The sequence below is a fragment of the Amphiura filiformis genome, chromosome 11 (genome assembly GCF_039555335.1).
Source record: "Amphiura filiformis chromosome 11, Afil_fr2py, whole genome shotgun sequence".
Lineage (NCBI taxonomy): Eukaryota > Metazoa > Echinodermata > Ophiuroidea > Amphilepidida > Amphiuridae > Amphiura > Amphiura filiformis.
The window spans coordinates 14,491,896-14,552,843 of NC_092638.1; the positions used below are offsets into that span (position 1 = coordinate 14,491,896).

At 37.0% G+C, this 60,948-nt stretch overlaps 2 protein-coding genes and 1 long non-coding RNA gene across 7 annotated transcripts; 1 reads left to right on the forward strand and 2 right to left on the reverse strand.

The window, feature by feature from the left end:
- Positions 1–16,796: 16,796 nt before the first annotated feature.
- LOC140164394 (uncharacterized) lies at positions 16,797–26,560 on the reverse strand. Of its 5 annotated transcripts, none has more exons than XR_011860520.1 (5): positions 26,547–26,560; positions 22,328–22,416; positions 18,587–18,665; positions 17,394–17,496; positions 16,797–16,976 (listed from the first exon to the last, which is right to left on the reverse strand). It is a non-coding gene; the product is annotated as an uncharacterized lncRNA (long non-coding RNA). The 5 variants fall into 5 exon arrangements; XR_011860521.1 differs by lacking the exon at positions 26,547–26,560 and adding an exon at positions 25,985–26,114; XR_011860518.1 differs by lacking the exon at positions 26,547–26,560 and adding an exon at positions 25,872–26,114.
- A 7,055-nt stretch (positions 26,561–33,615) lies between these two features.
- Positions 33,616–54,993, reverse strand: LOC140164396 (ATP synthase subunit f, mitochondrial-like). The gene is made up of 4 exons (XM_072187675.1): positions 54,904–54,993; positions 48,973–49,074; positions 36,903–37,019; positions 33,616–35,325 (listed from the first exon to the last, which is right to left on the reverse strand). Exons 1-4 carry the CDS (start codon positions 54,917–54,919, stop codon positions 35,294–35,296), a joined length of 267 nt encoding a protein of 88 aa, XP_072043776.1. The 5' UTR covers positions 54,920–54,993; the 3' UTR covers positions 33,616–35,293.
- Positions 54,994–55,239: 246 nt separating this feature from the next.
- LOC140164395 (small ribosomal subunit protein mS34-like) lies at positions 55,240–58,829 on the forward strand. The gene is made up of 3 exons (XM_072187674.1): positions 55,240–55,627; positions 56,308–56,350; positions 57,568–58,829. Exons 1-3 carry the CDS (start codon positions 55,454–55,456, stop codon positions 57,885–57,887), a joined length of 537 nt encoding a protein of 178 aa, XP_072043775.1. The 5' UTR covers positions 55,240–55,453; the 3' UTR covers positions 57,888–58,829.
- The last annotated feature ends 2,119 nt before the right edge of the window (positions 58,830–60,948 follow it).

Genomic DNA, 60,948 nt, shown 5'->3' on the forward strand with positions numbered 1-60,948 from the left:
TAGTCTTCGTCGCTCGATCCTTTATCACATCAAACACATTATTGCCATAAACTTTCTAAACTGGCACACGTTTCAGATTTTTTTTTCCTTTCACGTGACACCACCCGGGTCAATATTTATATTTTGGGTCCTCTTCATATCTCAAAATGCAAAGAATATATGACCCCAGAGTGGTGTCAAATGAAAGAGAATAAGTATAAAATATAATTAAAATATTTTCCCACCCGGGTGACACTCAAGACCTGGGTCGATATTTATATTGTGAGTCCTTTTCATATCTTGATATGCTAAGAAGGTATAACCCCAGAGTGATGGCAAATGAAAGAGAAAAGAGTAAAGAATATAATTTAAGTATTTTCCCCACCAGGGGTGTCACTCCTCATAAGACCCGGGTCATTATTAATATTTTGGGTCTTTTCTGCATTAAATATCACGAAAACAAAACAAAAATGTGACACCTGGGTCTTATAGATGATGAATGTCACCCGGATGGGAAAATATTTTTGTTATATTTTTTACTTTTTTTTTCTTTTGACCCGAAATATGTATATTGACACGGGTCTTATGAGGAGTGTCACCTCCGGTGGGAAAATTATTTGTATTATATTTTTTACTTTTTTTCTCTTTCATTTGACACACTCGGGGGATTTCGAGATATGAAAAGGACTACAAATATTGACCCGGGTCTTATGATGGGTGTCACCTCGGTTGGGAAAATATTTTACTATATTCTTCACTTTTTTTTCTTTCATTTTGACACCACTCGGGGTTATACACTATTGAATTTCGAGATTAGAAGCGGACCCAAAATAATTATGTATATTGATACGGGTCCCTGGTGGGGGAAATTTTACTACCAATCCCCCGAAGATTTGTTATCCATCACAAAAAAGCCTGTGCTTACGCCCAAACGATCTAAGCTAATCGTAGATACATCCTTTGCTCTCATTTTAATGATAACATTTTTACCCCAGCACCTTACCCGGGGGTAGGACCGGGCATGGAGTTGGCGAGGTTCACCATTGGTTTCTACAGTAAAATCTCACTCACTCTTGTAAAGTTAGTCCAAGAGGTACTGACCTTTTACTTATAAGTTAGGTTGAAATAGTCATTTCCCTTTATATTTGGGTGAAAATCCGGTGAAAATCCCATGTTTGTAGATTTTTAGCCGAAAATTAATTTTCCCTATACTTTTTGTACATAGCCAGAATTTCCCAAATTTGCATGGATGTGCACACATTATGACGTCATAGCGACATTATATGTTTGGTATATTTGTACTTATTTTGGTATCACTGGATATACATTGGTTCCAAATATACCCCCTTCGCAATCCGTGTTAAAAAAATATGGCTTAGTAGTTTTAGGGTTGAATTCCGTTACATCATCACTTCTACAGCGAATTGATTGGCAACATATTTAAAGGTTTGGCTACAAAACGATTCTCTTATAAACGGCATCTATGCACAGTTTCCACCTTGATACACCTGAGCACACAATTTCGTCCAAGCAGCAGTAGAGAACACAGTCTGTGTTTACTCTACACGGTTGAGTGCATAGCATCATAAGAACTGTGTGATCTGTGATTGGTTTTCAACCAATCAGACATTTTTTTATATCGAACGACAACAGATGACGCAACGCAATGTTGGTCTTAAAAGTCAAAACCTCAAGTGATACTTGCAATATTTTTCCAATTTTATGTTATGAAATGTAAGAGCACACTTACATTGTCCATATACTAGATTCATTTCAATGAGCAAGAGCCAATTCTCTTTAAATTGCAAATCTTACAAATAGTTACTATTTTCGCCTGTTTTGTCATACGGTTGTAAATTCAATGAACTATGACTTTGCTAAAGAGCGTGTACAAACTGATGTGCATTTTCCAATATGTCAGCGTTCAAAATGGGAACAATAGCTGAATACATGCTTCAGTCCGTTGAGGTTTGTACCAACCGTGAGAGTATTTGTGTCTGATGCATGATGTTCATCCGGTTTATGATATGAGTCTGCTCCAAATCAAATAGTACAAACTATTTTGATAAAATAAGCGATAATTTCTTTAGATATAAACAATATTATGCAGTTGTCTTAATCTTTTATCTTCAGTTCAGTTCAGGGCATTAAAAGGTTGGTTCCTGTCGCCGATTTCATCACATTATATTGGGTTGAATGAACTTGAACCCATCCCTACATAATGGAGTTTCATGTCGATATTTCAAAAAATGTAGTTTAAAATCGACACTGAGTGCATCATATTATCCCTTATTTCACAATTTTTTTTATAATTATGAATTTTATATATTGATATGAATGTGAGAATTACTCCCTGAAAATTTGGTGGCCATATCTTTATGGTTTTTATTTTACGAGCCAAAATATGAAATTAGATGCATATTTTTGGACGAATTATCATAGCTTTAACTGCAAAAATAATCGGCAATCCTATAATATTCTTTAGGCTTATCCCTTATTTCACAGTATGTTGTATTTATATGAATTTTATATATTGATATGAATGTGAGGACTATTCCCTGAACATTTTGTGGCCATACCTTTTATGGTTTTTATTTTATAAGCCAAAATATGAAATTAGATGTAATATTTTTGGAATTGATTCAGACATGGCCGAGTCAAATCCTAAATATTGCATCTGTTTTCCGCTTTTACTTGCTTACTTACTTGCTTAAGATGAGTGGTGTCCTCGAACTACAAATGATCTAAAATGAGCGTTTATTGCGTTTCGACAGTATTTTTTGTGGAACATGAGAGCACCTCAGACCTATCGAATTACATTCTAAATACGAAGCATGTCTTTCTGATATCAAATAATTTTCATTTTTTGAAAATCACAATATAATAAAAATCAATTGAAAATTTTGACCTTTCATATTGAAGATATGGATTTTTTCCCCAAATCACCAAAAAAAAATTAGGTCTTTTTGGGGAAAAAATCCATATCTTCAATATGAAAGGTCAAAATTTTCAATTGATCGTCGGCTTTTCCTCCCAGCTACATACACTTTAAGAATATATCATTAGATTTATAAAATTTACTTCGAGGACTGTTATATATCAAATTTTGAAAAATATCAAATTTTTGTAATTTGTCATAAAATTTGTATTATATCGTGATTTTCAAAAAATGAAAATTATTTGATATCAGAAAGACATTATTCGTATTCAGAATGCAATTCGATACGTCTGTGGTGTTCTCATGTCCCATAAAAATACTGTCGAAACGCTCTAAACGCTCATTTCAGATCCCTTAAGGGCTGGGGTATGAACGTTTGGACAGTATTTATTTTGGGACATCAGAGCACATCATACATATCGAATTGCATTCTGAATACGAAGAATGTCATTCTGATATCAAATAATTTTGATTTTTTGAAATTCGCAATTTAATACACATTTTATGGCAAATTATTAAAAATTGATATTTTTGATATTTAACAGTACTCGAAGTAAACTTTATAAATCTGATGTTTTATACTTAAGGTGTATGTAGGTGGGGTAAAAAGCCGACGATCAATTGAAAATTTTGACCTTTCGTATGGAAGATAGGGATTTTGTCCCAAAAGACCAAAAAAAATTAGGTCTTTTTTGGGAAAAAATCCATATCTTCAATATGAAAGGTCAAATTTTCAATTGACCGTCGGCTTTTCCTCCCTGCTACATACACTTTAAGAATATATCATTAGATTTATGTAATTTACTTCGCAGTTAGGACGCTGGACAACCGATTGTTATTGTTCTGCAAGGCTCACTCAGTCATTTAATAAGGCAATACAAACGATCGAATTTGGTATTCAAATGAACAAAATTTTGAGTTACACCTTTTCAGTGTAAAATTTTTTTTCTCAGCCAAATGAAAAGCAATAATTTTCATTTTTTCAGTAAATGTCAGGAAAAACTGTAATGCTTGATACTGTATTTTTTTTCAAATCTTAGTGTTAAACTTAGTCGTGATATTCAGTCATTTAGTGTAAGATTTTCGATTTTGATAGGCTTCAACTCTGCCCGCGAGCCTTTTTTTGGATCAACCTTTTAGCTTTTCAAAGTAATATAGTTCGCTAAAGAAGGATTTTTCCCAACTTTCTAACGCACATCACCGTGAGCGATATATCATAGTTTTGTCAGAATTTCCGTTTTGATTCCATAATTTTTGACTACCAGCTGAACAATTTTCAAATCCACGCGTGAAATACTAGCATTGTGGATCGATATCTCTGGGTGCCCGGCCTGGATACAGTCAGTGTACAGTGTTGCCAGAACTTCAATATAGCAAAGAAATTACCTAGTGTTTCAATTGTCATGAAGATGACTGGGTATAGTGCCTTTTGTTTGTGATTGCTGGCCACCGAAAGTCATAATGAAGCAGCCAAAACAATACAAGGTTAAACATGGAAGTTTATAACAACCTATTATAATGACCTAAAGGAAAAATCATTTATGGCAACAATGATTGAGCCTTGCATTGTAAGTCATGGTTCAAATGTGTTGAGTACCCACCCCACCCCCATAGGCCTACATAATATTACATACCGGTACCTTATAATATATAGCACGGCTATAGCTATACATTTAGAAAGTAGGTCCTATAGCGCTAAATTATGACAAATAGGCCTACACAAACCCGAACGCAAGTCTGAAGGGTGTAATGAAAATGCCAACCCGCGCTGGGGGGTCATTCAAAATTCACCTGGAGATAGGATCAGGAGGGACATAAAATTAAAATCCCCTCTAATAACACGCGCATTTTTCTAGGTTTGGATTTTCCCATGGACCTCATCCTAGGTAAATAAACAAACAAACAAATAAACAAACAGACAAAATGGTTTTCATAATCATGGAATCCATAGCCCAAATTGAAATTGCAGGCTATCACGGGAGCAAATTTCCAAAATTCACCTCATTTACCAGAATTGGGGATTTGGGCTACCAAATCGCTGGTCAGGCAATCCTGGTTTTCAATGGAAAAGGGACCTGGTTGACAACAATTGAAATATCGATTATTTCTACTGGTTGCTCTCGAAATAGAGTAGGGTCAGTCCATGTCAAAACAGACTGAGTGTACACCCACCCTCTTGGATTATGCTCTCCTTTGGCTCAGGGGTACCTTTCATGGACCCCTAGGTGAGGTCACAAGAAAAAATTCAAATTCAATTTCGGCGACCTTGACCAAAATTGGGAATTTAAGGTGTCCAAATGACAAAGCGCTCTCTTTGAGAGGCATTTTCTTCTTAATTAAATCAGTTGTGACCCTCTTTTTTGAATTTTTTCACTCACTGGCTGTGTCTGAAATGCCTAATGCAAAAAAAGATTGATTTCGGAATTTCGTTGGGATTTCAGAGGGGTCAAAATCAGCACTTCATACTGTTCAATCAAATTATCTTTGATTTTGAAGGACCCATGATAATGCCACAGTGCACTTATAGGTCCTAATTATGTTCAGAATGGATTACCCATCTGCCAATGTCTATGAGCAATTCAAAAAAAGAGAAATTTCTAGACGCCCTACAGAATTTTAGGCCCCCTAAAGTGGTTCAGCCACAAATGGCGCTTAAAATCGGCCAATTTTGACACCTAATAACTTTAGGTGTACACAAGATATGAATTTCTAGTCTTTTGCATCTGAAAGAATGTAGTCTTATGTTACTAGGAACATAAGATTTGTTTTGTATTTTTGTGTTTTGATACTTTCAAAAGGTCGTTGACCTATGAACATTTTTCGTCATAGCGCCCTCCTGAAAGGTCTGACACATAACAAACTATACAGTTTTGGAATCCTCATGACCATACGAGTAATTTGATATATTACTTGACATAATTGGGAGCATTCTGAAAATTTGACCCCCATAACCTGTACTTTGCATGTGCATCGTTGCCAGGAAGTGCATTTTGACCCCTTAAAAATCCATACAGAGGATTAGAAAGTAGTTTTTTCTTATTACTTGACTCAAGAGCAACTTGAAATATCAGGATAAATAATACAAATGGCTATAAAGTGATCAAAAATATATAAAAATATCATACTAAAATTGGCATTTTGTACCGTATCCTGTATGCATGGTATGTTAGGCAAAAATGACTATTTTTGAAAGCGTCAACTTAATACTAAAACACAAAAAATACAAAACAAATCTTACGTTCCTAGTAACATTAAACTACATTCTTTCAGATGCAAAAGACTAGAAATTCATATCTGGTGTACACCTAAAGTTATTAGGGGTCAATATTTGCCGACTTTAAGTGCCATTTGTGGCTGAACCACTTTAGGGGTGGCCTAAAATTCTGTAGGGTCTAGAAATTTCTCTTTTTAATTGCTCATAGACATTGGCATATGGTTAATCCATTCTGAACATAATTAGGACCTATAAGTGCACTGTGACATTATCATGGGTCCTTCAAAATCAAGATAATTTGATTGAACAGTACGAAGTGCTGATTTTGACCCCTCTGAAATCCCAACGAAATTCCGAAATCTATCTTTTTTTTCTTTTTTTATATCAGAAACAGCCAGTAAGTGACCACATTCAAAAAGAGGATCACAACTGATTCAATTAAGAAGAAAGTGCCCCTCAAAGAGAGCACTTTGTCATTTGGCCCCCTTAAATTCACAATTTTGGTCGAGGTCGCCAAACTTTGATTGCCCGCCATTCGCAAACGAAATGGAATTTGAATTTTTTTCTTGTGACCTTACCTAGGGATCCATGAAAGGTACCCCTGAGCCAAAGGAGAGCAAAATCCAAGAGGGTGGGTGTACACTCAATCTGTTTCGACATGGACTGACCCAGTACTGAGTTTGACATTTTCGGAGCTTGAAGGGAAAAAGGGTAAATAAAAACGGAATTCTGTCAAAACTTTAATATATAGACCCACACGATGTGCTTTACAGAGGTGGGAAATATCTTTCTTTAGCAAACTATATTAGTTTGAGACGCTAAAAATTGAATTCTGTAAAAAGCTCACGGGCGAACTAAAGGCCTATAAAAATCAAAAATATCACACTAAAAGACACAATTTGATGCTTAATTTTAACACCAGGATTTTAAAAAAAAATGTTCATCCAAGCACTATGTTTTTATTTGACATTACTGAAGAAAAAAAAAATTGCTTTATATTTGACCGAGAAAATAAATGTCATAGCAAAAAGGTGTATCTCGGAATTGTGTTGATTTTAACATGTATCGATCGACTTTTAGCGCGACTAAGCAGAACAAAAGAACGGTTGTCCTGCGTTTAGACTGTTCGAGGACTGTTATATATCAAAAATTTGAAAAATATCAAATTTTTATAACTTGTCATAAAATTTGTATTATAGGGTAAATGGAACGGTGGGGTAAATGGAACGCTGAGAATACAATTCCCTCAATCAAGAAACAAATTGGGCAACATCATACCGAGTGTTCCATTTACCCCAACGCCATACGTTCTGCTTTCGTTTCATACCCCAAGCATGAGCAATAGGAAAACCTGTATTGTCCGTTAATTTTTCTCCAATTTGTAGAACATATACTAATAATTATAATATCTGATTAATTATGGTGTCAAATGTGTGCGACAATACGTATGCATGACGTTGAAACAATCATGATTAAAAAAACACCAATGATTTTAAATACAGTCATCGCCAATGACTCAGTAAATCGTATTTCTTTGATTTATATCGTGAAGCTGATCTTTCACCCCTGTCGTTAATTACTCTACATAGCGCCCTCTGTTGTTGATTAATCGCCAAATTCCAGCCTCGGAGTTTTGAGACCAGAATCTTGATGCCGATGAAATCAAGGAATAATTACGATGACGTCATCAATTTCTATCGAGGTTTACTGCTAAATACGAATGGGTGTGCAACGGCACAGATTTTTATCTGCTAATTCTGTCACACGTTGCTATGCCAATTTTGCGTTGCTATGTCAGGCAGCTTCAGGCCTGACGTCAGCAAGATCTTGCTGATCAGAAAGCTGATCGGCGTGACGGTACTGCAGTAAAGATGGAGGCAAGGAAGAGAAAATGCATTAGTCCTGCAAGTGAAAGGTGGGTATAATTCTTTCTTTGGAAGTATTTTGAAAACATTTTTCTTTCGTTGCGGAGTAATATTACATCTAAGGATGTCTTTTCAAAATTGCAATAGTGGGAATTTTGAAATTACATGGAATTTCGGTAGTATTTGAGAGAGGTAATCGGTCCTTTCTCAATTCTATGGTGTTAAAACGTCAATGTCACGAATTCGCATCACTCAAATTGCTTGACCTGGGTCATCGGTCATGTCGATCCTTTTATTATACCTGGTTTGACCCAAATTGTTTCGAATGCACGATCGAGACGGAAAAAAAAGATATTTGAAGGTATTTGGTGACGATAATGCAGCGAATACGAGACAAATAGCTGGTAATAGTTGTGGAAATAATGGATGGCAATTGTGAGCAAATCGCTGCAAAAAGTTCCAGTCCTGGGCTCCATCCAGTTCAATCCATATATGAATGTGATCTGTGAATGATACGTGGATATCATGACATGCAATGCATGTACTATGACAAGGCAAACGTCAACTGCCATGACTGTTTTTAATTTACATTCATGACATTGTGTATGATGTGAATGCATGGATGCTGTGCATTTCGACAGTCTCACTGTAAGTCACACCAGCCTGCAGGGTAGGCCCGGATTTTGCAGTACGGTAATCAAACTTGGAAGTCTTGAGTCTTGCATTTGCATGTCATGCAAGTTGTTTAAAAAGAAAAGTAAGCTTTTATAAGTTTTAAGCATAAAAACATAACAAAACCGTGTACGTACTATAGCTAAAATAATAGTTTCTCGATTATGAGAGCTCAATAGGCACGCATAATGACAATTGCGTCGCCGTACAACGCCTTCCACACACGCTTTGGGTAGCGCTGCATTTCCTGTGCGTGCACAATCGATCGCGCTATCATGTCATTCCACTAAACTTGCAACATTACGCAGTGCACGCAGTACATTCATTCTCTCATGATCGAGAAACTAGCTACAGTACTGAAGTCTGTTCGGCCTATACTACAGTAAAGGCAGAAAAAATATGACACATAACACTGTTACTACTTACGCTAGTTGTGCATTGTGTAATTGCGTGACTAGCGCACGCTATGTGAATTTACGCGAGGCTGAGTTGGGACTTTATTGACGCATGCGCAGTACGTAACAAAAGCCAAATAAATCCCGCCTTGTATAAATAAGCCGAACAAACTAAGTTACAGGTAAGTTAGTAATTCTTGGCCAAGCTAGAACGCTATGAAAACATGCGCACATAGCGCGGTTGAGAAGAAAGCATACACACGCCTTGCATTTTCTGATTGTGTACACGCTTATACTGCACTGGGAATTTCAATTGAATGAACACAGCCTGACATAACGTGACGATTTTTTTTTTTTTTTTTGCGATGTATGCCAGCGTGTGTGCGTTATGCGGAAGTGAATCCTACCATGCCAGCGCACTCGTGATTGGTTAGTACCGTATTGTATCCAAGGTCGTGTGCTTGCATTGTTGTTTGAAATATGCGATATACAATTGCGGTTGGGTCACATACAGCTGTTGAAAGCTGTGTTTTCTTTCAATTGAAATCCCATTATACATGTAGTACCCTACATGGACGCTTAACACGCATGTTCCAGCTTGGCCAAGAATTACTTATTTAGTAGTACGGTACTATGTCTTGTCTATGTAATACCATTGTTCACCTTGCATGTGTGATGCGGCAGTGACGTCAGTGTGCATTTAATTGGCCGCATCCTCAAATTGCTAGCGTTCACTCACAACGCTGGCGTACTATGTACACAGACGCTAATTACCTTAAAGACGCTAACCCAGAATGCATATGCGCGAGCGAATTTCAGCGAAACAGCTGCCTCAACGTGTTGACGTCAGTGCCACACCAGAGGGAAAGTTTGGCCTATAATTGCATCTCTCATAATTACGATCAACAAGTACGCAAGCTTACTCGCGGTGATTACGCGTGTTTGTTTGCGCGTTAAGAAACAACACGCAAACGCCTGTCAATTGTGTGCAACATTAGAACAATACACATTTTGCGGTCAATTGTGTGAGATATTAATGACCTCGATTTGCGTTCGCGTTTTTACAAATAACTAAATGTGATTGGATAGCACGCATCGCGTTTATTAATGAGGTTATGAATGTTTACTTTTGAACAACTACGCATTTTGTGGTCAATTGTGAGATATTAATTACCTCGATTTGCATTCGCGTTTTCACAATTAACAAAATATAATTGGATCGCACGCATCGCATTTAGGACATTCATAACCTCATGAATACATGTGATCCAATTATTTGTATTTATTTACCAAAACACGAAATGTGGTTACTAATATTCAACAGTTTCAGACGCTGGCCCTTCCAGTGCTGAGGGAGATGCAACCCACCTCCACCCACCAGAAGCTGTAGGCAGCCATGGTTTTTTACTTGCACCAATGTAATTTTTGAGCACCCGAGGCACTTCTGCACAGCACATTCTCCAAGGACAAGCGTCAGCTTACTTATGGAGTATTCATCTCAAGACTCAAGTTGACCGTTGTAACCGTCAGGTAAATGTTAGTGCGCCGAACAAACTGCAGTGGTGGCCGCTATTTGGATTGCACTCTACCATATTTGCAGATTGTGATTTGCACTTCGAATGTTATTGGTTGTACTGTTTTAGCCTTTTTGATTTTTAGAAAGGAAATTGTTTATTTTTGCGAATTTTGAGTAAAATTTTATTATTTTGTAAAGTGATGTGATGGTTATGAATGAAAGTGATGGTTATGAATGAAAGTGATGGTTATGAATGAAGTTAATAAGTTAACCGTCAGACGTAGTACATTTTGTAATGTGTTGGGCATTGTGAAAAATCTAACATTTTGATTTGGACTTAGAATATCCTTGGGTTTCAAAGGCAAAATGTAGATTTTTCGTTTCCCACCAAATTTCATCCGGATCATGGTCCAAAATACTTTCAGATTATTTTGAAAAAAATATTTGTCACAACTCACAACCTCAACTACTCATATCAAATGGTCCGTCCCTAATTCTAGAAGTTCCTGTTGGAATTTTTTTTCGATGTGTATTAATAACCAGACTTAGGATTTGTATATACATTCTATGGTGTTTCTGCGAGTCTGGTCTTTATCACAAAATAGCGTGATTAACGTGTTTCCTTGGCTATTTCTCCACAAAAAGCATTTTATTCTTGCTAGTCACTAAATATGACATCACAATTATATAGATCCGACCTTTGAGTGCTGGATGATCCCGGGTAGAGATGATTAGCATGGTCGAGGTCCATTTCAGCATTTATATTACATAAGGGACTGTGCAATAATTATATGAGCACTGTGGGATGGTAAAAACTTAGAAGCATCTTTTAGCCAGCCAAATGGGGGGGTGGTAAGCAATTTTGGCAAGCCAAGGGGCAAGCGATTTTTGGCACACATTCATTGCAGGCTTTGACATTCATCGGGTGCCTTTTTAATAAAATGAAAACAGTGAAACAAGTAGCAAATGGGAAATTTTCCTGCTCGCTGCTCTCACTAGTCGCCAATCTCGCTATTCGCCGATCATCTCAAAACGAGGTCCTACCCCGGGGAGGCACTCGAATATGAAAGTGCCCACAAGCGTACTATTGGTGTAGACATTTTCTGAAAAAATGGGGTCATTCGGTGTCGACAATCTCAAAAATGGGGTGATTTTGTATGGGGCGCCAAAATTTCAAATCATCGACAATCAAAAATAGCTTTTTACCCAGTTTTACAGTACAAAATAGACAAAACTCATTTATTTTGCTCAAAATGTGTGTCACCGCGCATCGAAATTTAAATTTTGAGGACTACTTGTTAAAGAAAGGGGTCATTCAGTGTAGGCTACTGAAAAAAAGGGGTCATTGGGTATAGGATTTGTCGGGTCTTTTTGTGGGCGCATGACGTATGTCAATATATGGTAGTGCCCCCGGGGGTTCTACCCGCCGCAAAAAAAATGCCGCATACTCTTTGCAAAAGCCTTCTTTTTTTTACAGGGCCGCTCCTTGCAAAGAGCGAATATATATTTACACAATGCTATGGTATTGAGATCCCAAAAATTTGACATGTGCGTGGGGAGGAGGACAATATTTTTGGCAGGCGAGCCAGGGAAGCAAATTTTCCCCAGACTTAAATTTCCCCACTCCTGTAAACTGCACGCTTTATCTACAGATAAATAAGTGTTTTCATTTCTTTTCCTTTTTTAAGATCATTATTTAAAATTCTTATTCAAGTGGCACAGCTTCTACTGAACACTTCATCAGAAGTGTTTTTGTGTGTTATTTAAGAAACATTTTTTTACGTATATATATATTCTATGGTGTTGATTTGTCAACCATGACATGATTTTTTCCCTGCACGTTCCAGTGTTATTGTTTCACGTTTAATTAAAAGTACTGCATTTTCATATCATATTATTTTCATTTTCTCGAGAATGGTGTTTGAGGGCCGTACAACCAACATGTTGCATTATTAGTAAGTTATTTCAATACACCACCCGCGATAATCAACTTTTGAAAGCACCCTAAACAAGGATTTAATCCTTGTCTAAAATGATACCCTAAACAGGTAACACGAGCCTGTTTTCACACCCTAAACAGGGATTTTATTCCCTGCATCAACTTTCATAACCTAAATATCATTTCCGGCGTATGAGCAATTGCAATTTTGCTACCGTTTTTACCAATTTTTCTATAATATTTTGTAGTAAACCTTTGACAAGCATCTACTATAATTTATGTGCAGTAAACCTTTGACAAAAGTGTATTTTAAGCGTACATTGCATATTTACTGTGTTGAAATGAGCTTGTCTGATTGGCTGCTTAGGCGTTCTGCTGTTGCCAGTGGAAATTAATCATAGATTAATAAACACACAGATTAATAAACACACAGATTGGAATTTTCCATGCCTGTGCCCTCCAAGCGTTTTCGAATTCAGCTGACGAGGTCCATCGTTCAGACCTGGCAACATCGCTCATCTTACACACAGTTTCTTTTGTGTACGCTTGCACTATTTGTGCTATTTGTGTGTTTGCTGACGCAGATAGGCAATATGCCATGATTCCACGGTATGAATGAACTTTGCGCCGTACGCGTTGTGAGCTCTGACTTTGCAACATCACGGTAGTACACACTTGTCAAAGGTTTACTGCAAAATATTATACCGTGATGTTACTAGTACAAAGTCAGAGCTAACAACGTGTGTGGTGCAAAGTTCATTCATAAATTTCCATATGGCAACAGTAGATCACCTCAGCAGCCAATCAGAGACTAGTGTGTTTCAACACAGTAAATATGTGATGTATGCTTAAAATACGCTCTCATCAAAGGTTTACTGCAAAATATTATAATTTCATAATATTATAATTTTTAAACTTCCCACCTGACATGTTTCAAGAACTTAGATAGCGGTATGTTTAAAACCAAAATGTTTTACTTTAAAATGAAATTTCCAACATGACAAAAAAATCACAAACAAGAAATACCTTCACTGGATCAAACTCTTTTTATTACAGACCATTTGCTACATTTTGTATTGGATAACTGAGCCTAGGAAATAAAAACTGATTAGTAATGCACATTTTGCGTATCTCGACTCTTAATCATGTTGCGCATAACTGGGAAACATAAAAAATCGTATTGTCCTAGTTCCTAGTTCTAGGATCTTTTCTTGTTTAAAGCAATTACTGATCAGTTGTAAGTGAATAATACCTAAATTGCTTTAATATTACACTTTCAGATTTAAAATTTAACAATTTTATGATTTAAATGCATGCTGTTTTGATAGATCTTATTTTTGCATTATTGTACATTTGTACAACTTCACCAAGAATTTGTATTTTCTAATATGAATGTTTTGTTAACTCTTTGTTTAATATCAGCCGCCCTCGAAATAAGCCGTATCGTAATTTGCACCTCAAAATTGCATATCATGATATAACTTGCAAAACAGATTACATAAGTAAGTAATAAACTATGGTGGTTTAATACTTAAATATTGGATGAATGGCACTCCAACTTGAAAGTTGAGGTACAAAATGAGAAATCCTTATTTGAGCACTGGTTATTGATATATTCACTTCTAATATTATTAACAAGATTTGAAACTTCCTTTGTGTTCAATTCATATTGTTTAATTCATATAGTTGGCGAAGGGTCTTGTGCGACCACCTGATGAGCTATATAGTAGTTTTGACTTTCATCATGATGTCAAAGGACCACACATAGACTTGCCCCTAACCCACTAACAATAGGTCCGAAACTGCTCGAGCATTGAAGCAAGTATTATGAAATTACTAAAATGAACACGAGCTTTACAAACTTAAGCTACAAAACATATCTACAATTTTGGAAGGTTCTATCTTATTTAGTCTAAGATACTAACTTGAGTTTTGGTTACATAAACCAAAGCATGCCACTATATTTGCCTGGAGCTAAATAATAGTTGTTTAATACTTGACAATGCTTGAGTAGTCGTGGTCACTAATAATACCAAATTGGAAATGAAGGAGATGGGAGAATGTCCACAAGCAATAAACGATATGGCAGAATAAAAAGCACATTATGATATATTAGACCTGCACAATATGCCTGACAATTTCCCAGTCTGTTTCACTTTCAAGCTGGTGACCTTTCAACTTCCATGACATCTAGGGGTAGAATTTTGGCAGTCACTACATGAACCCTATTGAGTTTTTAGAACAGATCTCTCAGAAGAATCTCTCTGGGTTCTCGGAGTAATCAACAAAATTCTGACCCTTGATTTTGTTTCAAAACATTTGAATCCCTATAGGAAGAGGCCATGGCATTTTTAATTGGTCTTTACAATCAGCGTTTTTCTATTGAACTTACGGTATAATAAAGAATCATTCTGGTTAGAGATTAAACCGGAATATTCCTGTTCACCGTGATTTTCTACTGCGCTAAACACCGCATGCCGCTGATGTCAATTGCATATTTGCCGGTTCTCCAGTACTCCACTGCACTGTAGCAAACCGGAATACGGAAGCTGTGCATGGTTTTCTATTGACGAAAGCCGGCTTTCATCTCCGGAAAAAATCCTAGTTTATTAGCATAAATGCCGGCGAAAGAGCAGAGAAAATTTGCCAAATACCGGAGGACACCATTTTCTACTGGTAATCTTTAATCCCCAAACCGGATAAAAGCCGACATTCCAATAGAAAAATGCTGAATGAGTCATAAAAGTTCTTAATCATTACATGGACATGCCCTTAAAATCTTTTACCCCAAATAGCCAGTATCGGGGAAATAAATTTTCTTTCCGATCGACCTGATCTTATTTTCAAATACCACTGTCAGCAGGGTAGACAAGGGCAAGGGTTATTATACACATGTCTTGGTTGGAGCTCTGGTTGGAGCCCTGTCCTGTTATGTGAAAATAAGATCAGGAAAAGAAAATTTATTATCCCGATACTGGCTCTTCGGGGTATAAATTTTAAGAACATGTCCTCGTAATATGATAATGTTGTTGTTTTTCATCCACCTTCATACCGTAAAAACTTAGAGCGCTTATAAAACATGCTAACATGAAGAGCCTCATCCACAAAAGTGTAAAGGGTTTTGAGCAATTCATCGATTCACATAGTTTAATACGAACAAGTATTAAAACCTGCAAATGTGTGTCTCAACCCCATTAGCTCAGTTGGTAAAATGCAGGACTGACTTTCGTACAATTTCATGTTTTCAAAAGTGCTCGATATAGTAAGCACATCTGCTAATTATTGAGTTTTTACGGTACTGGTTTCTGCAAAGTGAATTAGTTAAAAAATATATCATTGAAACAGCATACTACTCCTCATTCAAGAAAAGTACAGAACAATTTTTTTAATTAAAAAATATTATCCTGAAAATTATCCATGAAACATAGCTAAATCCTAATCCTTTAGTTAGTCCTAACCGCAATGAAAGTAAAATTTTAATATTTGGTCAATATTGGGAAACAAGGACCAAAAACATGCATTTTTGGGGCGTTTTTCAAACATTTTCTTATTCTGTGTCGACAATCAAGCCCAAAGACTTGGCTAAAGGCTAATTTCAAGTTATGTATTGATTCTAATTTTTGGAAAACACATTTTTCAATCTTTTTCGTAACCAATTAGCAAAAATAACATATAAGGCCAAAAAAAAATTTCCGGAAAAATTCAGCTTAAAATCAGATTTTTTTCCTTCAAAATACCATAAAAATACGAAGTCAGGAATAAAAAACATTTCGCATTTGTTTTCAAACCACTCGTGAGCAGACAAACCTTTATTTTTTTTGGCCTAATATTAAAATTAAGAGCTATAAACTCTTACCCTACACTCAAGATTTTGTATGCTTAGACTTGTGCCAAGACTTACAATTTTGTGACTACAATAATTGTAAGAAAACATGCAAAATTGCATGTTTTGGGACAAATTGCAAAAATATTAAACTTTGACTTATATTGCCAGTTAGGACTAACTAAAGGATTAGGATTTAGCTATGTTACATTTGGCAAAACTGGATAATATTTTTTTTAATCCGAAAAAATTAGTTCTGTATTTTTCTGGAATGGGGAATAGAGAGTAATCGCACAGCAACATATATGAGGTTCTGCATTATATAAATTTACTGTTTACATAATTTGTGACCAGTACATGTAATTCTTTTCAAATAAAATTTGTGTGCAGTGTACAAATTATTTTGATTTATATAATCATATAATTATCCATTACTATGTTCATTGTCTGATTAATATGATTCTTTTGTTTTGCTTTATCAGGGAGAAGTGACCAGCAACATATTTTCTACAACCCTGCCTTTCATTGCAATAGCTGGAGGTTGCAAAAGATAAACAACATCTTCCACTTGATGGCTTTAGAGATACTTTCTCCATAAATCTGACCTGGACTGTGTCATCTGTCCTTTTCACAACCTGTATAAAGATACAGAAAAATGAGAATATCGCCACTTTAGAAACTTACAAATGTGACAATAAGCCATTACTATTACATTTACATTAATACATTCAGCAATTATTTAGTGCTCATCTTGATATATGGTGAAATAAGGCTCTGAAGGTCACTGCCCTGATGATCAACCAATGAAGAACTTCTCTTGTGTACATGCCAGGTGTACGTACATGACATGATACTGTGGTATTTGGGTTTTTGTCAAAATATAATTGCAGTCAAAGCATGATGTTATTTCTTTTTTAATTACAATATAGATACATATCATTTAATACATCAATTTCTTGGTGGCATCAAACATATCACAGTTTAACATTATAGTGATATTTTGTTAAAATTTACTAAGATCATTTAAGAATCATGATAGTCATTATACTCACACAAGCTATGTATTAGATAATTGTTGTTGTGACATTGCCTCTCTGACCCAGCTGGGCACCTTCACAGTAACAAAATCACCAGTAGAACAAAGTGCAGCATTACCTATCAAAAAAAAAAGTGGACTATTTTGATGAAAGGAATTTCTTCTTGAGATATGTTCAATAAAGAGTACATGTACATTGCATTGCAGTCAGTTAATTTGAGATTAAAGAGATTTTTAAGTCAGTACACATAGTTGGCAGTGGTGATACAACCCACCCTTTTTTATTTCAAACCCACCCTTTTTATTTTATACCCTTTATACCAAAACTCCGAAAACCACCCTTTCTATGCGTGGTTACTTAACTGGTTATGGTGGTCCAGGAGGTGCAGATTGCATCCAAAGAGAATGGGATTTCAATGTGTTTTTTGTTTCATTTAAGTGTCATTCAATTGGAAATTGCAGTAAGCTTTGAGATTGCAATTGTTGATTTCTAAACCCACCCTTTTTATCAGTGACCACGCTTTATATTTGGACACTGTTTGTGATATCCATATTATAGCTTGTTTTCAATGCTAAGGCCAAAAAAGAAATGCAGAAATTCAGATTGTTTTTCTCAAAATACGTACCATAAAAATACCTTTATTTTTTTTTCCTAAGTGTATTATAATTTTGCAAATATTGTACATGAGCAGGGTATTAAAAATTGGGACAGCGGTCCGAGATAGGTCATCCGAAGATATCAGTAGTGAGCACTACACATAGTAATATTCATGTGAAACATTTTTTTTGCAATTTTGTGAAACCCTATTGTTCCTTTCCAAGCCAATTTTACAAGTTGACCTCAAATAACCTTTGACCCCAATATGTGACCTTGAATGCCCCATTACATGAAAGCTCCCATAATACAGCTTTGGTTCAAGCTTGATTGCAATTGGATGTGAACTGTTCCTGTGATACCAGATTTTCAGCATATTTAAAAGTTGATGTCAAATGACCTTTGACCTCAGTGTATCAGTAAGCTGCTACTCAAGATTCTCCCCTTCAGGTCTGCCTTTGTTTTCAAGCCAACCTTACGTAAAAGGCTGCCATTTTTGATGGTGACTGTGTGTTGGCTAGATCTAGTACCATTTCAGCATACTGTTCCGGACTACATTTTGAGAAAAAGTCACCAGACTTTTGTGATAAATTTGAATATTATAATTTACCTACCTTCTTTGGCATAAAAGAATACATTTGCATTCGCTGCCAGCTGTCTAGCCTGAAGTAGTATTCACATTCAATGTAATTTCTGTAGACAGAAAAGTAAAAACACATTAATATATATGTTATTAAGTATTGACCACAATTACCAATCCACCCAATCTTGTGTGATTTAATGGTGCTTGTCAGCATGCTTACTACATCAGCCTTTTTACACATAAACAGTACTTGAATCACTAGTCTTGCCTGCGCTTTCGCCACCATTGGCTTCACAGATATTTGGAAATCTTTCATAAAGTCTCTATCAGTGCATTATTTCAGCTTTGGAGCACAATATCATCAATTATAAGCTACAAAAATTGGATCTATTACCCCACTAACCTTACACCACAACCCACTATTACCACCCTGACAACCCTACCCCACTATACCTATACCTGCCACCCACTATTACCCCACTAACCTTACACCACCACCCACTATTACCACCCAGACAATCCTACCCCACCACCACCACCCAGACAACCCTACCCACCACCCTAACCTGCAACCCACTATTACCCCACTAACCTTGCACCACCACCCACCATTACCATGCGCGTATTTTGGGGGGGCTTTGGGGCGCCAGCCCCGGGTCAAAGAAGGCGGCAAAAACTAAGGGCGGCGGAAGAATGGGTGCAAAAACAGGGCGGCAAAAACGAAGGGCGACAAAACTAATTAGCAAAGAAAAAAGGGCGTACAAAATTGAAAAAGCATAAAAAATTTTGAAAAAAATGTTGCTTTCAGGTAGCTAGCGCCTGAAATCCTTTTTTTTTTTTTTTCTCTTCACTTTTTCAAACGACCGTGAAAAAATTTGGGTTAACCTTTTCGGGCTGTTAAGGAAGGCGGCAAAATTGTTTCTTCTTCAGCCCCCCGGGGTTGGGGCGGCCACGGCACGCCACTGATTACCACCCAGACAACCCTACCCCACCACCCTAACCTGCCACCCATGATTACCCCAAGTAACCTTGCACTATACCACCCACTATTACCACCCAAATAACCCTACCCCACCACCCTAACCTGCCACCCACTATTACCCCACTAACCTTGCACCACCACTCACTATTACCACCCAGACAACCCAACCCACCCCTAACCTGCCACCCACTATTACCCCCAAGTAACCTTGCACTATACCACCCACTATTACCACCCAAATAACCCTACCCCACTACCCTAACCTGCCACCCACTATTACCCCACTTAACCTTGCACCACCACTCACTATTACCACCCAGACAACCCAACCCACCCCCTAACCTGCCACCCACTATTACCCCCAAGTAACCTTGCACTACCACCCACTATTACCACCCAAACAACCCTACCCACCACCCTAACCTGCCACCCACTATTACCCCATTAACCTTGCACCACCACTCACTATTACCACCCAGACAACCCAACCCACCCCCTAACCTCCCACCCACTATTACCCCCAAGTAACCTTGCACTACCACCCACTATTACCACCCAAACAACCCTACCCACCACCCTAACCTGCCACCCACTATTACCCCATTAACCTTGCACCACCACTCACTATTATCACCAGACAACCCACCACACCACCCTAACCTGCCACCCACTATTACCTCACTAACCTTACACCACCACCACCCACTATTACCACCTAGACAACCCTACCCCACCACCTAACCTGCCACCCACTATTACCCCACTAACCTTACACCACCACCCAGACAACCCGCCACCAACTTACCAACTTAAGTTGATAGGTGTCACAAATTGTTTGGTTGAGTCATGTGTCGGCTTTGACTTTGTTTCTCGATCTGTTCTGACTAGAATGTCAAGTATGGACTACATGTAGGGGGAAATATAACCACCATCCACTATGACCCCACCAACTATAATTACAATACCACCCACTATGACTCCACCACCCACTATTACCCCACTAACCTTACATCACCACCCACTATTACCACCCAGACAACCCTACCCCACCACCCTAACATGCCACCAACTTACCCTGACAAGGCAACAACCCTACTCCATCACCACCCTTACCCCCGCCACCCACTATTATATAACCACATTACCATCTACTATTACCTCAGCACCTGAGACAAAAAAAACCCAACAGGGATCGGAATTCACCATGTGCAATGAGCCAGGTCTGTTACGGATTTATGTGCATGCATGCTCAGATCAAGCAACCCAATTGTCTGCTTCAATAACTAATTGTACCTAATGTGCATGAGCAGTCCAATTAGACTGGCGCGACATTTAAAATGACCTCGCTTGGATCAAAAAAAACTTGACAGGATGAACGATGTGTATGTGAATTGGGAACAAACTTGTGCTTCAAACTACATATTATTGAGACTTACATCATGATTTGTAACCATTGCAATGCATTATAGGGTACTACACCCTGACCAAATTTGTGCCTATTTTGCATTTTTATCAAAAATTATAGCACATTGGTGACAAGTAAGATATGTATATTATAGGGGCAAGGACTACAACTACTACATTAAAAATTCAGGAACTCAGGGCAAGTAGTTATTGATTTATTGATCAAATATTGGTTTTCCCTCATTTTTGACTGTAACTCCACAACTGTTGTCTGTGTTGGAATAAAATTTCCGGTGCAGTAGTTGTAGTCCTTGCCCCTATAATATACTTATCTTACTTTTCACCAATGCGCTATAATTTTTGAGAAAAATGCAATAATAGGCATTAAAATTTGGCAGGTGTAGTACCCCTTAAAGAAATAATACACCATGTCATGGGCAACTTAAAAATATTAATATGTAGTTTGAAGCACAAGTTTGTTTTAGACGATCGTTGTTAATCTGTAACTAACAACGGTGAAACATGATTGAATCCCTAAATCACCACCTTATCCTACCCCATTACCCCCCCACCCTCACTATTTCCCCACCATGTACCTTACCCCCCTTCACTTTACTCTGTACATTCTTTGGTCCTCTGTTATTTCGGAAAACCCAGCCACATCATCGCATGTGAATATTTCTCTCTTGACTCTTGGAATGAATTTTAGTAACTTGGCAAGCATAAATAAAATTTCCACAAAAATTCTTCTTCTCCATACCTACCAACCAAGCATTAAAGACATTGTTTAATACATAGTGGCAGCTCTACGGGAGGGAAGTGGGGGCATTTTCTTTCCCCAGTTTTGAGGCAAAAACCCCAATTACATAAATTTCTGTCGATTCTCCCCCCGAAATTCACTTTGCACCCCAATGCCCCCCCCTGAAAAAAATTCCTGGTGCCGCCACTGTTAATACTGTGTATTTCCTGACTTACAGAGCAGAATATGTAGAGATTTTAACCGCATGTTAGCTAAGCTCAACTAATGGTTTGATTTAGTTTACACAATGCATTTCACATTAAGTTAATTTTTAATTGTAAATATATTGAACGGGTTTTGGAACCTAAAATTTGCTTACCGTTGACCCTTAATTTTGGATTTACTGTAAGGGTCCATTTGGATCCTTTAATCTTTGACATTTTATGCTACGCTTGGATGGCAATGGTTTGTCTAGATAGCATTTCCAAATACTTTAAATTCCCTAAAAACATGGAAAAAGTGAGTCCTGGTAAGCTCAGAGTAAATCCTGGTTCTAGCTAACATTTGGTGAACTAGGTCCATGACTCACTTTTTTCTCCAAAACTGAGTTCTGGATGAAAAGCAGTTAATTTCACCCTTGACTTTACCTTTTGTTTTAGTTCCTCTGCACAATTTCTCTCTGTCTCTGTATAATGTTTGTCAACTTTCTTCAATTGACTGAGCAAGTCATGAAGATCTGAAATAATAAGAACATGGGCAATGTGATTATTAACTGCATAAAAGTTAACTTTTTACTTTGGGAGTATATGAGGTGAGGACCAGACATATCATTTTGTGGCATGATGTCCTACATATACGGTACCCAGGCCAGTGCAATGTAGGTGATGCGATCAAGCAAAATCAGTCGGAACATTTCCAAAGATATGAGCAATTAAGGAGTTTCCAAAACAAGAGGCAAAAAAGGAAACATTTTCTTTGTTTAGCTATATCTCAAAATCAATATTTCCGAGGTTCCGCTGATTTTGCTTGATCGCATCACATAATGTTGTTTAAAATTTGAAACACAAAATAGTAAATCAGTACAATAATGCACCATATTGCTCTCAAAGGTGCTAGATAGGATGTGTGATGATATGATGGTATCAGTGAGAGACAATAACTATAAATCTCTTGTTTTTGAGACAAAATGTTTCTTTTTTGCTATGTGACCGTACACCACAAATGGGCTGTTGGCGGCAATTTCACTTTGTGAGATAATGGATAAGCATTTTTTGCTCAAAATAAGCTTTACACTGATATATTAAGGGTGCACACAGCACACCAGTAAATAGCCTCCATTGACTTTCTGTACAAACATGGTCCGGAAAAACATCATTTTCTTGACTTCAGAGCGACTCAGCTCTTCAAAACTTACACTTTCTGCAAGTTGAAGGTCAGCTGAAGACATCTAGTCCAGAGAAATCATACGAAGTCCATCGGGTTTTTTTTTCAGAAAATTGATGACTAGATCACCCTATAGCTTATGGCGACTCACAAATAGCTTGCTGTCTCTGAAATGTACATTTTAGGAGATTCCTATTTACTGGTCACTGGCGCACACCGTCGACGCCCCATACGATAAATATAAATTTAATACTCCGCTGGTGAGCTCCTGGCGAGGTGTAGTGCGCGACAGCCCAGTGGTATTTCACTGAACGCAAGAAAAGGAGTTCTATCTGATTGGCTAGCAATCGATCGCTTAGGTCGCTCAGTAGTCAACTACAAACTCATGCATTCAATTCGATTGAAATCGATTATTCTATTATTGACGAAGATAAAGAGCGTGATAGTGTGTCAATAATGTACATTGTATTGCACCTGGTTTTACCAGCATTCCTTTATAAAATAATTTTCTCAAAGAGTTAAATATTATCAAAATTTTTACCCAGGATTTCAAATGTTTTACATCAAAATTGCAGTTAAACATATCCACAGCAAAATACCGGTCCTCACTAATTAGTACATTTAATTTCCAGTTAGTACATTTAAACGAAACCTGTGATTTACGTGACAACAAATAAAATTTTCTTACAATAGAAATATCATATGGGATACTGATATGGTAGGTCGCAACCGCCCTAACGTGGAGCTGCTACGCCGTAGCTGACTTTTTTGTTCCGTGGAGCCAAATTGACCAATCATGTTAGAGTTTTTCATTACTCGGAGGTAAAACTGACCAATCAAGTACGACTTACTCATTACGTGAAGCGAATTTAGTCATTAAGAATTTGCCAGACGAGCTTCACGTGAAGTTGCAAGATATCCTCGGTCACGATAGTTATGATTCAAAAAGTAATTTATGAAAAGTACGAACCGACTTATTATTAAGATGGACATGCACTCACAAGAAACTCATACAGTATTGTACACAACTGTGGTAAACCATGCACACAATTCTGCGATCTGCAGTGTATCGCGGGAGCTGATTTGTACATCTTATGTGGCGTGGCTCATGGAATTCGACCTTCAGCAAACCAGTTCGGATTTACTTCATATACTAGTAGTAGGCCATACATACTGTAGTTACGGTACTGCCCGTTTTCCTATACACAATACTCAGTGCGCTCACCATTGACGCGTGACCTAGTGTATGTTAGAAGTATTATGCCATTGCCTATATGACGTCACTGTGTAAAAAAAAATAACCAGTCAATATTTAAAGTATTCTCTGAAATTCTAGAAAATATAGTTTTGTAACATTTCCTAAATTTTTAGCTAATTTAGGTGTTTGGAAATATTGGTACTTTTGTGTTTTAGGAAGGATATGTAAACGACAGATAACACCAAAAAATATGAACAAATTATTTCTAAACCGTGTTAAGTCTGCAAACCATTATGCTTCTCATTTTCAAGAACGCTGGTTAACAATAAGCAGACTATTGTCTCATTTCGTAAACAAAAGCCCAGACAGTATTGTTACCTTGTGTTCGCTTTATAATCATTCACCCAACTGAAACTATAATACCAGCTCATTGTTCACTGCACAGGTAAAACAGACACAAGTGCAGTGTGTATTTAACCAGAGAAGATCTGATGTAACATAGTTGAGCTGTTTTCATTGAGTGTTATCTTGGTTTAATAGCTTTTAATGGGGTTTAAGTCCTTCAAAGGTCGTGGTGAATTCTACTGTAGACATATGACTGCATCATGATTATTTTAAAGTCAACAACATTCAACAATATGATCACCGTGATAGTATGACAGTATCAGTACCGTGGGTGTCAGTGATCCTGGCCTGACACAGTAGACAAACAAACAAACACGCCACACACATGGCACATGCATGCAAGGTAACATTGACTATACACTAATCAAACAATGGTATTGATCCTGTACAACTGTTGGTGGTTTATTTACATTCGATTCATTTAAAATCCACATAGTAAACATTAATTTTGGCAAGAGTTTTCTCTCTGGAACGATGATGCATCAACTGGCTCCAGCGTAATGAAAAGATCTAACATGATTGGTCAATTTAGCTCCGCTGTTTAAAAGTAAGCTACGCCGTAGCAGCTCCACGTTAATGGCGGTTACGGCCAGCCATATACTGATCATGCGAAAATCAGAAACATAGAATAGAAACAGTGTGGCGGCTCTCAAAATCTCAAATTGTATGCATAGCCTGAGTCGCACGGCCTATCTCAAACAAAATCACCATGCGTAGTTGTTGAAAAACGTGAGGATTTATCGTACTACCACGGCAATTTTTAACACGAACATATAGGGATGATGACGGTGTGTGGCGTGCACTCTAAAGAATTTTTATGTTTACATGTTAATATAATATATCATAAATTTGGATACTGGTAAACATAAACATAATTAGACAGGTTTGATTCAATTTTGAGGGGTTTTTACTATGCAAATTTATAAGCTAATTTACATGGTATCATATTTAGCCTTTTTTGCTATCTACTACTGATAGCAATGACAAAATTACACACTTAAATAGCTTGATACAATGTAACATTTTTACATTTTATTGTTCATTTGCAAATGTTTTTATACACTGAATGATAGAAAAATTGTATTAAAATATTGCTTGAATTCAAAAACAAATGCCTGAATCTATTTTCTGTGTACTTTTTGTTTATTTGTATAGAGTGGAGGTCCAAGCCAATGAAGGGACTTGGGCATGTATTGCATACATACCGTATTTCGTCAAATAGTCGCCCCCCCCTCAAATAAATGCCCCCACCACTTTTTTCAACCAAGATGTTTCAAAAATGCCGATATTTCCATGCTATCTTGTGTAGTAAGCTTACCAAGTTGCTCACATGGTCGATAATAGTGTCACTTTTTGGCGAAAATCTGGATTGGAAGCCCGGAAGTGAACCAGAAGTCAGTGTTTCTAGTTCATAGTTCGTCATTTTAGCGAGAGTTTTTAGTTTACCTAATGATCTTAACATGAATTATCGTTCTAAAATTGATCTTGAATAAACGCCCCCCTTTGGGAAAATGTAACGCCCCGGGGGCATGTATTTGACGGAATACGGTACTTTGAGTTCAAAACTTCAAAACAAGGTATATTGTACACCTACTATCTCCCCAATATACATTGCTTGTGAAATTAGGCCGACATTGAGAGGGGATTTTTAAATTGTGTTAGTGAAGCACTTGAAGCATAACTAAAGAGCATTTTATAGGCCTACATGCATGTATAATTATGAGAGTTGCAAACTATTACATCATCTCTCAAATTGTTACTGGATGCAGTGTAGTTGGCTGCAAGTGCTTCACATAGCCACTGGCACTGGCATATGGCAGTTCACACTCTCTCTTTCTTTTGAAAGCCATGTAAGAGGCTCTGTGACTGTGTGCACTCACCGAGACACTGTCCCTCCAATTGTCAAATGGACTCTGCCATAACCACATACATTGGTGCACCCATTCCACTTCCAGCAACTTTTTCTGAAGGCATCCTTGTCTCGAATTTGCCGCTCAATTCTCTGTTGCAGATTCTCAAAGAAGAGTGCAGGGTTGATTTCCTTGGCCATGTCAATATCTCTATGTGCAAACAAACATTAAAACAAACAAATTGATAAAATAGAGGAAAATTGGTGTTTGTGACCTATATTTTGAAAAAAAATTCTGACTCCAAGGGGAAACCCTTCTTGGGCACCCCTCATGGTGCCTCACCAAATATTTTTCAATTTTCACCCCACCCCATTTTGACAATCATCCTAACGCGATCTTAATTAAATCCTGTGTCTTAAGCTGCATGTTAGTAAAATCATGCTGCGTTGTCCTCTTTGAAAATCAAGAAATTCATTTTTTTATCTCTTTTTATTTTATTTTTTTTTACAAAAAGGAGAAAATAAAACTCAAAATTTGTATTTGATTTCAAGTTTTTGATTTTTTCGCATATTTTGGAAGCAGATATTATTAAATAGTAGTATAATATTTTGTAGCAGTGACTACTATCACTACAGTGACGTATAATTACCGAGGTAGAACCGATTTGCAATTGCCATTAGAACTTGACCTGTTAACTTTTTTTGCCACTTTAATATACATCATCATTTCCATAGTAGAGGCTAATATTTATATTTTTGTGATCCTTACAATTGAATAGAATAGGTTCCCTGATTTGGCAATTCCAATATGCCTTATGAAAGCTAGATTTTTACACATCTTTAATTTTCAGGAATTCACAGCTAGCAGCTAGAAATGTAAACAAATAAGTTTCCTGCAGAGAGAATAATTGAGAGTAAATATATATTTTTTTTTCTTTATTTTTTGGGACAAGTTTCAACTTCATATCAAAACATTTGTTTACCAAATTTTTATTTTAAACTTAAAATATAAATTCTATGGTGTTGCTATAGAATAATGAGTAGGGATTTCAATTTAGGCACATTTTCAATGAATCTACCAGCAATAAATATTAATCGGTGGTGGTTAAAATAATTAACGTAAAAATAAAAAACAATACATCTGGCATAAATAATTTAAAAGCGTAAAGCAGGCTCTTGTTTGCACATGCATGTCAAGAAGCCAGTGTGGTCTTGTTAATCAAGCTATACTTTAAAGACACGCTAAATTGAAAATACATGGCCTAATGCAATATGTGGAAACAGCAGCCAAGATTTTGTTTTTGTTAATGGATTTATATGAACAGTAATATTAATGTGGCGACTCAGTGAATATTAATATACATCCACGGCTTAAGTACGGCCAAGTGATAGGATTCCCCACCCCATATTAAAATGTGGGCATCCTTAACTAGCAAACCACAGCCATGTTCACATCCCATTTTACTGGTTGGAAAATCCCGGGTGAGTTACAACATAATCCCGGCCCTCGCCCCGGTAAAGTCCCAGCCCAATTTCTTGCCTGTGAATACGAGCTGATCATAGGACCAATACGAGGAAAATCATGATGGTACGGTAACGGTACCAAACTAAAAACTATCCATTTTGGCCCGAGTGGGGCACAGTGTCATTTCGCACCCGCTACAAATAGTACATATGCCCCATTCCACCATCTTTGTCTGCGCCTGTACCACACACGCATGATACGGTCTTGGAATAATTTGCTAAGAACTGTTACCTTTTAACTTAAATCTTTTTTTCTTTTTCTGGCATGCACGTATTTTGGGGGGTGTCAGCCCCCCCGGGTCAAAGTAGGGGGGCGGCAAAAAACGAAGGGGCGGCGGAAGAAGAAGGGGCGGCAAAAACAAGGGTGGCAAAAACGAAGGGGGTGGCAAAACGAATTAGGAAAGAAAAAAGGGCGCCAAAAATTGAAAAAGCATAAAAATTGTGAAAAAGGTTGCTTTTGGGACGCTAGCGCCTAAAATCCTTTTTTTTTTTTTTTTGCTCTTCACTTTTTCAAACGACCGTGAAAAAAATTGGGTCAACCTTTTCGGGCTGTTAAGGAAGGACGGCAACATTTTTTTCTTCTTCAGCCCCCGGGTTGGGGCGGCCACGGCACGCCACTGTCAGTGGCAGGCAATTGTATAATAATTTGGTAACAAATGGGAAGGACATTTTCAAAATACTCTTAAATCTTTTGCACTGGCAGATTTGACTCTCTTCACAATGTAATTAGGAAGTCAGTTTCCCATGATTCATATCATTTCATCATCACATGCACACCTCAATCGACCAAAAGAAGCTGTATGCCATAGCATAGCATCACATGGAACAGGCATGACCTACAAGTAAATAAAGTAATTCTTGGCCAAGCTCGAGCGTACATGTAATGCGTACCTGTTGCCATGATGTAGCTTATTAAGCGTGTACACAACAACTGAGGTAAAGCAAAGAAAATTGGAATTTACTACCAGCCCCGACGGCTATGTCGTCAATGCATGTCACTCCATAACATGATAAAAGAAAAGATTTTTCAAGGAAACCTACATTTATGTTGTCTATACCTACTTCACTTGACCCAAAATGATTTTTTTTTTATGAGACAATCGCACATGGAATTTTATAGGGATTGTGAATAATAGTTCCACAGAGAAAAGCTGCACTCTCGATCATGAGACTATGCCGTGTCGTTATTTAATTGATGCATTAAATGTTGGCTGAACTTTTTTGATGAAAGTCAATCTTTTGACAAGATGTAACTTTGCTATGGAAAGTGCTATGACAAAACGGTTTTCAGTTTTGGTTTTTTTACTCAAGGCCGAAGGGCTTTAATTTGATATATAAAATGATGCGGTTTGATGGCAAATTTGAATTCACCTTTCATATACATCATTACCATGATTACATGGGCACGGCCTGGTCATGTGGTGATGTCGTCACATTTGTTGACAAAATTAATATACCAGCATGCGCGCCAGGCCAGGCAGGGGAGTCCAAACCACAAATGTGCCAGTAAAATCCGCAAGCATTAACCTCAAAATTAATACAGCACAGTTCTCAATGCACACCATGCATCATGCATGACACACGCACATTGAATCCATTGAACATGATGAACACTGAATGTGAAGTACTGTTATTCATGAAGTAACATGGATATGGCATGTATGGTAAGCTTACCATCCAATGCATTGATCATGACTTGTGCGCCGAAAAGCCCTCAAAATCAACTTTATCGATGCCCAAATTTCATGCAAATTACATCTGCACCCTCTTTAGATTTTACTAAAATAATAATAATATTGAATAAAACCGACAGTACTCACCAATTTTGTTTTCCGGTGATTAGCACAGCGCTGACATATCACATGTGCCGTGTTTTCTGTTTACATCCCTCGATGACCACTCGATGACCTTGAAATTTGCGTTTTTTCATAATGACGCGCGCAGAAAAAGGTCATGGAACGTGACAAAACTGTCAGAAAATGAACCGATAAAGTTATGTATTTCACGTAATATGATTGGTCAAAGTGGGTCACGTGATAACGTGTTGCATACCCCTTCGTATTATAGTATGGTAAGTAAGATGCTGCTGACGTCACTGTAACTCTTGTGTAACTCTTAGTCGTGAAAAATCGCTTAGCAAATTTGGCATGGAAGAGTGTCATACATTCAAATTATAACATCTCAGCCGTGATCTGCAGATGTGATGCTTTGTCGCCAACAGAGGGCAGTATTTAATTCTCATTAATAGAATGATACTGCCCTCTGTTTATCGTTTTAGCGATCGATAGAGGGGGAAATAGGCAATTTCTAATGACAGTGGGGGTATAACAGTAATTTATACATTAAAAATACACATTTGACACCATTATTTTTATTTTTATTAGAATTTTAATGAGTTTTGTTCAACATAATTCGGAGAAATTGACGGATAATACAGGTTTACCTAAAGCTCTTGCCCCAAGCGTGGGTTTACTCGGTATTTGAGTGGAAGACAATCTCAAATGTTGTCACTGACCATGAAGTGGTGCTACGGTTCAGTGAACATTACTAATTTAAGGGTATTGATTCCTAAATATTTGAATGTTGTGCTGAGAGTTGTCTTACAATATTGGCAATATGTTTGTTATCTACAATAACATAAAATGTTTTAAACAATAAAATAGCAGATTTTAATGATGAAATTATGCAAATTAATATGCTAATTAGCTAATTAATTTGTTTGGTGTTCCATTTACCCCACAACAGATCCACTTGGGGTAAATGGAACACGGTTGACTGACTTCAAATATATATAACATGTTAATATTTTTTTTACTAATTGGCTTAATTATTATGAAATTATATACTACAAATAACTAATTCATGGTAGATTAGGCCTCCTATTGATTTTTTAAATATCTGAAAACCATTTTTTCTGTTATGTACCGAGAGAAAGTGTATTTTTACGTGGTATTTTACCATGTTTATAAAAAGACATGAAAACAAAATTATTTTTGTTAATCTTTTGTTTAGTCACAAAATATATGTTAAATAAAATATTCTGATGTCTTTTCAATGTAAATATAGCTATGAATGTAGCCTCCTTGCAAGTAATGCCCCTTGTTCCAATTACCCAACCCACTGTTCCATTTACCCAATTTGTTGGGGTAACTGGAACACCATGACCATGCATGTATTTGGACCGATACAAGAAACAAAGCCATAAAATGGGAGTTTATCTGTTAAAACAAGTTGTAAAAACATATTATCTACTTATTGAAACAAACAAAAATCAGATATGGATACCCTCCTGACCACAGAAAGTGATTTATTGCTTAAGCGTTCCATTTACCCCAATTTACCCTATTGCGATTTTCAAAAAATGAAAATTATTTGATATTAGAAAGACATGCTTCGTATTCAGAATGCAATTCGATAGGTCCGAGGTGCTCTCATGTCCCACAAAAAATACTGTCGAAACGCCATAAACGCTCATTTTAGATCCCTTAAGCAGATCAAGACCTATTAAAGGTTGAAGACAGCCAGAAATAGGATGCAGGATATAGTGCAAACACCCTTGGAACAAACCAACACTACAGTGTATCCTGTCTGTTGTCCAATTCTTTGTCTTTACACGAATCGTAGTATTTAAAGATCATCCTCCGGATGTTATCTGGGACATGGTACCATTCGAATGCGAACTGAATCAAGTTGTGAGGAACAGTGCCATATACGCATTTTGGAGATCAAGCCATGTTGTCACAATTCCATTTCTTTTGCCATCCTGGCGCATCTCGGTTACTGTATGTTCTACACACCCGGATACTTTCTCCTTGAAGACTTTTTGAATGGATTTGTCAATGTAGTTTTTTCCAGTCAGGTAGGTAATGGTCCTTTGAGCTACGATTCGGTGTATCCTTCGTGAAGAGAATACCAAACAAATCCCAACTCTAATCCTAACCCTAACTCTAATCCTATTAGTATTTCGTGCTCTCTTACACTAAGGATAAACCTAGGATTCCCATTGCAAGATTATACCACTGGAATTCTTCAGTGTGATTGGTCTGAAGTGGGAGGGATCTGACGTCTCAAGACGGTTTCACCCATTACCCAACTCTCCCCCTAAGGTATATTTCCAGTCCTCGATATACTGCATATTACTTCGTGCAGAAGTGCTGTTGTTTTAGGGCAGTTTTTCCAAAGTAAGTAGTAGGGTATGCGGTTAGTGCTTGGAGCACTAGAATTTCTTCTTTTCAGCAAGTATTTTGAAAATTCGGCAAGACTTGGTTTGGTATTGAATAGTTTCTTTGGGTTTTCAGCTCCAGCTTCCGAACTTTGTTGTGTAGCCTTATGATCTTATGGAAGTCTTTCTTCAGCTTCTTAGCCTCCGTCATGTCACCATTTTTTAGCGCCAATTTGAATTGGCATTTTGTCTCCTTGAGACGTCTCAACTTTCTTTGTTGTCTTGACGTCTTTGGTTTTTTATCTGCCGTTCTTGATGATGCTGGTTTCACTCCGAATCTGACCACTTATCTTTTGTGGACGCGATTCTATAAGTTGTTGAGCTGCTCGGCATGGCATATAGCAGGTGATACTCCAATTTCTTGAATATATTGCCATAGCTCGATAGATGTTTTGTTGCCATGGTAACATAGGTCAATGTCCATGGAATCATATAGACCTGGCCCTACATCATTTACAATTCAACTTATTTTTTTGCATTGAATTTCTATAATGAAAAATTTGAGACTATTTTGATTTAGATCGAAGCATTTATCAGGTTTTTACCCCTGTGGAGGTTAAATCACGACCTTTGACCTTTTTGCTTATAATGCCAGAAGGGTATGTCACAGATAGGTAAAGTATACATTTTCTGGATCGCTATGACAAGAGGAACAATTTGGCGACCTTTTCAACAGCATTTGAGCAGTTCGAATTTTTTGACCCCTGTATGAACTTTGACCTGCCGTTATCTCAAAATGCTCAATGCTGACAGAGGTCCAGGAAACTGTTTTTTGAAATTTGTGACCTTGAGAAGAATAAACAAAAACTATGGACACCAAAACAAGCTTCTGTGGAAAAATTACGTTTGGCAGCCTGATAACAAACACATGTATAAGACTAGACTATGTTTGAGAGGTGATTCCTATGGACTCGGATGAAAGTATTGTATGATCTGCCAAATAAAGTAAATTTAACACTATACGACGGTTGGACTAAATGAATGCTTGAACATTGTAATATAAGAAACGCCTATAGTCCACATGCGAAAGAGAAGGTCTAACAGATTATGCCATTTCAAGATGCATTATGTAATGTTATGCAATATTTAGCATAACATTTGGTGGGGGTTGTAAGAAACGGATGATTTAAATCCAGTTACCCATAGACAAACTGCATTTTGTCACTTTCATTCAAATTAGTAAATTAACTTATTCTTGAGACCTTTTCTTCGATTTCTTCACCACTGATGCTTAAAGGACTACTTTAAAATGAAAAGTTTGAAATAACATTGGGAAGTAGGTAAAAAGTGAAGTCAAAAGAGGCTGTAATTTTTTAACCACCCTGTACTGTCAAGACACATACAAGCATTTGAGTAACTTTCAAATAAACTTTAATAAATTTCTCCAACAGGTTAATAATAGAACAAGTATCTGTCCACTTCATGTATGTTGCTATTGGTAACTTGGTAGCTGTGTATGCACAGTCTTGTGAGTAGTCTGTGTATAAACTCTGAAGGCACTGATTGCAGATGATCTTGGGTTTTATTCATTGCCGCCCAGCATGCATTTTAGTTACCCTTGATTTGAATACACTTTTATTAATAACAGTAACAATTGTATTACTGTTTTTATGTTTTGTGCACACACAAAAAGAACAGCAGTTACACTCAACCTTACTGTAAAAGTGAAAATTTTCGCGAGGATTTTATTTTCGTTTTTTTGCATTAGGTTTCTATTGTATCAATATCAAAACCGCGAAATTTAATTCTCGCGCAATTGATAAAATCTTCAAAATCGCGAAAATATCTTCTCGCGAAAATATTGACTTTTACAGTAATTTGTTGTCTACTTCATCACAGTATTTTGAAGTCCTGTGAAATTAGTTGGCTCATTAGTACAATTTACCATGTGAAAACTGATAGGATCTCATTTCGTTTTTCCTAGTTTGTGAAAATATTCCTTTTTTTACATCTCACTGCAAACACTATCAGCGTAACAAAAAATCAAGAAGGATAAATTGTCTACACATATTTTCAGTCAAATTTATCCTAACTCATGTTTAATGCAACATGCATGAATAAATTCTCTAGGATACCTTGGTCAAATTACATGAGGACATACACTAGGATCCACAACATGCTCATCTATCAGGGCACAATTCTTTAACCCCAATACATTTAGTACATTAATTGCATGACCTTTGGAATTTTGAGTACAAAAACTCATACTCTGGAACTTGAGGTCAAATTTTGCACTGTGATAGTTTAATTGAGGTTATTGAACTATGCCATTGGGATGAGGCTATTGTGGTCCATGGTGATATCAAACATATATTTTTAAAACCAGTTGTATTCACAAAGATTCACAAACACAAAATACATGTTTGTGAAACTTTGGAAGATCAAACATTTCCTGGTAATGGGTATCAATAAATTGACAAATTATCATGTGAGAGGGTGCAGTACATTCTGGATTAGCCTATTTTAAGTTTGCAAAATCAAAGTCAAGACTGGATAATTATAGTCCCGATTCCGGCAATCTGATTTACTGTAATCACTGTGAAATTACGTCATGATGGTTTCTGACTTTCTGGAAGCCAGTCATACATGCACACTAGTTCGAGAAGGATTGATTAAAAATTTGATATATTGTCAAAAGTCAATATCAGTTTCAAAATCTTCAGATCAAATTTGAACCAGGTCTCTATGTCATAGTGCATATAACAAATTGATTGGGTCCATTTGTAATTGATGGTGATGATCTTGATTTTAATGCTGAACTGGCAATACTGACATCAAATTTCTAATCAATCCCCCTTGAACCATATTTCTGTTTTTAGTGTGTACAGTCCTGTGCGAAGATATACTGAAGATCTAAACATTAAGTCATGCAGGTTCCTGAAGAGGTGCGAATCAATTGCACATCAATTTAAACAAATGTTTGTGATTCCTAAACACACACACTTGGGGTGGTACACGGTAAAGTTTGACTCTGTATATGATTGGTAGGGTTGGTCTAAACTGTACATTGCATTCCAGGAGTAATACCATGGTTACCAGTGATGTTTCCTATGACGATGATGTTCTGGAAAACAAACGTTAAAGAAATCTGTCAATTATGGCAAATAGTCACAGAAAGATTTACGGTAAACAGTTTTACAGTAAACACAAACTAAAACAACGGGTAAACTTTATGTACCAAAGATGTGACACCGTTAAATGCATGGATTATTATTGTCCCTTTTTACAGTTAGTCTTTTTTACACATCAATTTTGGAAGCCTGTTATTATGAAGCCTGTTCAGTTGTTCCATTTTTTTTCCCATCAAAATACAATTCTTTACAGATAGAAAGTTTTGTACAACTTTGAGGTAGAAGTTTGATCAAGTTAAGAACCATTAGATTTTGGAACATTTAGTTGTAGTAGAACATTCAAACAAAGCAACTTTGATTCGAAAACAGGGTCAGAAATTCGGCAAGAATCCGAGAATCCATTCTCGCAAAGATTCTCGTCAACAAAATTAACAAGAATCTAAATGGATTCTCGTAAATATTTCAGTTTATCATACAAAGTTATATGGCGAGAATCCATGGATTCTTGCAAAATTCCACTGGGAGAATCCAAAAGGATTCTACTAGTACTTGGTTGCAAATTTCTGCCCTGAAACAAAAAATATTCAGATTCATTCTGTAGTTCCAGAACTGGATTGGCACATTGCATTCACTTTTTAAAGTAATGCACTTGCAGATGTGTGATTTAATCAACAATATGGTTATTTGTTGAGCAATGTTTAAATCTAATATATAGTCCTCTTGCTCTATGCAAAAGGGATGTTTATCCGGACTAATTACTAGTATTACCCCCTTTAGCCAAATTCACTCCCAGCGGGACAAGCCCACCCCAATGATAAACCACAGTAGACAAGCCAAAAGATAGAAAATTGATAAATAATGGTATTATGGAATATGTTGGCACACTTCTCACACCATGTTGATTGTTATATAATAGGGCATCAACAGGGGATAATTGGATAGATTATTTGTTTTGATAGTAATTCCTTTTTCGTAGAGCAACCAGAGCATACCTCCCACTTATACAATATACTGAAAAGTCTACAACATTTGATTGTTAATTTTCATGCTGTTGATAACTTTAATTGCACACAGGGAATTCAATGATACAGATAGTGTATCGCCAAATAATTTTTTGTAATGAATGACTCAGTTTGGTTAGTCATATCATGTACTGGTATTATCTTATCTTTTCTTTTTCTATTATAGAAAGCAAAATTAAACTTCTATGCTACTCAAATTTGGTACACTCACCGGGTCAACCGGCATCTTCAACGGATATTATTGCTCAACGGAGGTGTCTCAACAACATCACAAGCAACAACAAATCTTCAGCTGACCCGGTGAAAGCACTCCGTAGAGTGGACCAACTTTGAGTTGCGTAGAAGTTTAATTTTGCTTTCCACTTACATTTAGTTTACTGCTATAATGCTATACATCATTATCAGGGACAGGCGATTTGCGCGGAAAAAAATAGCAAATTGCGCGGAACTCAGTGCAAATCATGTATCCCTGCCCATAGGAAAAACAAATCCAATTGCGCGGAAAAAAAGTTCCTCGCAAATCGCCTGCCCCTGATCATTATACTTACTCTCCTGTTTGAATCTCCATATATAGCTGACTACCAATATGGTTGCACATATGTGGAATACTGGTGTAGCATTCCCCTTGATAACATTCACATACTTGGCATTGTAACGGTCCACACCTGTAAGAGGTAAATACAAATGTTAAAGGTTATAATAGAGATGAAATAATGAAAAAATTACACAAAAACTGCTTCACACAAAGATTGCAGAGAAACAACTTGGACAGTGGTGACCAAACAATGAATAATTCTGGTATACCCTGCGCACAAGTATAACCCTGACCCTAATCTAACACTAACTCTAACCCTAAATCAGGGTAAACCAGAATTGTACCATATAGGATTAGGAATACAGACAGGGTGCGCAGGGTATACAAGAATTGTGCTCCAAACAGAGTACATAACCCTTCAATTCTTGCGATTCACAATACCATACGCATCTAGTGGTTGCTCTTGGCACTTGCCAGTCCAATTTTAGACCTCTAGGGTCGATATCACTGTTCTAACCATTACTGCATTTTCACGCAAGTGTGATAATGTTGAAAACAGTTCCACAAAGGATTCTATGTGATCCATCGATAGAAATTGGATCTACTATTATTGTAAACAGCTGTTTTAGTATGTTACATCATTATTGACTTATTAACACAATAAATGACATACATGTATGCCTCTGTGTTGTATTTGTATTATGTGGGCTTTAGATGCCTCTCCCCAGCAACCACTGGTGGCGCATCGTATTGCGAATCAACCAAATTCACACCCTGTATAAAGGTAAGGGTAAAGACTTGAGTTTGGTAACGGCTGGGTAGATAAGTGTAAAACACAGACTCTAGAAGGAAGACATTCTGGGGTTACTCAAGGTTCTTTCTGTTCAATCTGTTGTATGATTCTGTTACCTGTAACTGTTAATAAATTCTATGCAGTATTACAAATAGAATTTCTGTTGCAGTATTAGGCAATCACTTTTGCACTACTGCTTGGCCCAAAATGCTTTTTAGTACAGCAGATCAGGTTCAAAGGTAGTGCTAAACACATTTATAAGGTTATTGTTTAACTTCTCCACATCAGAGACATATAATGATGCTCTTAGCACTTGCCAGTCCAATTTTAGACCTCCAGGGTCCATATCACTGTTCTAAACATTAATGCATTTTCACGCAAGTGTGATAATGTTGAAAACAGTTCCACAAAGGATTCTATGTCACAATGTGATCCATCGATAGAAATTGGATCTACTATTATTGTAAACAGCTGTTTTAGTATGTTACATCATTATTGACTTATTAACACAACAGGTCGCATGTCACAAGTTGGTACCCCAAAAAGGTGGAGGTGTTACAATTTTTCGAATGTAGGCGAATGAAAAATGTCATAGTGAACAAACCCCTTGTCCTATTGAGCTACTTTGGGTCTCATTTTAAAGATAAAGAACAGGGCTAAAACTGTGTAAACTAGTACTGAAAAGTGAGTCAAACTAAATAAATGACATCAGCTGGAATTGGAAATTGACGGGGTGGAGGAGCAGGTGGGTGAGGAGCAGGTGGGTGAGGAGCAATGTATTAGCATAGGAAAATGTAAGATTTCCATAGTGTTGGTTTGAATAAATTATTGTATCTTCATAACTCCATGTCATATTGAGCTTTTTAATGTCTCATTTTAGAGCCAATTACTCAAAGAAACAAGATTGACTTCAAAACTGATCAATTTCATATTCCATATTAGTTTCTCATTACATTTTGTACCACGGGTTGCCTCTAAATGCACAGAAGTCAATGCAATCACATGCAAAAACTGCAAAGGTCCATATATCCTTTAATATTCACTGTATCATGATAAATGTATGTATTTTCTGAAAGGAAATTGCACAAGGAAACTAATTTTTGCATTATAAAAATGGTAGGAAGTAGTGTTGGGAAAATATGAATGATTAATTAAATTTTAATTTAAAAATATCAACTTTTTTTGGCGCACCCTGTATATCGTGAATGCGATTACATAATTTTTTTTGAAGGGTGAGACTGATGCATCACTATGTTGTGAACATATCCTGGCAGTGCACATTGGACAAAATCCAACTTCAGACATTTGTTGTAGGGTATTTTATGTGAGCAAGGTCCAATTTAAGAAAAACGCATTTGAAAATTTTGATTTACATTGCGGCCTATGGGCTAATTAGTTATTAATTAGGCAATTACGCCAAAACAATAAACATTTTTGAGGTAAAAATGGTATGAGATGTTGCAGTTTTACAATATCAATAACATAATAAAAAAATAAATTTTTTGACCATTTTGACCATGTAACACAAATTGGGACCACCTCATGACATGCGACCACCAATGACATACATTTATGCCTCTGTGTTGTATTTGTATTATGTGGGCTTTAGATGCCTCTCCCCAGCAACCACTGGTGGTGCATCGTATTGCGAATCAACCAAATTCACACCCTGTATGAAGGTAAGGGTAAAGACTTGAGTTTGGTAACGGCTGGGTTCAGATAAGTGTAAAACACAGAGTCTAGAAGGAAGACATTCTGGGGTTACACAAGGTTCTTTCTGTTCAATCTGTTGTATGTTTCTGTTACCTGTAACTGTTAATAAATTCTATGCAGTTTTACAAATAGAATTTCTGTTGCAGTATTAGGCAATCACTTTTGCACTACTGCTTGGCCCAAAATGCTTTTTAGTACAGCAGATCAGGTTCAAAGGTAGTGCTAAACACATTTATAAGGCTATTGTTTAACTTCTCCACATCAGAGACATATAATGATGCTCTTGGCACTTGCCAGTCCAATTTTAGACCTCTAGGGTCCATATCACTGTTCTAACCATTACTGCATTTTCACGCAAGTGTGATAATGTTGAAAACAGTTCCACAAAGGATTCAATGTGATCCATCGATAGAAATTGGATCTACTATTATTGTAAACAGCTGTTTTAGTATGTTACATCATTATTTACTTATTAACACAATAAATGACATACATGTATGCCTCTGTGTTGTATTTGTATTATGTGGGCTTTAGATGCCTCTCCCCAGCAACCACTGGTGGTGCATCGTATTGCGAATCAACCAAATTCACACCCTGTATGAAGGTAAGGGTAAAGACTTGAGTTTGGTAACGGCTGGGTTCAGATAAGTGTAAAACACAGAGTCTAGAAGGAAGACATTCTGGGGTTACTCAAGGTTCTTTCTGTTCAATCTGTTGTATGTTTCTGTTACCTGTAACTGTTTATAAATTCTATGCAGTTTTACAAATAGAATTTCTGTTGCAGTATTAGGCAATCACTTTTGCACTTCTGCTTGGCCCAAAATGCTTTTTAGTACAGCAGACCAGGTTCAAAGGTAGTGCTAAACACATTTATAAGGCTATTGTTTAACTTCTCCACATCAGAGACATATAATGATACATAAGAGTTCATATGTATGAAGCTCCATTTTCACTTTTTAAGTTAAGGACATCAACATCTGCCTTATTATGCTAGCTTAAAATTGACGGTGCCTACTTTAAAAAATCCAAAGTAGACCATGAAACGAAAATTACTGTACATTGGGGTGTCTTTAGACACCGATGGACATGCTTTTAAGAAAAATATTATTCCATGTAGGCTGTTTTACCTTTTAACATTATATTTTTGTATGTTCTTATGTGATAATGTAAGAATATTGCAAATTACTAAAAATGGTTCTGCAGTATAATGCGTTATCTTTTTATGCTTTTCAATTTTTTTTAGCTACATTCATAAAATATAGGATTTTGTGGTGGTCAAACGTTTGATACTCCACCGGAACATAATGGAAACTCAAGCCTGTTCGTTGGATAGTGAACACATATGGATCATGAACTGCCTGGGTTAAATCTAACAACTTGCCAATTTAAAAACAGGCTGTCTAATGTTCTTAATTTCCGTTAAAAAAATTAAACACTAAATTTATCTAAAAAAAAGCTGACGAGAGAATTTAAATATTATTTAGCTTGCACCATCCCTGAAGCTTTGGAAACGCTAAAAAAATTATAGGTAATTTAAAAGGTTCTGTTGTATCGTACGCTTCTGTTACCTGTAACGGTTAATAAATTCTATGTAGTTTTACAAATAGAATTTCTGTTGCAGTATTAGGTATTAAAATCACTTTTGCACTACTGCTTGGCCCAAAATGCTTTTTAGTACAGCAGATCAGGTTCAAAGGTAGTGCTAAACACATTTACAAGGCTGTTGTTTAACTTCTCCACATCCGTGACATACATGTATAATGCTTCATACGTGTGAAGAGTTCACAAAACTTCACATGTATGAAGCTCTATTTTCACTTTTTAAGTTTTAAGGACATCAACATCTGCCCTATTATGTTAGCTTAAAATTGACACCCTACTTTAAAAAATCCAAAGTATATTCAAAGAAACTATAATTACCGTAAATTTGGACATGCTTAAGAAAAAAAAAATTTCATGTAGGCTCTTTTACCTTTTAATATTTGTAAGAATATTTTTGTACATTATGTTATTATGTGGTAATGTAAAAATTTTACAAATTACTAAAATGGTTCTGCACTGCAGTATAATGTGTTATCTTTAAGGGATCCAAAATGAGCGTTTATTGCGTTTCGACAGTATTTTTTGTGGGACATGAGAGCACCTCAGACCTATCGAATTGCATTCTGAATACGAAGCATGTCTTTTTGATATCAAATAATTTTCATTTTTTTAAATCACAATATAATACAAATTTTATGACAAATTATAAAAATTTGATATTTTTCAAATTTTGATATATAACAGTCCTCGAAGTAAATTATATAAATCTAATGATATATTCTTAAAGTGTATGTAGCAGGAGGAAAAGCCGACGGTCAATTGAAAATTTTGACCTTTCATATTGAAGATATGGATTTGTTTCTCAAAAGACCTAATTTTTTTTGGTGTTTTGGGAAAAAAAATCCATATCTTCTATACGAAAGGTCAAAATTTTCAATTGATCGTCGGCTTTTCATCCCACCTACATACACTTTAAGTATCAATCATCAGATTTATAAAGTTTACTTCAAGTACTGTTAAATATCAAAAATATCAATTTTAATGATTTGCCATAAAATGTGTATTAAATTGCGAATTTCAAAAATCAAAATTATTTGATATCAGAATGACATTCTTCGTATTCAGAATGCAATTCGATATGTCTGATGTGCTCTAATGTCCCAAAATAAATACTGTCCAAACGTTCATACCCCAGCCCTTAATGCTTTTCATATTTTTTTAGCTAGATTCATAAAATACAGGATTTTGCGGAGGCCAAACTTTTGATACTCCACCGGAATTGAAAGTTCGTTGGATAGTGAACACATATGGATCATGAACCTACCTGGGTTATATCTAACAACTTACAAATTTAAAAACAGGCTGTGTCTAATGTTCTTAATTTCCGTTTAAAAAAATTAAACACTAAAAAAAACTGATGAAAGAATTTAAATATTATTTACATGTAGCTTGCACCATCCCTGAAGCTTTGGAATAGCACACTCCATGTAGGCTAAAAAATGATAGCGGTTCTGTTGTATTTTATGTTTCTGTTACCTGTTACTGTTAATAAATTCTATGTCGTATTACAAATAGAATTTCTGTTGCAGTATTAGGCAATCACTTTTGCACTACTGCTTGGCCCAAAATGCTTTTTAGTACAGCAGATCAGGTTCAAAGGTAGTGCTAAACATTAAAAGGCTGTTGTTCAACTTCCCCACATCAGTGACATAATGCTTCATACATTGTAGGAGGTGCGGTCAATAAGTTCATAGAACAAGGTACTTGAAAGAGTACTAGCTAAATTCTTTCTCACTCTCCAACATGATCACTGCATACCTTAATGTACCCGTCGCAATTTTTCTTTAAACCTTTCATGTCAACAAAATGGAAGTCTTCCAATTGCTCCATGAGCCAATCTTCAATGAGTTTTAAGAACACAAACTCGGGATAACACAAAATGAAGCTGAATTTATACTCTATCGCTTTTGCAGAAAAGTGATTCTCACACATGCTCAGTGTTTACTTCAGCTTTCGGAGCGTCAAGCCGATCAATCGATACAAATCTATTGCAGGTTCCCGCAATTGATTGCAAATTTGAACCCCTGAATTTGAAGTCGGTTTTGCGAGATGACGAAATCTTGAGCAACTTCCAAGCGATATTGCTGGACATGTGAATGCATCAATCAATCATTTACAATCAACTGGATCAATTATTTTGCTTTCTGTTCAATCTGTTGTATGTTTCTGTTACCTGTAACTGTTAATAAATTCTATGCAGTTTTACAAATAGAATTTCTGTTGCAGTATTAGGCAATCACTTTTTGCACTACTGCTTGGCCCAAAATGCTTTTTAGTACAGCAGATCAGGTTCAAAGGTAGTGCTAAACACATTTATAAGGCTATTGTTTAACTTCTCCACATCAGAGACATTATAATGATGCTCTTGGCACTTGCCAGTCCAATTTTAGACCTCCAGGGTCCATATCACTGTTCTAACCATTAATGCATTTTCACGCAAGTGTGATAATGTTGAAAACAGTTCCACAAAGGATTCTATGTGATCCATCGATAGAAATTGGATCTACTATTATTGTAAACAGCTGTTTTAGTATGTTACATCATTATTGACTTATTAACACAAATGACATACATTTATGCCTCTGTGTTGTATTTGTATTATGTGGGCTTTAGATGCCTCTCCCCAGCAACCACTGGTGGTGCATCGTATTGCGAATCAACCTAATTCACACCCTGTATGAAGGTAAGGGTAAAGACTTGAGTTTGGTAACGGCTGGGTTCAGATAAGCGTAAAACACAGAGTCTAGAAGGAAGACATTCTGGGGTTACTCAAGGTTCTTTCTGTTCAATCTGTTGTATGTTTCTGTTACCTGTAACTGTTAATAAATTCTATGTAGTATTACAAATAGAATTTCTGTTGCAGTATTAGGCAATCACTTTTGCACTACTGCTTGGCCCAAAATGCTTTTTAGTACAGCAGATCAGGTTCAAAGGTAGTGCTAAAGACATTTATAAGGTTATTGTTTAACTTCTCCACATCAGAGACATATAATGATGCTCTGGGCACTTGCCAGTCCAATTTTAGACCTCCAGGGTCCATATCACTGTTCTAAACATTAATGCATTTTCACGCAAGTGTGATAATGTTGAAAACAGTTCCACAAAGGATTCTATAATGTGATCCATCGATAGAAATTGGATCTACTATTATTGTAAACAGCTGTTTTAGTATGTTACATCATTATTGACTTATTAACACAACAGGTCGCATGTCACAAGTTGGTACCCCAAAAAAGGTGGAGGTGTTACAATTTTGCGAATGTAGGCGAATGAAAAATGTCATAGTGAACCAACCCCTTGTCCTATTGAGCTACTTTGGGTCTCATTTTAAAGATAAAGAACAGGGCTAAAAATGTGTAAACTAGTACTGAAAAGTGAGTCGAACTAAATAAATGACATCAGCTGGAATTGGAAATTGACGGGGTGGAGGAGCAGGTGGGTGAGGAGCAGGTGGGTGAGGAGTAATGTATTAGCATAGGAAAATGTAAGATTTCCATAGTGTTGGTTTGAATAAATTATTGTATCTTCATAACTCCTTGTCATATTGAGCTTTTTAATGTCTCATTTTAGAGCCAATTACTCAAAGAAACAAGATTGACTTCAAAATTGATCAATTTCATATTCCATATTAGTTTCTCATTACATTTTGTACCACGGGTTGCCTCTAAAATGCACAGAAGTCAATGCAATCACATGCAAAAACGGCAAAGGTCCATATATCCTTTAATATTCACTGTATCATGATAAATGTATGTATTTTCTGAAAGGAAATTGCACAAGGAAACTAATTTTTGCATTATTAAAATGGTAGGAAGTAGTGTTGGGAAAATATGAATGATTAATTACATTTTAATTTAAAAATATCAACTTTTTTTGGCGCACCCTGTATATCGTGAATGCGATTACATAATCGTTTTTGAAGGGTGAGACTGATGCATCACTATGTTGTGAACATATCCTGGCACATTGGACAAAATCCAACTTCAGATATTTGTTGTAGGGTATTTTATGTGAGTAAGGTCCAATTTAAGAAAAACGCATTTGAAAATTTTGATTTACATTGCGGCCTATGGGCTAATTAGTTATTAATTAGGCAATTACGCCAAAACAATAAATATTTTTGAGGTAAAAATGGTATGAGATGTTGCAGTTTTACAATATCAATAACATATTAAAAAATAATTTTTTTGACCATTTTGACCATGTAACACAAATTGGACCACCTCATGACATGCGACCACCAATGACATACATTTATGCCTCTGTGTTGTATTTGTATTATGTGGGCTTTATATGCCTCTCCCCAGCAACCACTGGTGGCGCATCATATTGCGAATCAACCAAATTCACACCCTGTATGAAGGTAAGGGTAAAGACTTGAGTTTGGTAACGGCTGGGTAGATAAGTGTAAAACACAGACTCTAGAAGGAAGACATTCTGGGGTTACTCAAGGTTCTTTCTGTTCAATCTGTTGTATGTTTCTGTTACCTGTAACTGTTAATAAATTCTATGCAATATTACAAATAGAATTTCTGTTGCAGTATTAGGCAATCACTTTTGCACTACTGCTTGGCCCAAAATGCTTTTTAGTACAGCAGATCAGGTTCAAAGGTAGTGCTAAACACATTTATAAGGTTATTGTTTAACTTCTCCACATCAGAGACATATAATGATACATAAGAGTTCATATGTATGTGTATGAAGCTCCATTTTCACTTTTTAAGTTAAGGACATCAACATCTGCCTTATTATGCTAGCTTAAAATTGACGGTGCCTACTTTAAAAAATCCAAAGTAGATCATGAAACTAAAATTACTGTAAATTGGGGTGTCTTTAGACACCGATGGACATGCTTTTAAGAAAAAATATTATTCCATGTAGGCTGTTTTACCTTTTAACATTATATTTTTGTATGTTCTTATGTGATAATGTAAGAATATTGCAAATTACTAAAATGGTTCTGCAGTATAATGCGTTATCTTTTTATGCTTTTCAATTTTTTTTAGCTACATTCATAAAATATAGGATTTTGTGGTGGTCAAGCGTTTGATACTCCACGGAACATAATGGAAACTCAAGCCTGTTCGTTGGATAGTGAACACATATGGATCATGAACCTGCCTGGGTTAAATCTAACAACTTACCAAAACAGGCTGTCTAATGTTCTTAATTTCTGTTAAAAAAATTAAACACTAAATTTATCTAAAAAAAAGCTGACGAGAGAATTTAAATATTATTTAGCTTGCACCATCCCTGAAGCTTTGGAAACGCTAAAAAAATTATAGGTAATTTAAAAGGTTCTGTCGTACGCTTCTGTTACCTGTAACGGTTAATAAATTCTATGTAGTTTTACAAATAGAATTTCTGTTGCAGTATTAGGTATTAAAATCACTTTTGCACTACTGCTTGGCCCAAAATGCTTTTTAGTACAGCAGATCAGGTTCAAAGGTAGTGCTAAACACATTTACAAGGCTGTTGTTTAACTTCTCCACATCCGTGACATACATGTATAATGCTTCATACGTGTGAAGAGTTCACAAAACTTCACATGTATGAAGCTCTATTTTCACTTTTTAAGTTTTAAGGACATCAACATCTGCCCTATTATGTTAAAATTGACACCCTACTTTAAAAAATCCAAAGTATATTCAAGGAAACTATAATTACCGTAAATTGGGGTGTCTTTGGATAACAAGGTAGCTTTGGACATGCTTAAGAAAAAAAAAAATTCATGTAGGCTCTTTTACCTTTTAATATTTGTAAGAATATTTTTGTACATTATGTTCTTATGTGGTAATGTAAAAATTTTACAAATTACTAAAATGGTTCTGCACTGCAGTATAATGTGTTATCTTTAATGCTTTTCATATTTTTTTAGCTAGATTCATAAAATACAGGATTTTATGGAGGCCAAACTTTTGATACTCCACCGGAACTGAAAGTTTGTTGGATAGTGAACACATATGGATCATGAACCTACATGTACCTGGGTTATATCTAACAACTTACAAATTTAAAAACAAGCTGTGTCTAATGTTCTTAAGGGGGTACTACACCCATGTGGTAAATTTGTGACTATTTTTGCATTTTCTCAAAAAATAATAACACACTGGTAACAAAAGTTATGTATATTATTGGGACAAGGAATCCGATTACTACACTGAAATTTCAGTGACTCAAGACAAGTGGTTCAGTATATATATGATAGGAAACGAGGTACATCCTAGCGGTACCTTATTTCTTATCATAAATAACAAATCGCTTGTCTTGGGTCACTGAAATTCCGGTGTAGTAATCGGATTCCTTGCCCCTATAATAATACATAACTTTTGTTACCACTGTGTAATTAGTTTTTGAGAAAAATGCAAAAATAGACACAAATTTATCGAGGCGTGTAGTACCCCCTTAATTTCCGTTTAAAAAAATTAAACACTAAAAAAAAATGATGAGAGAATTTAAATATTATTTAGCTTGCACCATCCCTGAAGCTTTGGAATAGCACACTCCATGTAGGCTAAAAAATGATAGCGGTTCTGTTGTATTTTATGTTTCTGTTACCTGTTACTGTTAATAAATTCTATGTCGTATTACAAATAGAATTTCTGTTGCAGTATTAGGCAATCACTTTTGCACTACTGCTTGGCCCAAAATGCTTTTTAGTACAGCAGATCAGGTTCAAAGGTAGTGCTAAACATTAAAAGGCTGTTGTTCAACTTCCCACATCAGTGACATAATGCTTCATACATTGTAGGAGGTGCGGTCAATAAGTTCATAGAACAAGGTACTTGAAAGAGTACTAGCTAAATTCTTTCTCACTCTCCAACATGATCACTGCATACCTTAATGTACCCGTCGCAATTTTTCTTTAAACCTTTCATGTCAACAAAATGGAAGTCTTCCAATTGCTCCATGAGCCAATCTTCAATGAGTTTTAAGAACACAAACTCGGGATAACACAAAATGAAGCTGAATTTATACTCTATCGCTTTTGCAGAAAAGTGATTCTCACACATGCTCAGTGTTTACTTCAGCTTTCGGAGCGTCAAGCCGATCAATCGATACAAATCTATTGCAGGTCCCGCAATTGATTGCAAATTTGAACCCCTGAATTTGAAGTCGGTTTTGCGAGATGAGCGAAATCTTGAGCAACTTCAAGCGATATTGCTGGACATGTGAATGCATCAATCAATCATTTACAATCAACTGGATCAATTATTTTGCTTTTAATTACCTCGATTGATTAGTAACACTTTTGGTGATGAATAAATTCAAAGCAATAATTATTGACAGCAATGGATGTTCAAAAAAATGCATTTTGTGGCATTTTGAAGATTTCAATAATTATATTGTTGTCTGCAATTGCGACAAGCAATGCATCGCAAAACTTGGCAATCAATTGCGGGAACCGGTTTTGGTTCTCGCAAAGGGCTTTTGCGAGAACCTTTGGTTCCGTGAACGTTGTAGTGCAGGGCAATATTCAAAAATTGTATTCATCTATTGCTATGGTAGTTTATCCTGTTACATCATCACTTCTACAGCGAAAGGAGACAATTTCATTACTCCGCTAGCGAGGTCAAATCTATTATTATGGGATGGTCGCGAGTAATATAAACATTGAAAGTACATTCCCGTTTATACTCGTACAATAAATTGACGGCTAAAATGAAGAAACATTACCTTTTCCCCAACATTTCGGAATTATATTTTTGGATTAAATCATATTTCCTTTGCAGAAAGGTAAAATATAACACAATATGCAATAAAGCTTACGAGAACCAATTTTGGTTCTCCTAGTTGTAATCCAGCGAGAACCTTCAGGAGAACCGGTTCTCGGGTTCTCCTCGAATTTGAATCCCTGCAAAAGCGGTACATCGCAATCGCTTGTCGATAGAGTATAAGTTCAGCTTAAGACTGTTGCTCCTGGTAATTTTACGTTATCAAGGTTCCACTGTATCACATGTAGTTGCATACTAACCTCTCCAAAATGCTCCCATAACGCCACTAGGTCTGTAATTCAGACTTGCCAGCCATTTTGGCAGCTGGCCCACCTTCACTTCCCGTAGTGGGAGCTCTGTAACTAAAAGAGAAACAAAAGAGCACAGTTACGATTACCACCTGTGATGAGTGAACTTGTGAAGGTTCCAAATGCAAATCTGTTTATAATACTTCGAGAGAACATTGGACATGTTTGCATGTTTACTTAGTCCGAATAATCAGACCCAGAACAAAATACTAATTTCTGACATGATACTGTACTGGGTCTGAACTGTTTCCATATGAAATCTTGATGGCAAATTGGACAATAGAAGCACATGGTTCTACGTGACAGCTTTTTAATCCCTATTCATGTTACGTGAATCACGCTTATTGTGGACCATCCTTCTGATACTTGAGTGTTTGGACAAGCGGAGCGGTCTTTTGTCTACCTCTCTGTTTGTAAACAAACCAGGAGGTCGAAATCGTCCTCCTCGCCGAATACGAAAGTCAGCGTAATAGTACGGCACTAATGTTTACTGTACTGTATGAAAACCACACCAGAGCTGGTATTCCTCTCATCATAACGATTCATATGCAAAGTATCAGCGTTGGCCATAGCCGGCATCGCGGAGCAAAATGCTACTCAATTTTGATCACGTTGCTACACCATTTGGAAATGTGTAGCAATAAAATTATGCCATATACATCAACTTATACAGTGAAGTGTGCAGATTGTGCATTGTGAAAATGTAATTTAAAAAACATCAAGTAGTGTACAAATGTAAGCTGATAATGCTGCATAAAATTGTCTTGCATGTACGTCCAATGCTGCAAACTATATTTTGATCTTTAATGTCAGTGTCTCATTGTGTGTTGTCTTGTCACTTTGCTTCAAAGCTTTGTCAAATGTAACCCTGCAGGCTGTAGGTCCGCAAACTCTGCATCGCACTCAGGGCACGCAATATATATAATATAGTATAGGGTCATTCCATGCCAACTTTGCACCAATGGGTTGGCTGGTCACCAGTGAAGAAATATGCCTCAAAAGGTTACAGGCCAGCCGTTACAGCCCCTGGTTAAAAGTTACCGGCAAAAACCTTCTAGAGCTTTAAATGGGAAATTAAGCCGGAACAAATATCAACACGATATTTCCATTAATTACAACAATAGTTCAATGGTGATGTTTTAAACCAAGGATAGGCATGATCACAAAATTTTCAAGTAGGTTTTTTCACATGGAAAATATTTTGTTTATAAATGTGATTATTTAACTTAAAAAATGAGGGGTCAACCATGTCTGTAGCTCAAATATCAACAAAGTTATGGGCAAATGTCTGTTTTTAAAAGTTTTCATTTTTCTGCGGCCATCATTGACTAATGCCTTACAATGACTTGCATGCACTGTACAAAAAAAGCAAGTAATGCATCATTTTTCACCACGGCGATCTGTTTTACACAAAGGCGATTTTATTTTATGAAATCCAACTATCACTGCATGATGACTTCTGTATCAAGGATAAAGTACCAGCACGTTTTAGACTACGTCTCCAAGTTTTTGGTGTCCAAATTTCAAAATTTTGTATTTTCCTATGGGGATTACACAGGTAAGCCATTTACTGTGGTTGTGACTTTTTGAGCTTTTTGAGTTGAACGTTGCATGATATAATAAGCAATGTGGACATACCTACCAAGCAATTATTTGTCATGTGTACGGTACGGTATTTAAAATGAACTGCAAATTATAATATACACTGTTCAGTGTTCATACATACTCACAATATAACGATGTTTCTGATTGGATTTGCGCCCTTTTTTGCTGGTCATAAATACCGTTTATGACCAGTACGCAGGAACCCAATTAACGCGATCCACGATTTGCTAGTGTTGCGTATACGCGCATGTCACCGCGCCCGTCACAAGCGGAGCGCAAGAGATGAACGCGTTGACTCCCGGCCGTTGACCTCACGAGCTGCTTCCTGCAAGTAGGCCTACTCATTTTCTCCCAATTTTTGAAGGAAAACGATATGAAAATGTTATTTAAACTTGTAAACCTTATTATTTTCATTTGTTTTGGATTGCTAACAATGTTCAGAATGTTGGGTATGTATGAACGGGGTTCATTCATAGGACTTCGGGCATGATCGTTGATTTATGCCCTCAATCCTATGAATGAACCCCTAATTTATGATCAAAAGATAATATTCATTTTAATTCTGAAATTACCTTAGGGACTACATATAGGCATGGGTTTTAAAGTTCCAGAGACACATCCCTGACCCTGTTAAAATCAAAATGTAATTCTAGTACCCTCCTCCTCCTCCCCTGGGATCGTATCCAAGATCAGGATTATGTTTTTTTGAGAAAAGTGGGGGGGGGGGGGGGGGTAATGCTTTTGATAACGTTAGTTATTTCCCACAAGTAAAATTTAGGTTTTTATTTAGCCCAGTGCCGTACTATTACACTGACTTTCCTATTCGGTTACAAAAAGGGAGGTAGACAAAGGGTCTGTCAAAACTGTTCCGCTTGTCCAAATACTCAAGTATCAAAAGGATGGTCCACAATAGAGTGATTCATAACATGAATATGGGATTAAAAACTGTGAAGTAGGACCATGTGCTTCTTTTGTCCACTTTGCCATCAAGATTTCGAATAGAAACAGTTCAGACCCCCAGAACAGGATCATGTCAGAAATTAATATTTTGTTCTGGGTCTGATTTAATAATTCTGACTAAATTTAGCCTATCAACATGGTCAAATCAATGCTGGGTCCGCGGAAAGCATGATGTGGGAAGTGGGTATTAAAATCAATGTCAGGAAGTGAATTGTTGTATTGTTGGGACTGATTATTAGGTCTAGCAGGTACTGCTACTGAGGTAGCATGCCTGTGTCATCATGTTGATGTGTGTAATTAGACTGCGGAACTCAGTCTCCAATGATAGTCATATTGGCTGTTTTACTTTTGGTGTGCATTGTGTGTACTCAAGTCAGGACGAGAAGAGGACATGACCAGCAGTTCAAAATCTACTCCACTAAACTCGACCCCTTCACCAACGCATTCTTCCCCACACAGTGTAATTTACTCATTACCAACTTCAAAGTAATGCGCCATATTGCCTTAGCTCCAAAGTGGCAGCACCCATATTTATCCAACAGTCAAATATGTTGAAAAATCACTCATGAACTTTGTTCATTTATTTTTCAGGTTCAAATTATTGTTAAATTATTCAAAATCAAATGCTTATATTTACCCCATAACGTATTTGAGATTAAACATTGACTTTGTTTTATATTTTACACCCTGCCGCTATGATTGGTACACTCAGTCAGCAGTACTAGTGTTTATGCATGCAGGTCGCTATTAATAGAATCCATGCGTGCATAGCTGACCCTGCTCCCACACACACACACACAGCGGCCATGCGAAAGATGGATTTTTAAAATGTCACAAAAAACAAAAGATCCGCCAAATTTGCAAAGGATCCGCCTCACAAGCTTCAGCGCATTCAACGCTACGATAATACACGATGTTAATTTGAGATAGGCATTGACATTCATAATTACAAAAATTAAATATCTGCAATTAAAAACTCGTGTTTTTGAACGATTTTGAATTTTATCAATGAAAATGCAGCGATGACGTCATTGGGTTAACGATTTTCCAACTGCTGATTGGTTGATTGCGTTACTGTCATTGATCTGTGCATGCACGGTACGGTCCGTACGGAATGATTTTTCGTATGGGTAAAATACACTGTGCCCCAGCATGATTGTCAGGCCAGGCCCAGGCAGTGGATGGAACGACCTTCAACAAGAATGCATCAACCAGCCTTCCAAGACCACATTTAAACAGAGCATCACCCCCCCCCCTTATTTTTTTGTGACCACCCGCCTCCTGTCAAAATGCCCCTGCGGTGCGCACTGCGCAACCAACCAAGTATTGTCACTCATCATGCACGCAGCCATAGGCGCTGGGCTAGCATAGCGCATGAACATGATGAACATGTCTTCATGATGTACCGCACACCGACACCGCCTGGCTAATAATTATTTGGTGCAGAAGGGACACTAAAATGAATACACGGGATCGATACACGTGAATTGCTATGCACGATTTTGATATCAGGCGAAAATCTTCTGATACCGGGTTAGAAAATGATGAATATCTCCGTCATGATTTTTTTCTCAAGAAACCAGATTTGGTCTCATAAACTTGGAAATACGTGTTGAACAGATATGATAGTCGCTAGAATGCGCTTTGAAAATTGGCCGTGCGCTTTGAACTCAAAATTTGACCATTTTATATTGCGTTGGTCCTGTTATGGACTACAGCGTGCAGCGTGTAGTACAGCTGCACTCACTGTAGGCAGTATAAAAGTCGATGTCCGATGACCATATACCTGATCTCATGTACCAATACCTTGTGTATTGGTACATGATTCGGCGGGTATACTTCAGCAATAGCGAATAAGTGGTCGTTTTTTACTCTTTTCAAAAGCGTCACATGTACACCAAATACAGCCCCGAAATGGTCTACTTTTAGCGTGCCTTAACTCCGAAACAGTTTAGTCAAAGTTAAAAATGCGATCCCCAACCCTTTGCTTACCTGGACGAATTTGCAGTATTTTCCGCTAGCTCCGTGTTGGAAAATGTCCGGTACTTGCCCGGTACAAACATAGAAATGGCCACATTTGCTTCAGTCCTGGTATGAATATTTCTTCCGTAATCCAATGGTTCCAACGTGGGCATCACGATGATAGTCTCCTACACAACCAGATTGTGTCGGCCTGACGCTCGTCGATCCCAAAAGTGAGGACAGCGTGAGCTCTTACCTGCGTAAAAGTCTGTTCGACAAAGGCAATAAGGATGATTGACAGCGCCGTTCATTGGGCGGAGCCATTACGGCATGACAGCAGACAGGTTGCGCTGTTCTCTGACCTTGACTGTTCGTCACGTAGACATACCGTGACCTGGGTACACATACAAAGCTGGGGGATGCGACTGCGGCCGCCATTTTGACACGCGGTATCTACTCTTCAGAAAAATTACTTTTGGTGACGTTTTATATCAAACAATTTTCGATAACAGATTTCTACTAGGATTTCAATTTTTTATTAATGAAGGTGCATGTAGTTTTGAGGAATAACACGGGATGTTTCGAGTTTTATTTCAACTGGTGGTGTAGGAAGGTTAGTGAATTTGTGAATGAGGCCAGAGATTGAGGTTTCCTTGCTTCAACGATCCGATAGTAGGATACGAAACGTAGGCTAAAAATGTCTAATGACGCCATGTTTACATGAAAACATTAGCTGTTGCGAGGTCAGTGTCGTTGAATTCGTTACCTAAATTCCTTTCAGGATATTCTGATTTCACTTATTTATGATGTGTACGAAAATTCACCATATAAACTCAAAAGTGTGAATGCAAGCTGTTATTGCTGACAATAGAAACATTGTTGCAAAGTCATTAAAAACAGGTATGTATTACAGACGTTCTTTGGCCGAAACGAGATACAGGCCAGTTAGGCAGTCTACGATGACCATTGACCTCAATGGGGTATACAAGCTTAATCACGCACAACCAAGATCGATTACCCGGCTATTGTGAGTAGCCTTAGTTATGTCCCTCGACTAATTATTAGTTTAAAAGAGCTTTAAAGGTTTGAACCAAATGGCTAATCGTGGCTGTGGATTTAACCTACCATGGCGATTCCTGCCATGAAGATATAGGGTCGAAGACACTGTGTACCGGTAGTGGTACTAGAATTGTTCGTATGTTTTGTCACGTGTACGCATGTGCATATATCACATAACACAGCGGAACAAACTTAGAAATGAGTAACACTTAGAAATGAGTAACACTTAAGAAACAAAAAGACTACACAACCGTAATAATCGCAATGATTATTGGACGATTTGCCATCGACACTTACCTGACTTGCCGGCCATCTTTGCACCGTAGCCGCAGTGCGGTGCGGATTAATATTGGACTTTTCATAATTGCCATTGTGAGCCATAATTTCAGAGGAATTTCGGAGGTCATGAATTATTTCTTATAGAATGTACTTCTATAAGCGTGACCACGTGCATATATATATTTAGGAAAGTTTTTCAAAATAAATTAACTAGTGCTATTTTTTGTGGTGTAGTATACTGAAAAACTTGTAAGTAACACGGTCGCTAAAAAACAGCGCCCTCTCACATGAAATCCGCGAAAAGAATCTCATTCTAAATAACGAGTTCGTGCAGCATATAGCTGGATTCATGAACGCAAGTCAACTTCGCATGAGAGGGAGAATAATAAAATGGCAGCCTCCATGGGGAAATTATCTGTTGCACATGTACAGTGCGATTAGTGCCTATGGTAAAATGGCAAGATGATCGTGATCTGACTTTGATGAGTGAAGAACAAGCTGTGTATCTGGACTGACTTCGTATTTTCTTCACCAGAACAGACTCTTTTAATCATTTTAATATCTTAAAATGGCTCGACACATGCACCCTTGGAGAACAGGAAAGAATTTATTTGATCTTCTTTCACAGCTGCCAAATTTTGGTGTGGGTCGAATTGTGACGAGGGGAAAATGGCTACATCAATTTCCTAATGAACCATGTTACTACCGCATAACAAGAGTGAAAGTTGACTGCACGAAACCGGTAAGGCTGAAGCATGGAAAGTGAAATCAGAACTTGGATTTGGAAACTAGAAATTATTCAAGTCATAAACATGATGAATTGAAAGTCAGTCAAGTGAATTGTAAAAAAATAACACTCACTCACACAAAAACAAAAGTAACATGGCATGCATAGCCTTTCAAGACTGGATCACCAAATGCCCTTTTAAAGGGGCATTTCGTGATCCACAGCCTCATCCCCACTTTTCTCAAAAAAAGTTGAGATTTTTATATCACTGGCAACCTCTGGCTACATAATGTTTATGTACAAAATATTTCTTGCAGATTAATTCGTTTTGCAAAGATATCGTGAAATTTGAATTTCGTTCTGGTGCACCAGAACGAAATTACAACGTACATGTATTGTCTATGGAGCAGTGTAACTGTGTAATACACATAATCATGCATAACTCGCAAAAGCAAAATAAGAATCAACTGAAATTTTGGGAATATGCTTTTTTAGTGGATATGTATATAGGATGCTATCACGAAATACTCCTTTAATAAGCAGCAAAAAAAATAAATAATAAGATTGACCCAAACTCCGATGCCCTCCCCCCTGAGAATCAAATGTCCCTAAAACATTACAATTTAGAACTTGTAAGTGTACAATGTACTGTGTGTAGTATATAATTTTCATTTAATTTCTGTTCTGTGTTTCAGGAATTAAATAGTGGTGAAGCATGGGGAATTCCAACAATGAGAGGTGAGTAGTAAACTTACAGTACCTGTAGGCCGGAGCAATACATGCAAAATTGCTTGGACACTTGTACAGTTCAATGACCCTCCTCCCCGCTCACCTTATTCAATTTTGTACACCAAAGGCTTCAATTTTGAAATGCGTAAAATGTTTACTTCAACATTGCTTGATGCAGGCAGGAGGGGTTCAAAATAGGTTAGAATCTACATACAATTAAAATATATGGTGAACTTCAGAACTTCACATGACTGTTTTAATTAACCATGTACAATGTACCGTACGTGAAATATATTAAATCTAGTGTGAGTGTCCCAGGGAAATTTTGCACTTGACTGTAGGTTTTATGGTTACTGGTATCTGATATCTATACCATATATATCTGACATGTGTACATGTAATTTAGTACCGGTTTTAGGTAGATAGGCCTACCATTCAAACTGTTCCAAAAAGCATTCTAGCAAAACGTACATGGTACAAAAATATATACTTAAAGCATGGCGTCCAAAAGTGTTAGGAATATATATCCAACTTAAATCCTGTAGGCCTAATGTGAATTCCTAAGTTATAGTTTTGGAGAAATCCTCAGAACTATGGTTGATTAATACAGGTGTGGATGCTAGCTAGCGGGAAGGCTTTGAATCCGGAAGTTTGATATCTGAGAACCAAGTATATATGTACGGCTTGTAAGTTGTATAAAGTTGTATGCATGACATGCAAAAAAGGACTCTAACAAATAAATTTCCACATTCTCCCATTGTGAATGATCAATTCAGACAAGGCTTTTTGCACCACTGGTGCTCTTGTATAATCTCTGCCCCAATATCCCCCTTTTGTTTTTGTCTCAGCTGGTACTGGTACTAGCAAACCTATGGTGCCTCAATCCTAAATGACGAAAGTTATTGACTTACAATAACATTGAAGGCCGAGTTGTGCAGTTTTGTTTTTCAGACTTTGCCTGTGAGCGAATTTATTGTGGTAGCGACTGAAAGGTTGCCAACTCTATTGTGCGTTGAACTGGTGTTGTTTTAAGTAGGAAAGGCAGACAATTTGTTGAACATTCAAGAGCTTAAGCTAAACAAAAATACATTTCAGATTTTGAATGTCAACATAATAAGATGTGCTGAAGACAGCACTAACCAGGAGTAGCCATGAACTGTTGATCCTTTATGCTTACAATACATACATGTACAGAAAAATCTTATTGTGTTATCTTTCTCTTTTAGGCTACAGCAGACCAAACAATGAAGCCCAGATAAGTTCAGCATGGAAACGGGAATGGAAGCTTATTCGTAAAAGTGAAGAAGACGAGTTCACTGCATATACTCCAAAAGAAACAGATTTTCATGAAGTGCCCACGCATTGCAAAGTACCTCCCCTATTGGCAGAGATGATGAAAAGGGACCAACAAGCTCAGGGACAGGAAGTGCGGGATGATGAACCGATACTAATGAAACTGAAAATATCGCAGGGATTCAGGAGTAGAGCATATCAAATGTCAGACAAAGTTGTAGTGATGGATGAAACAGTTCAAACTGATGTTTAACCAACATTATCATCTTACTTTAGTGCAAGAGTAATGTGATTTGTTAATAGGCATGCTATCAAGCCTTGAAATAAGCAGGCGACAGGAGCAAATTTGCATTTATAAAGCCATCAATTGCTCCTGGTCCTTGTAAAATTCACATTAACCAGGAGCAAGTTTCTAAAACAATTGCTCCTGGTTCTGCTCTTGATGCAGTAGTGCTGGTATGCTGTAGAGAAGAAAAAGATTTACTATTTGAAAATTGCTCCTGTTTCTTCAGAGAATTCTCCTGGTTCTTGTAAAATCCCAGTGAGCCAGGAGCAATGTTCAAAAACAAACTGCTCCTTGTTCCAGTCCACTTATTTCAAGGCTTGCCATGCAGCACTAGCTTGCTTCCTATAATGTCAATAAGGAATTTTGTTCTTCTATGTTGTCATTATAAGGACTCTTATTTAGCAATATACAAAACATCCATACAGTTGCAATATCATCAAGTGCTTTGCCTCAATCAACATTTGGTATCATTATTGCTGGAAAATATGGACTGAAGGTTGAAGCTCTGAACAGTAATGGATTATATAATGTTTTCAATGGATTATGATTTTAACATCCATTTCAGTTTAGTGAAAACCCGATCACCCCAAGTTTTGAATGTATATGCTGACTGCTGATAATTTCTTTAAGATTGTGTATGCATTGGATTTGCATGAAATTCCTTCCTTGTCACCCCCGGGCATGTAGGAATTAAGATTTGTATATCTTGACATGAAAATGCAGTGAATGGCTTTTTGTAGGGGAAATAATAGTATTCTAAAAGTGCAAGAAAAATACTGTGTGAGTATATGGCGAAGAATACATGTAGTGCAGTTTGTTTGGGACTGACAGATCTCTGATTATCCCATGCACAATGCAGTTGTATTAAATAAAAGCCATACCAGCATGGAATGGTTAAATCAAGACATAGGTCATGTGTCACTGAATCTGATTATTTCACATTGTGTGCTTGCATTTATTTCCCCTCTTGCTTCATGGAGAACCAAGTGTTAATCCCCCTTGTCCTGTGGGTCCAACCAACCTACCAATCCTACTTGAAAGATCTGGTGTCCACCCAATGGCGGTGCTAGGGCGGGGGGCATTTTCCCCCAAATAATTTTCTTGCCCCCCCCCCCAGTTTTCCCCCACTTTTGATGTGAAATCCCCAAAATTACGTAAAATTTCCACTTTTTGCTGCATTTTTTTGCCAAATTTGTCGATTTTGCCCCCCTGAAATTTACTTTTCCCCCCAAACAGAATTCCTGGTGCCGCCACTGTGTCCACCCCCCGTAGAACAGGTTTGTGAAATAGCGGGATCTTTTAAATAACCCCTAAACGCACTCACCAACTAGAAGTTTAGAAATAGCCCATTTTCTTGAAAACAGACGTTTTGACCCCCTTTAGAAATGGGATTTGCATTCAGTCTCTGAAAAGGACCCTTATTTGTGTTTTTCTGGTCACGCATGTGTACACCAGGTGGTGAGCGCCATGAATTCTCTAAATTCAGTACATTTCCGTTGTCAACCGTTTAATTGAATGGGATTGTTTTGAAATTTTAAAACACTCAAACAAGTAGGCCTATGTTAATAAATATTATTAATACAATCTGTTGAGGTTCGATAATGAACCCCACAAAATTAACCGAGTGTATGGAAAATGTCATACGGCTTGAGCAGTTTTGCTGTCTCTCTCCGCCCATCATGCCACTCGCCTGGTGTACAGTCACTGAAACTTGAGTGGCCCCCTGGCGACCATATTTGTACAAAATAGATCCTAAAGATTGATGTTGACACAGTAGTGAATGATACCATGCAGGCCCAGGGGGAGGGGGCACTTCAATATGGAATGGATAGGTGTAGGGCTGGCACTTTCACAGTAAGGGGCATTCGCTGAGAGCAAAATATAAAAAATATGGGGTCATTGGGGAGAGCATGGGGGGCAAAGATTATTTGGCAGGCCAAAGGGGGGGGCAAGCATTTTTGGCAGGTCGAAAGGGGGTCAAGTGATTTTGGTAGGTCTAAAGGGATTGCAAGCAATTTTTGGCATAGATATTTTGGATACCGTTTCTATATTACGCCCTAAAAAGGTGTAGGAAAACATTAGGAACACGTTCAAATATGCTTATATGATCTGACAAGGTTTTATTTTCGGGTTCCTAAAATCTTGCATGTGGGGGAGGTTTTAGGCACGTCAAAGGGGGGAACTATTTTTGGCACTGACTGCTAAAGAGGGGGCAAACAATTTTGGCAGACCATTTTGAAAATTCACCACCTCGGGGTACACATAATTATTGCACAGCCCCTTAGGGGGGCATTGGGTGAGAATATGACCTTTTTTTAAATGGGGTCTTTGTGGGAGAGCCAAAAGAAACTTGAACTTCTAGTTCTAAATGGCTTTGTTATTTAAAAAGAAGTAACAAAATCAGTGATATATGACCACGATGACTCATTGCTGTTCAAATGTAAACATAAAGGTCTTTAAGTGACAGATATGACAGGACAGGAAAATAAGTGACAGGAAAATATAATGGGTCTTTGGCCGGTGACAGCAATGCTGAAAAAGGGGGTCTTATTAACAGCCCTACGTACACATCACCTCCAAAGTGGGAGTGCCCCAGGCTGGCAGGTAGGGTGGGTGGTAGCTGGTGGTAGGTAATAGTAGGTATGGTGGCATTTGGCCCACAATCTTGGGATTTCCTGACCCCAGTCAAGATTAGAAATTAATTGTGTAAACTTCCGTTTTTCAGGCCATCTTTTTTTTTACCCTAGCAAATTCTACATGAATTTGATCTGCTTTCTTTCTTGAATCTCAGAACTTTTGTCTGTAAGTTTCAGGCACCAGTTCATAGGCCTTAAGGACTGCCCGTTTCACTTCATAATTATTACACTTCTCTATTGATAGAGCTGAGTAAGTTTCCCCAGCCTTCCCCACAAAACTACTTTGTAACAGTAGGGTCCAATGTTCTTTAGGCCTGTTCAAATTTGTTGCTACCTTTACAAAATGTTGAAAATTCAAAATACTCGTCAACTTCTTTTTCTTTTGATTTAGG

What these genes read in the sequence shown, in the direction of transcription:
- LOC140164396 (XM_072187675.1), bottom strand. An exon ending in TATGGGAGCATTTTGGAGAG is followed by an intron (nt 37,020 to 48,972) that starts GTTAGTATGCAA and finishes TACCTCTTACAG; the next exon opens with GTGTGGACCGTTACAATGCC. An exon ending in ATGGAGATTCAAACAGGAGA is followed by an intron (nt 35,326 to 36,902) that starts GTAAGTATAATG and finishes TTTGTTTTCCAG; the next exon opens with AACATCATCGTCATAGGAAA.
- LOC140164395 (XM_072187674.1), top strand. Translation starts at nt 55,454, where the DNA reads ATGGCTCGACACATGCACCCTTGGAGAACAGGAAAGAATTTATTTGAT. An exon ending in AAGTTGACTGCACGAAACCG is followed by an intron (nt 55,628 to 56,307) that starts GTAAGGCTGAAG and finishes TCTGTGTTTCAG; the next exon opens with GAATTAAATAGTGGTGAAGC. An exon ending in GGGAATTCCAACAATGAGAG is followed by an intron (nt 56,351 to 57,567) that starts GTGAGTAGTAAA and finishes TTTCTCTTTTAG; the next exon opens with GCTACAGCAGACCAAACAAT.